Genomic DNA, 72089 nt, shown 5'->3' with positions numbered 1-72089 from the left:
CAATATGAAGAAGAAAAGCAAGATTTATTCTAGAATATGCCACATCTATTGAGTCAGCAAGAGCAAGAGCCTGAATTTACGACTCAAACACCTACCACGTATAGGGTATCAGATTTAATTAATGTTCGTCAAACTTTTTTGAACAAGGCCGAGTTCATAAACACTCTATTTACAAAATGTCTTGAAGAAAACTTCCAAATTAAGCCTGTAAAGACGGACAAATCTTGATACACCGCTAATTGTGTGTTGCCAAATTGTGAATGGAAAATTAGTGCTTACAAAATACGGAACACTGAAAACTTTATGGTAAAAAAATTGCATGACGTACACACATGCTCACGCACACTAATTATGGGAAACAATAAACATGCTACCAAAAAGGTGTTGGGTAGTATGCTTGTGGATTCTTTCAAGTCTGCAAACCGGGAATACAAAGCAAATGATATACGTGCGGATATAGGACACCGGTTCGGTGTCAGCATATCATACAATCAAGCATGGAGGGCAAAATGTCATACATTACAAATGCTTCGTGGCAGTGCTGAAGACTCGTTCCGAATGCTTCCCCTTTACCTATATAACATTAGGATCCACAACCCGGGAAGCGTAAGTAATTTAGTCACCGACAAAGAAGATAGATTTTTGATGTGTTACTATTCCCTTGGCATAGTTGTAAGTATCGATAATCTGTCTCAATTTTTAACTTATAATTGACCTTGTTATAATTGAACACTTTTGACCTGCTAAAATCTATGTAGGTTCGATCATTTGTTCAACATTGTCGACCGGTAATCATCGTCGATGGTGCGCATTTGAAGGCAGGGTATTCGGGGACAAATTTAGTTGTCGTTGCGATGGATGGAAATAATGGAATTCTGCCATTGGCTTATGGAATTAGTGGCGGCGAGACAAACGAGGTTTGGTCATGGTTCTTAGGCAACCTAAGAGATTATTTAATGAGTTGTGGTATGAGTGATCGTATTTCAGAGCTTACTTTTGTTTCTGATCGTGCTGCTTCAATAGCACATGGTGTTTCAACTGTGTTTCCTGAAGCGTTTCACTGTTTTTGCGCACGTCATTTGTTTGGAAGCATCAAAACTAAATCTAACAAATTCAAATATTTTGAATGGCATTATTGGAAAATGGTGAAAGCTTACCGTGCCTCGGATTTTGAGGATCATCTTAGTGTATTTCGAAGAAGATTGAAAGCGTCTTACAATTATTTAGAACAAGTTGGTTTCCACAAATGGTCCAGAAGTAGAGCTGAACATGTTAGGTATTCATACCTTACTAGCAACAGTGTAGAGTCTGTTAACGCACTATCCAAACATGCTCGAAAACTACCTGTTTGCATGTTGTTTGAGTTTTTTCGCGCTTCAGTACAAGATTGGTATTTCAAACATCGCAACCAGTCGGTTAGTCTTACTTCAACGGTTACCCCATATGATGAACGTAAACTAGGCAAGAGGACGAGAAAATCTAGAAGATGATAAGCAATTCCATCGACAAACAATCTAATAGAAGTACGAGATGGCAGAAAAAATGGAATGGTTAATCTCGACGATAAAGTATGTTCATGTGGGCAGTGGCAGTTATCGGGGATACCTTGCGGACATGTTATTGCAGCAGCACGACTTTTCGGAGTGGAGGATGTTACTAAATTTGTATCACACTGGTTCACAACTCAAACTTATATAAATATGTATTTGGAACACATCCTTCCTTTACCCCATCGGTCAGAATGGTCGTATCCGTCGCCCGGCATTTTACAAATTGTAAACCCTCCCATTAAGGAGAAAAGAGCCCCTGGACGCCCTAAAAGTACAAAACGTATTCCGTTAAAGGGTGAAGATACTGAAAAAACCGTAAGAACTTGCACTCGTTGCAAAGAACCAGGTCATGGTAGGGATACGTGCACAGCTTCTTATGACCGAACAGGTGAATCAACTTCTAAAAGGGTAGTAAAAACATCGGCCTCAAAATCGAAGAAGGGTAAGGAGAAGGCCACAAATGCTGAAGCTTTTAAGGCATATCAGTCTCAGTTTTATGCAACGTGCAACTTAGGGAGCGATAATTAGTAACCCACTATCGCAAGTTTATGTCAATTTTATTTTTTTTATGTATTGTTGGATTTCGTTTATTGTAATGTATTACTGTATTCTAGGTACCTACTGTGTTATTTTATGTAATTTGTTTAACAGGACAGGACACGCAAGGACGCAAATCATTATTTGCGTACGCAAGGCTAAGCTTGCGTACGCAAGATGTTTCTTGCGTACGCAAGATGTTGCTTGCGTACGCAAGATAGACAAAAATCTGCACACGCAAGGACGCAAAATTTGCTTGCGTACAAAAGACGGTCAAAAATATACACACGCAAGGACGCAAAGCTATGCTTGCATACGCAAGCATAGCCTTGCGTCCTTGCGTGTAAAGTCAAATAAAACTGTTGCAAATACAATTTGCCTATTTACACAAAATTTACATACAGGCCAGCAACCTACTAGCTACAATGTATCAATCAACCTGAATATCTGATGGTGGAGTTGGTGGCGGCGGTTCTTGTGTATCAAAACGGGCACGGAAGAACGTCCTTGCCATTCTGTTTCTATACTGCTCTGCTGCCTTTTTAGGATCTCCAAGGTTGTCAACCTCCTCCCTTCCATAAATAATCCTCTCCATGTGTATGCACACCCAAACCTCACAATCACCCTGACCACCAGTCTGCATTGGCACAATGGGACCAGGCTCAATCATCAACTCCACACTCTCTTTATTTTCATAGTATCCGACAATTTGGGAGTCTTGCATCTTGTTAAAATAGTCAATCGCCTTCAAGTACACTGGCAAGTTGTCACCCAAAATCTTGAAAACTGCGTCAAGTTTTTGTGAACTGACACATCCGGGTAAACTGTCGTACACAAAAACCTTCATTTCTTCTAACTTCAACTGAAGCAGCAGGAAATGTTCTTCGTCATAAAAATGTACTGGGATCAAGACCTGTAACAGACAGACAGACAGGATAAAACAAAACAACAGACGCAAGGACGCAAGATAATCCTTGCGAAGGTCCAAAAATATATGCAAGGTCGCAAGGTTAACCTTGCGACCGGGAGACGCAAGGACGCAAGGGGAAATATGCGTCCGGTAACAATGACGTAAGGACGCAAGATAAACCTTGCGAAAACCTAAAACAAATGCAAGGTCGCAAGATTATCCTTGCGACTATTAGACGCAAGGACGCAAGGAGAAACTTGCGTCCAGTAACAAAGACACAAGGACGTAAAACTGTCCTTGCGTCTGTTCCAGAAACACAAATGCTGTATATATACTAGTGTTTACCTGATCACAGTCAGCCCAAGATGGATATAGGTCAACACTTCCGTCTCCAAGTCCAATTAAATACATGTAATCTGGAGGATTATGGCCAATAATTCCCTCTCCATCTGTTGTAGATTCTTCCTGTGTGCCCACCTCCTTCTGAATATTGTTAAAATAAGTGTTGAACCTCTCAAACATGTTCAGGAATCCCAGTGGCATAATAGTCCATCGAGAACTTGCTTTAAGCACCTCAGCTGGAAACTGAGGAGTGGCATAAACTTGACTGGCTCGGGGGAGAAATCTCTGACGATATCTCAAAAGAAATGTAGCCCAGCCGTCAATGTGTTATAAATATAACAAGTTAATATACAGTGTGACCTTAGTATAAAATAAATTGTATAAAAATATATAAAATTAACAAAAGAATAACAAACTTACAAACTTACAAACTTACCAAGTTATCCAAATAACCAGAATGTCTTAATCCCAGTAATCGAAGCCAAAAGTCTTGATTTATAAAAATGAATTGTTCATTTTGAAAGATGAACATGCAACGCGTCTCTTGCTTGCTCTCAATCACTGTCTTTGGATCTTTTGCTGGGCCTGCATGCTTTCTACCATCTCTCCAGGCATTAGGTGGCGGTGGTTGGAGAGTTCCTTGATCATTTATAAACCTGTCAATCATCCCCCAAATTTCTTCCTCAGTAGCCCAGTCTTGTTCCTTTCTTTTTCTTTTATTCACTTTAACAGGCTGCTTATCAACACTTACCTACAATAATTCAACAAATAAGGTTAATTTAAATTAATACAAACAGACGCAAGGACGCAAACAATCTCTTGCGTGTGTGGAACCATCGAGACGCAAGGACGCAAGAACAGACTTGCGCCTATAGGAAAGCAGACGCAAGGACACAAATGTTTGCTTGCGATAGAAAAACTCACCTCTGCTGCTGCATCTGTGTCCATGGGTACCACATCCTGATTAATTTGTTGTTGTCCTTGATCTTCTTCAGTCCCTAACCGTACAACATTCATGCTTTCCACTTTGTCAACCAAATCTTTTGACAACTAAGTAAAAAACAAATGATAATTTAGTAAACAGATATCCGCAAGGACGCAAACTCAACCTTGCGACAAGCCGACGCAAGGACGCAAGAATATCCTTGCGTGCCTACTCGCCAGGATGCAAGAACACCCTTGCGACACGCAAGGACGCAAGGTATGTCTTGCGTCTGAAACAGTCACAGAAAAGACCATTATTTAGCCATTGTTTACTGCAATAATTTAACATACAACCTTTTAAATTTGCTGAAATGTACCTTCTCAATGGGTTTTCTGTACCCAGGTGTTGTGAATGGGGACCTTAATATACTAGTTGGCTTTCTTTCTCTGATTCCACGTCGAATGTGCATTGGAGAAGGCCTTTCAATCTCATTATCAGACAAAGATCGATTGAAAGACGTATCATCATCCTAAACACAATAAAGAAGATAGATAGATAATAAATCAATGGGATAAATCAATATCAATATTCAATTAATACCAAAAATAATAAATAAATCAATTCAATTCAATCTACCTGATATTGTTGTTGTTGCGATAAAAGTTTTTCGTGTTGCATAACAAGTTGTTTGCAATCAATTAACTCTTTCTCTTGTTTGTCCATCCGCTTTGTCAACAACTCTAACATACGATGTAAATTGTGTTCATCGTGAGGGGCCCTCTGTATGAACATCTTCTGTTGAATGCACACGGGGTGTCTGTTGGGACCCATCAACAACTGGATCAACTGGATCAACTTCATCTTCCTGCACCTCATCCTCAATCTCATCTTCTGGTACCTTTCCTCCTCAAAAGTACACGTCACTCTGAATCCACCATTGACAACTCTTTTCTGTTTCAGTTGGCTGCAGACCACGTAAAGGTCTCTTTTTCTTGGGACACTCATCCTACAATTAATTATTTAATTATCAAATAAGAATATTAGCAGAAACGAATACGCAAAGACGCAAAGAAAAGCTTGCGTCTCTGTACGCAAGGTCGAGAACAGCTCTTGCGACCACACGCAAGGACGCAAGCTCCACCTCTTGCGTCCACGCGCAATGACGCAAGAATCACCTTACGTCCACTTAAAAAAACACACGCAGGGACGCAAGGCATGCCTTGCGCCCATTCCAGAACCTGTCTGTAACCAGATAACAGATAAACTATGCAACAATTTAGGATAGGCTAACATTTTTAAAATGTAACTAACCTGAATATCTAGGAGTTTAAGGTATTCAGACATTCCAAATGACTCGGCAGATGAACGCTTCCAAAAAAGAGCCCTCGGTACTCCATTCTTGTCAGTCTTTTTTGCAAACGGTTTAATGGTACGACGGTAAGACTCGAGAATCCAAATCTGCAAATAAAAAAACAATTTATGTTACATCTTAAATATTAACATTAAACAATAAATATTCAACCATTTACCTTGAATGCCCACATAAATCCCGCCAAAGTGTACGCCTTTCCACTCTCTAATTGGCTTTCACGAATAACAAACCCTTCACTAACCGCTTCGTAAGTTGGCTCCCAAATACGAGACCCCCAAGGGTACTGATTAACACGCGATAACTCTTCGACTAGCCATAAAAACTTTTTATTCACAACATGGATCCCTTGTATACCCATAAAACCTCTCTCTACAATCAAGATAATTGCTAATCGCACCACATCATCGTCACTAATACGGCTGTGATCAGATTTTAAAAGCATCTTTTCAACATCACTAATCAAAACATTTGAGAATCTTTAAAACCCTTAAATAAACGTCGTCTAATAGGTGCGGTCTGGACGTCATAATTCTTCGGGATGTAATGTGCCATGTCCGTCCGGCTACTAAACAAAAAACCCGTAACAAGACAAAATTCACGGCGACCAAATCTAATCGAAAAATTGTTCTGGAAATGAAACCATATATCCTCATGCTCATCGGGGTACTTAACATTATCTAGTCTATCCGGCCGCACACTCTTCCGTTGGAGCATGCAATGTACAAGCCCGGGATCATTACCAAAGTATTCTAGATCTAACCATGGACCGAAACACGTTTCTTTAAACTTTTTAATTTGATTCTCAGTCATGACCTTCTTCACATCCCCTATAACGCTCAACTTATTCTTCATCGTTAACTTTCCTTCCACAAATCCCTGCATAAGTAACAATAAAATCAGCAGAAAGTAACAGGACGCAAGAACGCAAGATAAAACTTGCGTCCGTTTAATTGACAATCGCAAGGACGCAAAGACAATCTTCCGGGAACACGCAAGGACGCAAAGATAACCTTGCGTCCACTAGCTTTGGGTACGCAAGCACGCAAACTAGGTCTTGCGTCCGGTCAATTTCCATAATTTTACGAGCAGTTAATGTATGTTTCACTCGAACATATAACCCAAAATATAGTTGCATGTCATAAAACAACGGTTGTACTTCGTTAAACACAAATACACCTCGAATAGACATTTCATCGAGCAGTTGGTGTGCACATTTATACAATTCGCATCGAAGCCAAAATAAACAGATAACACACACATAAACAGCAAAGTAATCACTAACCTGGGTGCTCGCCATCGTTGCAAGGTTGATTCCTTGATTATTTGCTTGATTACTTCGTGAAAACCCGATTTCTTTTGCGTGAAAACCCTAATACTTCGTGAAAACCCTTGTAGGCTATATAAGAAGTCACGGTGGTAGCAAGAGGGGTTAGGTGGTGGTGGAGATGATGAAGGAGGAGAATCTGGTAGTAGTAATGGAAAAGGGTTTGCGTTTGTACTTGCGTTGTTGCGAATCGCCTGTGTGACTTTATTTGCGTGTTTGCGAAGTCGGATGAAAGTGTCGAGTGACAGGTTGAAAAGTGTCATTTAACCGTAATTTTTTTAGAAAAGACGCAAATACGCAAGGTCGCAAGGTACCTTGCGCCTTGCGAGGGCATTTTGTCAACTTTTTTTTTTTTTGGACTCTGGTGCAGGGGGACCAAAATATTTGGGCATTTTGGTGATAATCCCCCAAATTAATACATCACGCTTATATCTACTCAATGGTCAATTGTTCATATAACCGAATCTACTATCAACAAGACTAATTCTACTAGGAACACGACAGAAGAAAAGGCGACATATGACAATTGTGGTGATAGAAATATTAAAACTTTTACTCAAGTCTATGCTGAAAAGTATGCATAGGATCCTGGCAACAAGAACATTATTCACACCTTATAAAAGGAAGATATATGCAGTCAGTAAAAACTTTTTTGTTCTTATTATTTTAGCATAAGTTTACGAAAACTTTTACAATGCTTTTTTCTTGTTATTAGCATCTATTCTCTTGACACAAAGGAATTGGTTGGGGACCGATACTATTACAATGTTCTTCCTTTTAGGTCTTATCAAAGCTTCTTTCGGTTTACTTTAATAATGTATTACTATAAGAGTTTTAGAGTCAAAATTATTATTTTAGAGTTTTAGGGAAAAATGATAAAATGTATTGATCATGCATATTTTTACCATAGGGTTAATATGTCTGTTCAATACGCAAAGGGGTTTAAGGATCTTAGAACAAGGCTCTCCGGTTCGGCTATCGTGAATAACTCTGGCCGACATGATGATGTCGGCGGGGTGGCCAAGTGATTAAGTCCACCTTCGATAACGTTCGTTGATCAGAAGGCCCCATATAAAGGCCGTAGGTGCTAGTCGAGAAAGAACTAACCTGTTAACCTTGAGAAGACGAGAGATGATGCCGGTTACGTAAGATGTGTGATTGATGATTGTTACGTAACGCTGTTGTATTGTTAGAATGATAATAAGGGCTTGTATATATAGGCAAACCCTAATTCTAGAACCATCCGAGATAATGGTAATCTCTTCCATAACCAACTTCCCCGAATCACGGATATAATTATGGAAAAGATACTTACTTGGGGACCAAGTAACCGCCGTACCAGGAACATAGGCATTCGATACGAATCCGCATACCGCATACTGCATACAAAGTACACGCATACGCATACCAGCGAGTGCCCGCATACGTATGTATTGCGCATGCGGGTTGCGGTATCATTATGTCCCCCCAGTTTGATGTTATATGGCGCTAGACATATGATATCAAACTATTAAGCGAAAAAGAAAAAACAAGAAAACGGCTAGCATTTAATTTTTCTCGTGCGTTTCGATGTCATTAAATGTCTGTCACTGTCGCAGAAACCCATTCGGCTGACAAGACGTAAAGTGGTAGTTTGGCAGGCGCGTGTGAGCCACACGCTCAACACAGGACACATCGAACTGACGCCCACGCTTGCAAAAAATATCAATCGTTGACTGCGTTACACGTGTACAGCCACGATGAAACCCGTTTCACCCCATGACCCCCAAGTTGCACTATAAATAGACCTGTTTCTCCCACATTTCCATTTTTCTGCATCAAGCTTCCTCAATACGCTGCCTATTTGAATTCCGATCAAATTCCAAACATTCCGGCCAACTTCTAAAGGTTAGTTGCTCTCCGATTACTTATAGAAAATGACTAAGGCTAACGAGACATATGTAGATAGTGTAGTGTCTATTATAGAGCAGAAGCATATCGATTCTTTAGTTAAACAATACCCACCGCTAGCACAGTATAATCCGGTGCCTTCCCAGTCTAATCAACGTGCCCACAAACCGCCGGAGAACAAGGTAGCTATATATGAGCATGCGTTTAAGCATGGTAATTTTAGGGTGCCTCTTTCCGACTTCTTTTTAGGCGTTTTAGATCATTTTGGCGTAGGGTTAGGTCAATTACACCCTTACGCAATAGGGAAGATTGTACTGTTTGAGATGTGGTGCGTTGCACTCAACAAGGTGCCCTTAGTGAAGGTGTTCTGCCACCTATACCGCTTAGCGAATCATCACAAGTCGTTGTTCACTTTCTTCGCTCGTCAGAACTTCACCAAAATCCTCAAATCGAACGCGGGTCACTGGAAAGAAACCTTCTTTTTTATTGACCAATCTGTTGTGGGAGCCACCTTTCCGCAAACACTTGTCTGGTGCGAAAGCATGGCTAAGGACGTGAATAAAACCCCAGTCCTTGATGACAAGGAAACGAAGCTGTTAGCGGAGTGCACTAACGCACAGCTTGTGCACCGGTCATATGGGAATGTTATGCTGCGGTTGGGAAGGATATCGGCGCACTGGCCATGGGAGAACATGCGTCCAACCATAATCGCGCCGAATGGCAAGGGTAGGAATAGCATAAATGCATATGAATATTTAACCACTAGCGTATACATACATGTTTTAATATTTCACATTTTCTTGCAGAGATGAAGATGAAGAAAGTGCTTACCGCAGAGGAGATTGCGGCCATCTCCTTCCGCAAGCAGAATGTTAATGAGCTGCTTGAGCAGGAGAAGACTGGCGAGAACGAGGTGCAAGCACCTGCCACCTCGGGCAACAAGCGCAAGGCTGCCGAAGCCACCCAAACTAAGCAGAAGAAGAAGAAGCTAACTCTTAAACAAAAGGAGGACATGCGGAATGACAACTTTGTCCCAGTCGATCCATCATCCACAGATCTTCCTCCTCCTATCACCGGTAAGCATCTCTTTTCTTTCGTAAACACCGTACGATTAACTTCATGTACTAACAAGTTACTAATATGCAGAGCATATTGAGGAGACGCAGCAGGCACCGCCGCAGGCAAATCCGGAACTGGAGGCTACCGCCACGTCCAGGGATAGGGCGATACACCTTGACTCTGATTCTACGCCAGTCCCACCGCCCGGTAGCTTCCGATTGGCAAACCTGGCGCAGCTCACCCAGTCCTCCGCCGAAAACGCCACAGAGCAGTCTGCGTTTCTGCAACAAATCTTTCCGGCTGAGTTCCGCAATCAGCTATCCGCACTGCCCTTTCACCAAGCGCTCAATGCCTTCGTCCAGAACGGCCTTATGTTCTTTGGTATGTTTGCGGATCAGGCCCGCCGCTCCACCAATTTGTATCAAGTGGCCGTGCGGAAAGAAACAGAGTTGGGACTGCTGCAAGCGGGCGTTGACCAGGTCAAAAAAGACAGGGATGCCGCGGAAGAAGCGCGCAAGGAGGTGGAGGTGACTGCGGCGGAGACAAAAGTTGTGCTGATTGAGGAAAGGAAAAAGAACTGCAAGTTGGTGGGGGCGGTTGACCAGGCTAAGGGGGAGACGGAGCGCCTACGGATGGAACTGGAAAGGGTGCGCAGGGAGATGGACGATGCGGTGACTGGCCGCGAGCTAGCGGAGGTAGACTTGTCAAAGCTTCGCACCTCCCTTCCCGTCATCGCGCAGAAGGTAATGGACTCAGGGCCCGTCACCGAAAAGTTCAACGCCTACGTCGATGCGGTGAAAAAGCATGAAAATAACAAGGTCATGCTTGAGGTGATCAAAGGCTGCGACCTCATGCTACCGTACCCTGAAGTTGTGCGAAAACATTTGAAAGAGGGTACAGCTGAGGCGCTCCTAGAAGCGGAGCAGGCCATCCAGTCCATCCCGATCCCCCTAATAGACGCATTCGCTGCGGATCCTAATATGCCAATTGATAGGTTTCTCAAGGAGAATTTTTAGATTTAGCTTGTAATCGTTCGCGCCGTAAGTCCTATGCTTAGGCAGTCAATTTGTAGAAACAATTTTTAGGCCCTAAGTCCCGTGTCGGGCAGGCGTTTGAAACTATTGTCATATGTAATAACTTAATTTTATATATTATCGTGTTATGCATGCATAGCGTATTAGTTTGTTTATATATCGCGAATCAAAACAAAGGATGAACCGCATGCCCATGCGCATAGTTAACCAAAACTCATGCGTATGCGCAGGTACTGCGTAAAATAAACCAACAATTTAGACTCAAAAGCTACTGCGTTATCGCTTTGTCATGTACTAGAGGTGCACTTTAGCTGTATGGTAAGCAACGCAACTAAAAACAAACCAATGCTTTTATGCTTAAGGGTTCCTCAAGCAAACCAATGCGAGAGTAATTACGCACAAGCAAACTAATGCTTGTATTTTTAAGTCAACTTGGCAGCCATCTAGTCTGCGTGGCGCTTGGCTAGGGGAAAATCAATTCCCTTCGTCTGCCATTGATGTCTAGCCTTGTAACCAAACAGGCTTCTGCCGCACGGGGGCTAGAGGACACCCCTTAAGTAGGCAGGAACCACATACAAAAAAGAAAGTAATAAACAACAAAAGTATGCGCGAGTAAATATTTAATTAGCATTAATCATGATTACAACCGCGACACATCCAAACGGACGGAAAATGCATAGAAAAAATAATGTGCTAAAATAAATAGGAGTGATCAGGTCCATCCAGCTACATATAACATTTTTTCAACAATGTCGCGTGTCAAGTGCGTTTCACAGGTTTTCCATCTAATGTCTCGAGATGGTATGCCCCGGTGTTTCTTACTTTTGCTACCCTGTGAAATGACCCGTTCATATACATTATAAACGATTCATAATAGTTGATTACATCGCGAGGTATTTGACCTCTATATGATACATTTTACAAACATTACATTCGTTTTTAAAAGACAAACTTTCTTTACAACGAAAGTTGACGGCATGCATACCATTTTATAATACATCCAACTATAATTGACTTAAAAATAATCTTGATGAACTCAATGACTCGAATGCAACGTCTTTCAAAATATGCCATGAATGACTCCAAGTAATATCCTTAAAATGAGCTAATGCACAGCGGAAGATTTCTTTAATACCTGAGAATAAACATGCTTTAAAGTGTCAACCAAAAGGTTGGTGAGTTCATAGGTTTATCATAACAATCATTTCAATATATTAATAGACCACAAGATTTCCGTTTATAAATATATGTACACTCGCAAGTGTATAAAACCGTTCTGCTTATGTTGAGGCCTCAGTAACCAACCTTAACAATAATATAATAAGTCATCTTTGCAAAGATGGATACGTACACTCGCAAGTGTATAAATAATCCTCGAAGTACTAAACATCCGCCCACTAGCTCTTATGTCTAGTGCAGCCTACAGGATGGGGGTGTTAAGCCCGATAGATCTATCTTTAGGATTCGTGCTCACATGCTCTTATAACATGTAACTAAATTACCTAGCACATCAATCCGCAGAATTATCATTTTTGATCACTTGTCTCTATTTCGTAAAGCATTTATAAAAGCAGCGCATGTATTCTCAGCCCAAAAATATATATTGCAAAAGCAATTAAAAAGGGAGCAAATGAAACTCACCATACTGTATTTCGTAGTAAAAATACATATAACGTCATTTAACAAGTGCAAGGTTGGCCCCGGATTCACGAACGTATCAATATTGAGATTCAATATTGCAGGAAAGTACGTAGACGCAACGGAGATGATAAACACTAGATTGACCTCACGAGCATACCCATGAACCATACCCATCACCTCTATAGCTATAACCCATAATTTCCTTAGCTTCGACTCATTCAAAAAACTATTTTGAAATCACTCGGACATCACTCCGTCGTAATATTTTATGTATACTAATAATATCTTGAAATAATACAGAGCAAATATATATATATATATATATATATATATATATATATATATATATATATATATATATATATATATATATATATATATTTATTTATATGTAAATCGATTGAGAGAGTTTAGAGAAATATATTTTCAAGTTTCTATGAAATAATGAAACCTATTGAATTCTATTTATAATAGATTTTTGAATTATTAAAGTGAATTATTAAAGTATAAATTATTAAAGTGAATTATTAAAGTATGAATTATTAAAGTATGAATTATTAAAGTGAATTATTAAAGTATGAATTATTAAAGTGAATTATTAAAGTATGAATTATTAAAGTGAATTATTAAAGTTAAAGTAAAGTAAAGGTAAAGTTAAAGTATAGTAAAAGTATAAAAGCTATGTATGTATAATACGCGTATAAATATATATAATATTAATTTAAATCGTTATATATATTTAATGAAATAAAATATAAATATCATTATATTTATTATACTGGTTAAGTAATGAGTTGTCAAAAGTGATTCTAGATATTTATAAAAGTTATATATATTTTAATAATAAAGTTCTTTTTAAACTGAAAACGTTTTTGTACGTTTGAAAATAGATTAATAGAATATTATGGAAACCAATTCTCCACTAACTTTTGTCTAACTTTCGTAAATGACACTTTTTGTTTTTATTTATAAATAGCTTTACAAATTATTCCGAATATCGTTAAAAGGAATAGATTTTCTCAATCATAGTGAACCTCTCAACAGAGACTTGTAATCATAATTCAATGTTTCTGATAATTCAAGCATTTAATCTATTTTTTTTTAATTTCGTCGATAATCATATTGAAACAAATACGTTCATGTAAAGCATTATACGTTTAAATACTTTTTTGACATTTTCAATTTATAATATATACACATATACATACATATTCATATATGTTCATTTAATGGTTCGTGAATCATTGGAATTTGGTCGAGGTTTAAATGAATGTATAAACATAGTTTAAAATCCTTGAGATTTAACTTAACAAATATTGCTTATCGTGTCAGAATAATATAAAGATAAAGTTTAAATTTAGTCGGAAATTTCTGGGTCGTCACACCCTGTATGGACCTTCCCAACGGAGGCCCAATTTCCCAGTATCCTCCGCATGACTTGCGTCGTTCTGACGCCAAACTAAGTCCACGCACTTATAAGAGCGCGAATGCACACGCTGATTGTAGTACTTTGCAATTTTCTGCTTATTATTGGCTTCGTTTATCACCGCAGAGAGTCTGCGTTCTTCCAACAAGTTAAGATTTTCCAGCAAAGCTTCTGAGTTATTTTGCTCGTCAAAATTCTGTATGCGGAACGTTGGTACCCCAATTTCTGTAGGGACAACAACTTCTGACCCGTAGACCAAACTAAACAGAGTCTCACCAGTGCTTGCTTTTGGTGTTGTTCTATGCGCCCATAAAACCTTTGGCAATTCATCTACCCAACCAACTCTACCATGGCCCAATCTAGCTTTGATTCCAGCTACTATGTCCCGGTTGGTGACTTCACACTGGCCATTCGCCTGTGGATGCGCGACGGATGTAAAAGTTTGCTTAATATTAAGCTCCACGCACCAACTACGAAAAGGATTCCCCCGCAAACTGCGTACCGTTATCACTAACGATTTCATTTGGTATGCCGAATCGACAGACAATGTCTTCCCATACAAAATTTCGCACACTTTTTCCTGAAATTGTTGCCAGCGGTCTTGCTTCAACCCACTTCGTGAAATAGTCGATTGCAACAATTAAGAATTTGATATTTCCTCGGCCTTTTGGAAATGGTCTGACTATGTCAATTGCCCATTTGCAGAATGGCCATGGTGAGGAGACTGTTATCATTGGATGCGCAGGTGCCCTGCTGATAGGTGCATGTATTTGGAAAGATTCGCATTGCTTAACTATTCGCGCGGTATCTGCGTACATAGTGGGCCAATAATAACCTAGCCGCATAATTTTTGACACAATAGACTTGTGCCCCGAATGAAGAGTGCATGCACCTTCATGCACCTCGCGTATAACCTCCTCTGCCTCTTTCGGACCAATACACCTTAGGTGCGGCCCTAAATAATTTTTTCGATATAGGACGTCACCCTCAAGGGCGTACAGTGGTGCCTTAGTGCGGACTTTCTTTGCATCAACGGAATCCGCAGGTGAGGTGCCGTCTCGCAGGAAAGCAATAATAGGTGTCATCCATGTTGAGCTGGATTCCTCAACAGGTGCCACTAAAGGCATCATAACAATGGATTTCGCATGCAGTTCTTCTATAAGAATTTTCTTCCCCAGATGATCAAAGGCCAAAGCAGCCAATTTGCTAAGCGCATCCGCCTTCTTATTTTGCCCCCGCATGACGTGGGAGATTTGAAAAGCCTCAAACTGGTCAGCGAGGTTATGAACAAGCAATAAATACTACTGCATGGCTATGTCATGCGCTTCGAAGTCTCCGCTGACTTGACTGCATACCAGCTTTGAATCTACGTAAGCGTGCAGAATTTTAACATTTAATTTATGCACAATACGCATACCTGCTAACAAAGCCTCATATTCTGCTTCGTTGTTCGTAATAGCAAAATTAAACTGCAGTGCATATGTATGCTCTTCGCCATCTGGGCCAGTTAAAATTACACCTGCACCCGCGCCGGCTGCACTGCAGGCACCATCGGTGTATAACTCCCATGGTGACGAAGGTGGCACAGGCGTATCCTGATGTTCTGCAGATGCTTCAACATCTGTAGGTAACTCTGCAAGGTAATCCGCAAGTATTTGACCCTTAACCGCGCTTCGCGAGGAAAAATTTATTTCATGTTCTCCTAACTCAACTGCCCATTTAGCCATTCGGACAGAAATCTCAGGCTTGTATAACACCTGAAAGAAAAATGATTGCGTTAGTCAATGCGGTAACCCCGGACATTGCCGCAAATTAGGCATGTACCAACCTGTTTGATCGGTTGATCAGTTAGAACCACAATTGGATGTGCTTGAAAGTATCGGCGCAAACGTCGCGCCATGTAGACTAGCGCATATACTAGCTTTTCTATTGGTGAATAGTTTACTTTGCTTGATGTCAGCGTCTTGCTTACGAAGTAGACCAGCATTTGCGTCTGAGAAAACCTCAGCGTTAAATTTCTGCGAAATAAATAATGTATGTAAATAAAAGTAGATTACCTTTCCGCGATCTGCGATAAGAACTGAGCTGATAGCCTCTTTCGATGCTGCAAGGTACAGCGTAAGCGTTTCACCTGATACTGGCGCGGTGAGTGTTGGTAATTCAGCGAGCACCTTCTTCATCTCCTGAAAGGCCGATTCTGCTTCCTGAGTCCATACGAAGTCTTTTTTCTTTAAATAATTCTTAAAAGTATTGAAGAATGGCAATTGTCGCTCTGCGGCCTTCGATAAAAATTGCGTGATCGCCGTAAGCTTCCCGGTTAGACTCTGCACGTCTTTCTTTGTCTTCGGAGATGGCAAACTATCAATGGCTTCAATCTTTTTGAGATTTGCCTTGATTCCCCGCGCTATCACCACATGACCTAGAAACTTGCCTTCCTCTTCCCCAAAACTACATTTGAGCGGGTTAAGCTTCATGTTGATCCTGTGTAGAGACGCAAACGTTTCTAGGATGTCTGCGAGCATTTCTTCTTCGGTGTTACTTTTAATCACCAAGTCATCGACATATGCTTCAAGATTTCTGCCAATTTGGTGCTTGAAGGCTGCGTCAATTAAGCGCTGATAGGTTGCGCCTGCGTTCTTTAATTCGAAGGGCATCTTCGTATAACAATAGATACCCTGCGGCGTATGAAAAGCAGTTTTGTCTTCATCTTCCGCAGCCATTAAGATTTGGTGATAACCCTTGTATGCATCTAGAAAACACTTGTACCGAAAATCTGATAATGATTCCACCTTCCAGTCTATCTCCGGGAGAGGGTAGTTGTCCTTAGGACACGCTTTATTAATGTCTTTAAAATCAACGCACATCCGCCAATTACCGTCAGCCTTTTTGACTAACACATGATTAGCAACCCATGTCTGATACCGCACTTCCCGCAGAATGTTTGCTTTGACAAGTTTATCTACTTCTGCGCACAACCAATCACTGCGCTCAAGAGCCATATGCCGCTTCTTTTGCCTAACGGGCGTGAGTGATGGATTAACATTCAATTTATGTTCAGCAATATCTCGCGGAACCCCAGTCATGTCTGATTCACGCCACGCGAAAACATCTGCGTTAGCGGATAATATTCCATGCAATTTGGCCTTTGTTTCGGCTGACAAGCTTGCGCCGATTTTAATTCGCTTATCCGGGTGTAAACGGTTTGCTATGACCGTACTGCTTGTGAGTTGTTCTCCCATGCTGGGAATGTTTACAGGCACAACTGAACCACACAACTCGGTTATTTGATGTGACGCAATTGTGGCAACCCCTCCCTTCGTAGGAAATTTAATCAAACCATGCACCACCGATGGTATAATGTTAAAACGTCGTATGAAATTTCTCCCAAGCAGCGCGTTGTACCGTGAAGTTGAACGAACCACATAAAATTCAACTAACTCATGTCTGACCAACTACGGATTCTTATCATCTGCGAGCTCTATTATTAGCTATATCCGGCCTAGCGGCCATGAACTTTCTCCGGAGAATCCAGATAATGTAATATCAGACTGGCGTAGCTGCGTTTTAACTTCTGCAGGGAGGAAACGATAGCAATGCTCGTACATAATATCGACGCCACTCCCGTTGTCAACATGCATGCGTTTAATTTGTACTCCGCAAGTAGGGATGCGACACTTGATGATAATGGGCTCGTTAACTGTGTCGATTGACATTACAGGAGGAAATGTGATTGGGAGAAGTTCCCAGTCATGGTGATCATTGTACTTTCTCCGCTGACTAACTTTCTCTGTGTCGACCATATTAATGGTTAAGTCGGCATTTTTTGTTTTATCAACTTTTTGCCATGCGATTTAACAACCCGTCCTAATCCTCCTGGACGAAGTCATCAACATTTGGTCCCATCGCGATGATCGACTCTAAGTAATGTCCTTATTATGAGCACATGCACAGCGGAAGACTTAATTCGTACCTGAGAATAACATGCTTTAAAACGTTAACATAAAGTTGGTGAGATATATAGGTTTGATGCTAGCAGCGTAATAACTATGGACCACAAGATTTCATATATTTAAACATAATACACTCGCAAGTGTATGTAAAAGTAGTTGAGCACTTGGTAACCATACTTAACATTTAAATCATCGCAGCATATTCTTAAATAATCGCTACACCGTACCAAGTGTAGTATACAGAAACGAAGTACTGTGCAACCGTTGAAAACTGGTCGTCCAGCCCGGTTGGGGTTGTCAGGTCCGATAGATCTATCAAAAGGATTCGCATTTACATTCCTCATGTAAATATTAGCTACCAAGTATAAAGAAATATGCCATGGTACAACTCAACATAGAATTTATTTTTGATCACTTGTGTCCATAACGTAAATCATAAAATGCATGTATTCTCATCCCAAAATATTTAGAGTTTAAAAGGGACTATATACTCACCTAATGTATTTTGTAGTAAAAATACATATAACATCATTGATCAAGTATAAGGTTGGCCTCGGATTCACGAACCTATATCAATTGTATATCTATTAACACCTATCATCGTGATTAAACAGATATATATATTATGATCTTAAATTATATATCTTATATATATTTAAAATAGTTAATATTTATATAGTTATATATATAAACAGATGTTTAATTTTGTAAATAATTTGTTATATGTAAATATTTATATAAATAATCCTAATATTTATAATTATATGAAATATCATGATAGTTGTAATACATATACTCTTATATAGAAAATATTTATTTGTTATAATAATTTTGTTATTATGAAATTAATAATGATAATAATAATAATAAATAATAGTTGTAATGTCTTTATAATGATAATAACTACAATTATAATAATCAAATTAATAACCATAGTAATACTAATAATAATAATAATAATAATAATAATAATAATAATAATAATAATAATAATAATAATAATAATAATAAGAAGAATAATAATACTTAATGATAATAAGAATGATAATACTTGTAATAATAATGGAGATGAAAATTTTAATGAACATACTTTTATTAAAAAAAATGATAATTTTAATGATAATAAAATAACAATATTAATGATAATAATAATAATAATAATGAAAATAATAATCTTAGTAATAATAGTAATGTTAAGATAATTTTTATAATAATAATAATGATATTACAACTAATACTAATAATAATAATTATAATAATAATGATTTTTGAAATTAGAATCTACCTCAAAAAGAGCTCCTAAAATGAAAAGCCTCAAACCGGGCTCGAACCCGTGACCCCTTGCTTCCCCACACACACTTAAACCAGTTGGGCTGTGCCCTTTTTTCGAAATATTAAAGATCCGAAATATATTTAATATAATTTTGTTTCTGTTTTTCCTTCTTCCTCTTCTTTTTAAACTGAAACCTACTCAGCACCCATTATACCCATCGACTCATACTGAGTTTAAATTTTAAAACTTTTAAACGATTTAGAAACATTTATCAAATATAATTTACTGAATTAAATAAAATAAAATAAAAAAATAAAAGGAAGCTGCTTGTGCAGCCGTCGAAGAACACATGTCCAAGCTCCATATCGATTTCGAATTTTTAGAGGGTTTCAGACCAAACTTATAACACGAAATAGGTCCTAAATGACGTATACAAACTTTCTGAATTGTCAGTTGTTCCAAAGATTCAACAACAAACTCGAATTTTTTATATGAACACTCCAGTTGACTTTTTCAAAAAAAATTTGACTCTCAAATTAAACCCCAATTTGAGGAATTTGAATCTGAAAAATTGCAGAAAGTTCGACACCTAGATTCCTAATACAACTACAATTTTATATTTTGAGAATCAATTTAAAATTTGAGATTTTGATAAAAACAAAAGTGGGCAGAGAAGACGATCGAACTTTCTATCTTTCTGTTATTTTCAACAACAACAAAAAAATACCAGTGGCGTGTATAAGACAATGAAGGTAAAAGAGTCGAATGATTTATTATCAATAAACTAATGAGATTGATTGTCTCATATAAAGAATCGGACAACAGATTATCACGAGTAATACAGGAAATAAAAAAAATTATATGTATCTGATAAAGTAAACACGTGGTGATCTGCTGGTATCTATGTTTATATATATATATATATATATATATATATATTAATAAATAATAAGTATACATAATATAATAATATATTTGATATTAATAATACAATTAATATTATTAGTAATAATAAAAATACTAATAACAATAATACGATAATTTTATTAGTAATAATAATAATATAACAATTTGTATATAACAAGTTTCATATTTATATGTTATTTTGATAATACTACTTTTGATATTAATATTGAAAATAAAATAATAATATTACTAATACAATTAATTTAACTTATATCTATCTTTAGTATATTAATATCACAAATTATTAATTATGTAGTATTTGATAATTATATACATAAATACATATATTGAGTACTTCATATTTATAAACATATTATAATATACATACTATGTACAGTAATCATATATACATTTAATTTACAAACATTTGTTCGTGAATCGACAGGCATGGTCAAAGGGCAAATGTATTTATGTAATTGTTCCAAAGTTTTCGAGACTCAACATTACAGACTTTGCTTATCGTGTCGGAAACATATAAAGATTGAGGTTTAATTTGGTCAAAAATTTCCGGGTCATTACATGCGAAAGTTTTAGCCTTCGACCCTTCCTCTGCGGATTTTCCCTTGTCCTTCTTAGGTGGTTTTAGGTGATCCAATTTACCTGCGCAGGGCTTCAAGTACTCGTTCCATCAAGTTTTTGCATCAATTAGTGTCATGACCGTAATCGTCATGGAATTCGCAATTCTTTGTTTTATCCCGCTTACAAAATTCTGTAAGCGGAGTTGGAACCGCAAAGGTCGCGCATACTGGTTCGGTTGCCAAAATTTCTTTTGGCATTTTGGACAAACTTTTCAGCAGCGCATAGTTCTGATTATTGATGCCGCGCTGGTTACTGTTTCGATAATTGCTACTTGATTTCCCTTTATCATTTCTGATAGGACCACCGCTAGGATACCTTCCGCGAGAGTTGTTACCACGATTTTGATCGTGCGAACGATCATCATCGTCTTTCCTCTCGTTGCGTGAGCTAGCTGTTGGAATATCATTATCTGAAGGGACCCGTCCTAATCCATCAGGACGAATACATTACATTTGGTTACATCGCGAGGTACTTGACCTCTATATGATACATTTTACAAACATTGCATTCGTTTTTAAAAGGCAAACTTTTATTACATCGAAAGTTGACGGCATGCATACCATTTCATAATATACCAAACTATCAATGACTTAATAATAATCTTTGATGAATTCAATGACTCGAATGCAACGTTCTTCGAAATATGCCATGAAAGACTCCAAGTAATATCTTTAAAATGAGCAAATGCACAGCGAAAGATTTCTTTAACACCTGAGAATAAACATGCTTTAAAGTGTCAACCAAAAGGTTGGTGAGTTCATTAGTTTATCATAATCATTCATTTCCATCATTTTAATAGACCACAAGAATTTCATTTCCAGTTCTCATAAATATACGTCCCATGCATAGAGACAAAAATCATTCATATGGATTGAACACCTGGTAACCGACATTAACAAGATGCATATAGAATATCCCCATCATTCCGGGACACCCATCGAACATGATAAAATTGAAGTACTAAAGCATTCCAAATTCCAGAATGGGGCTTGTTGGGCCTGATAGATCTATCTTTAGGATTCGCGTCAATTTGGGGGTCTGTTCCCAAATTCTTAGGCTACCAAGCTAAAAAGGGGCATATTCTGCTTCGATCATTCAACCATATAATGTAGTTTCGATTACTTGTGTCTATTTCGTAAAACATTTATAAAAATTGCGCATGTATTCTCAGCCCAAAAATATAAAGGGTAAAAAGGCAAATGAAACTCACCTATTGTATTTCGTAGTAAAAATACATATGACGTTATTGAACAAGTGCAAGGTTGGCCTCAGATTCACGAACCTAAATTAATTATATATATATTTATGTTGGTCAATATTTGTCTAACAATTAGGTCAGGTCATAGTGTACCACAATCCTAATGCTCGAGACTAATATGCAAAAGTCAACAAAAGTCAATTTGACTCAAAATGATTTCCAAAATTTATATATGATTATAATATATTTTAAATATCGTCGTTTTATATTTTTAAATATTTTTTTAAAAGATTTAATAGAGTAATTAATATAATTCATTTATTAATAATTAAAACTTTATATAAAAATATACTTTTATATATCTTAGGTCATAAATTTATAAAGTTCATTGAATATCATAAAAATATTATGATAGGTTTTATTAAGGTAATTATATTATTTGTATTACATATTTATTTGATAAAATAACATTAATAATAATAATAATAAGTAAAAGTTGTATTATTTTGTAATAATAATAATTATTATTCTATTAATAAAAATATCAATATTTATATTTACTAAAAATGATACTATGATAAAATGATAATTCTAATTATGATAACTCTAATATTTACGATACTTTTTAATATTAATTTTAAAATAATAATTTTATTTAAAATGATAATAATAATGATATTTTATAATAACAATGACATTTCTATTAAAATGATAATGATAGTTTTAGTACTAACAATACTTTTAATAATAATAGTAATGATAAAAATAATAAGAACGATAATTTTATCTAAATCAATATCTTATAATATTTTAATTTCATCATGATATTCATACTCATTATTTCCTAATCGATTCATTTAATAGCTTTTAGTCATCTTTTATATCGCGTTCATAATAATGATAATAATAGTAATCATAATAATTAGGTATTACTAATATTAGCTTTAATTATAATAATACTAATGATAATAAGTATTATGATAAAGTTAATGATAATACTAATAATTATTTTAATGATAATAATAATAATAATAATAATAATAATAATAATAACAATAACTTTAACAATAATAATGATAATAATAAAAATAACAGTTTTTAATGATAATACCTTTTATTGATAATAATAATAATAATAATAATAATAATAATAATAATTAGATAAAAATTATAACGACGATAATAACGATGATAATAATAATCATTTTTAATAATAATACAAAATTTCAATTGACTATAACTTCTAATCCGTTCATCGAAACCATTCGATATCTAAATGAAAAGTTCTTAATTTTTCGCTAGCTTTCCAACGACATGCATATCTTATACTTTATCTCAACCGCATAGGTAACTAATTTAAGATTTAACATAACCTATCTAAGGGCAATATTAAAAGTACAAGCATGCATAATCCTATATACTCGAGCACTAGTCAGGGATACACTATTAATATGTAAAAATTAAATTATGAGTGCTTACTTATCAATATTGAGATTCAATATTGCAGGAAAGGTACGTAGACGCAACGGAGATGATAAACACTAAATTGACCTCACGAGCATACCCATGAACCATACCCATCACCTCCATAGCTATAACCCATAATTTCCTTAGTCCTATCCCGCTCATAAAAATCCATTTTTGAGATAACTCGCGCGTACCCTTGTCGTAGTATTTTATGTATATATATCATTAATATTAATACTATTAATAATACTAATAAGATTAATAATAATCTTAATAATTATAATTATAATTAATATATAATAATACTACGTATAAGAGAAAGAGAAAATTTGATAAGAGTGTGTGCTTCGAGCAGATTTATATATGTGCACTGAACTAACATACCATGCGATTGCATGGTGCATGAGTGTGTTGCTCATGCAATCGCATGAGCCATATTTCACAGCTCATATGCACTAAAACTCTTGCCGACACTTATTTATATTATTATATTTATAATATATTTAATTTATATAATTATATATATATTATATTATATTTACGAGCATGGTAAAAATGTAATTTTTACTCAAATGACACGGACGTTGTCACTCGACTCATGTACCACTTTTGGTTTTTCGAGCGCACTTTCGTATGTTTAGAAAACTAGCCTTTTACGTTACGCGACATGTACCTTTATAAATAATTTGACTTACTCGTCAATAAATTACCTTATAAAAAATGTAACTTATAAAATTAAGCGTTGTGGTCATTTGCTTCTATAAATCAGTGACTCGTTGTTTATCGAAATATATTATTTTAAATCAGGACGTTTTATGACTAAATTAAAATATATATATATTTTTATTTTGAATTGTAAATTTGTAAATAATAAATATATTTGAAATATTTAACTAATGATATAATATTTAGTCTTTCAAAACCAAATACATTTCAAAATTCATTTTATATATTTTAACTCGTCTTAAATAATAGTAGTTATTTTACCAAATAATGTTTTTAATATGAAAACTAAATAGTCGGTTTATCGAGGGACACGAGTTAATCAAAGTAAGTACACTTTTGAAATTTAAACAGAAATGATTACTAACTTTTGACTAACCCTCGTTAATGACACTTTTGTAAATAACTTTTACCAATATTCCGGATGCCGTTAAAAAGGAAAAGTTTTCTAAATCAAAGTGGACCTCTCAATAGAGACGCGCAAATCCCCTATCACAATGAATCTTGATAATTCACCCATTTAATGTTATCTTAATATCTCGTCGATAACTATATTAAACTTATATCGAAACAATACGCTCATGTAAAGTATTATTCATTCACTATTTTATTATTGTTCTCAAGTCGTAAATAGATCTCATAACTTATATTCATATTAACTAAACCGTTAAATGTTTTATTAATATATCTCAATTTAATAATCATACATGTGTGTGTATATATATATATATATATATATATATATATATATATATATACATATATATCCATTTACACATAATTGTTCGTGAATCGTAAAGAGCAGTCGAAGGCTAATTTGATTATATGAACATAGTTCAAAGTTTTTGAGGTTTCAATATTGCAGACTTTGCTTATCGTGTCAGAAACATATAAAGATAAGGTTTAAATTTGATTGGAAATTCCTGGGTCGTCACAGTACCTACCCGTTAAAGAAATTTCGTCCCCGAAATTTGATAGAGGTCGTCATGGCTAACAATGAGAATGTTATTATGACGATTTATAGAGTTTCATTATGTTTAAGAAGTATGGATAAAATAATTCGATTACTCGAATCATATGAAGAAAGTTATTGTAAATGAATGAAATCAGATAATAGTGATTCATCATATCTTTTGACCCAGATAGGATTGATGTGTGCGAGGTGTACTAGGAAATAGTATTATTTTTACAACGAAATACTATTAAATATGATACAATTTTACACAAGATATTTATTTATTTATAGAATGGATATACCTAAACCTTGCTACAACACTTATAGGCAGTGTACCTAATCGTACAGTAGTGTAGTTTTTAGTAAGTCCGGTTCGTTCCACAGGGATACACTTAAACAAGCTTAACGCTATAATTTTTAACTTATAAAAATACAAATATATATATATATATATATATATATATATATATATATATATATATATATAAGTAATATTATTATTATAAAAAGAGGATTTTTACCGTTTAATGACCGGTTTGTCAATTTTTAAAACTTTAGTCGCAGTTAAAACCTAATGTAAAATATTATATAAATAAAAGACTTAATTTAAAGCGTAAAATAAATAACGATAATGAAATTGCGATAAATAAAAGTGCGATAATTAAAAAGTACGATAATTAAAAGTGCAATTAAATACAATTACAATAAATAAAAGTGCGATAATTAGAAGTGCAATTAAATATGAAAATAAAGGAATTATGCTTATTTAAACTTCCGTAATCATGATGTTTGACGTGTTGATTTTTAGTTTATTCCCATGGGTTAATTGTCCTTTGTCCTGGATTATTTAATATGCCCGTCTGGTTTTTGTCCATAACAGTCCATCAGTCATAAATATAAAGTGCGAGTGTCCTCGTCAAATTATCCTTATTTTCGAAGTCAAATATTCCAACTAATTGGGGACTTAAATTGTAACAAGGTCTTAATACTTTGTTTAATAATTACACCAGTATATCGACTGTGTGTAACCCAAGGTTTTAATACTTTGTTAACAATTACGCCAAGTGTCCTTGTACATAATTTCACCCCTGTTTTAATAAATCTATTAACTATTAATCCATTCCCGTATCCGGTTAAATGAACGATTATTCGTACATATAAATATCCCGCCCATCGTGTCCGATCGAGTGTATATAGTTATTTCTAGGTACGTCCAATTGTAAATCTTTATATTAAAATTAACAAACTATCATTTAGTTAAACAAATATAAAGCCCATTAATAGCCCATAGTCTAATTTTCACAAGTGTCGTTCTTTTGTCCAAACCCCAATTATGGTACAAAGCCCAATTACCCAATTTTAAATATTTTAGCCCAACATCATGATTACTTCGGTACTAAATAAGCATAATAATAACTTAGCTACGAGACATTAATTTAAAAATAACATTAACCATAACTTACAGTGATTAAAAATAGCGTAGCGTTACACGGACAGAATTTCGACTTACACCCTTACAATATTCGCTAACATACCCTTATTATTATAATTTAAAATTAAAATTAAAATTATAATATAAATATAAATATATTTACTTATAGATAGAGAGATGGATATATATTTTTTAAACTGAGCCAAACATGCGAATTTATAGGCCTGTGGGCTGAAAAAGGCCTCCATGCGATCGCATGAAGATTACTCTTCAAGGCCATGCGATCGCATGGCCAGCTGGTGAAGTTCACATGCCTTTGTTTTCTTGCTTGCCGACGGTTTTTATTTATAATATATAATATATAAATAATTTATATAATTATTTAAATATTATATTTTATTCTTGTGCATAGTTGACTCATAATTTTTAGTCCGTTGCGTTGAGCGTTGAGAGTTGACTTTGGTCCCAGTTCCGGATTTTCGAACGTCCTTGCGTATAATTTAATATCTTGTACTTTGCGTTTCGCATCTTGTACTCTTGTAATTTTGAGACATTTCTCATCAATAATTGGAACCACTTTGATTGTACTTTGTACTTTTGAGCTTTTTGGTCATTTGTGTCTTCAAATCGTCATTTTTGCCTTTTATCTTCGCACTTATTTAATATAAACGATTACAACTTACAATAGGACAATTACAACTAAATAATTTACATATTGGGAGGATATTGCTACTAAATATATGTTCATTTGGAGCACTATCAAATATCCCCACACTTGAGCGTTGCTTGTCCTCAAGCAATACAGAACTTGAAATTAAATCACACGAATCACTTCTTTATTCTTCACACTTTATACATAAGTGATTTTGATATGGCGGTATAAACAATGATAGTAACGGTGTGGTTTACCGTCTCACATGACTATAAAAATTTAGATCCTTAAGGAAATTGGATCATTATGAAAACATTTAATCTTTTGAAAATTCAATCTAGCTTTTACCCTAGATAAGTTTTCCAGAATAACCCTTCACCGGTGTTTTCAAAATATTTTTGTAGGTTTTGTGGGTTTCAGATTTGAAAATTTTAGCTCAACACTTGCGGTTTTGTGTTACCCACTTGCTAACCTTGTATTTAGGAAAGCAACACGTCCAGTTTACTTGTCCCGTATATTACCTTTCGGCAAACTACCGTCCGGTTGTAAAGGAAAGCGATGAACAAGCAACTGTTAAGGCAATGTCTAATGACATGCATTTGATTATGGTCCAAAAACGTGTCGGATGCTATTACTATCCTTTGTAGGGGCAATAGTAAAGATCATCCTATGATTTTTTCGGTCTGGCACAAGGTCCTGTCTTCGACCATGCTATGCAACCACCATTCTTACGGTTGACACCCGATTTGGTTCAGATGACCTAATGAATTCCAGGTGAATTCCTAGGATTTTACGTTCAATGGTAAGGAACGCATTGAAAATGGGTTTTCAGAAAACAAATCGGTTTGTAATTTGATTAAAATATTTTCTCGTTCAATCTCGAGTTTAGATATCATTGAATTCCATGAGTTTGTAATTCTCAATCTTTAAGGTCAATCTCAAGGATTGAGTAATATCAGTCTTAAAAGCTGATTTTTGATCTTTTAAGGAGATTATCCTTTCTAGGGGTCTGATTCATTAGTCTTATCAAGCTAATTTGCACGGCGCCTTCCCCATTTTACAAGACAGATCCTCTCATGGTTAGGATAAGTCTGACCACATGGCGACCCTGTTTGATGCTGAGGTCCGTGGATTTCCAGTCGATTTTAGAGATGACTTTTCTAGATTTTTCGTCAACCTACAGCTGGTCTGGACGACAACTTCTTGACCTAAATCAAGAAGCGCGTGTCTTTTTCGGAAGACTTTACTTCCTTGTAATGATGGAATTGATTCATCGTGTAGATCCATCTATTCTTTCAAAAGTATTACAATAAATCGGGTAAAACAGTTAATTTAGTCCAAAACAGAAGCATCTGCAATAACTTTAAAGAAACATATGATAGATAGTTTTTAATTGAATAACTTGGTACATTCTCCCCACACTTGGCTTTTATCATGCGTCTTTTTATATTTAATAAATAAATTCAAGCGTTTTAGTTGTTTCTCAATTTATGTCCTTTCCGAGGTAAGAATAATTTCGGCATTAACACCTAGTTTTATCGTTCATAAATATGTATAAACATGATTTTGAATTCATTTATTTGAATATTTTTAAAATTTTCACAAAATTTGGCAAATAAACCAAGTGCAAACCCGAGAAAATTTATAACCCTTCCCCATACTTGAGATCATGCAATGCCCTCATTTGCATGAAATCAGACTATAATTATAAATTTACGAGGGTGATAAGTGTAGAAAAGTGATTAAAAATACCCAGTTTGTAATTTCATAGCTCTTCAAATGATAGATGGCGTGCCTCATCGTTCATTCCTTCTTGTTTTATCACACATGTTTTTCTTCAAAAACGGTTGCTTTTCTGAACTGTTTGCTAATTTTTGAAAATGCGTCTTTTACCCTAATCGTGCATTTTTATTAACGAGTTATGCACTAACCCGAACCCCTAATTTAACGTTAAGTGGGGTTAGACTTCCCCACACTTAGCTGACGACATGTGAAGTCGGTAGAATAAGTTCCACGAATTAAAATAGTGAGCCACTTATTTACATTTCGGGTGGTGTATAATATATCAATGGGTTTAATGTTTAGAACCACCCGATCGTCACTACTTAATTCTTTTTTAAGTGTAGCTTTTAGTAAATGGATATGTCTCTTTTCTGGTTCTTGATCAAATGGATCGTTATACACCGACATACATATTTCTATAGGGTGGACAATTCTTAACATTTCCTTCCGTTTATTTTCTGGATCAAAGTTTTCACCTCTATTACCCAATTGGGTGAAATCCGAGGTGTCATTATCTATTACAGCTCGTAGTTCATCTTCGGTAGATGACTCGTCTATTGAGAATATTGGGTTGGAAGGTTGTGGAATGGTGAATTTCGGGATCGAAGCAAATTCTTCTTCATTAATGGTACTTATCGGTCCCACCATTTTGGTCTCGGGGGTAAAATTTTCAACGTTATCATTTTTCCAAGAGTACCAATTTGTCACCCTTACTTCTTCTTCTTCATCCATTGATGGATCATTGATTTCGTCGGTAGAGGCTAATGTGTCGATATGTTGTGAAATTGGTAAAGCTGAATAAAAAGTATCATCGGGATAATTGGTGATTTCGGAGCTCTCGAATTCATCAAAATTCGATGATATGAGATTTTCTTGCACACGACTCCTCAGATCAACAGGTGTGTAATCTGATAGAGTTTCAGCTTGCCGATTTACAAACTCTCTCATTTGTTCATATAATCTAAAGAATTTTCAGGCACATAATTTTCCTCGTCTTCTGGTTGTTGAGTTTGGATATATTCTTGGGAATAATCCCAATTTGAATTGTATTCCTCATAATCATTCCATTCAGGTTCTATGGGTGCATAATTTTCCATAGGAACGTAATAATAACATTCCCATGTTGAGTGATAATCTCCACAGATTTCACAACCAGTTATTGTTTCGTCATTCGTGATCAAATATTGACCGAACGAATTGTCATCAACACCCGTTTGAGAGTATTGATTAAATTGATTTCGGATGTCATAAAGAGTTTCCAAAATATCCTCGAGATTTTCCATAATGCGCTTATTACCAAATTTTAGCTACAATGTGGTGCATTTACTTAATTATCCTATTAGTTATAAAAATAAAAATTATATAAGTTATCAAATTAATAGACTTTTCTGCTTTTGCCCACGTTTCGAATAGCCAATAGATGCAGCAGGGAGCCAGAACCCTTTAAATCGGAAGCTCACAACTCAGCCACTAACAAATCCAACTATTACTACGAAGCAGAAAATTTGGCTGTCTATCAATTTAACCACTTAAAATAATTTTTCTTTGAAATTTAAAGAAAATTTAGAGAAGAAATAGAAAAATTCTATGTCCTAAAAACTATAGTGTCGAGATATAAGAAAGAAAAAGAGTGCGCGTCGAAAAACGTCGAAAAATAAAAAGGCGAAAAATAATTAGGCGTCGCAAAATAAAAATAAGAAAGTAGCGCGTCGTAACTTAAAAGGCACTAAAATTTAAGAATTAAAAGTTGCGTCTAAAAATATTAAAGCTTAAAAGAAAAACTATATCCCAAATGACAATAACTTAAAAAGGAACTAAAAACTAAAAACGGTGTCGCAAAATTCTAAAGCACCTAAATCTTAGTCTAAAGAAAAAGAACTTAAGGGATTTTACGGCAAAGCCTAAAAATCTAGAAGTAAAAATAACTATGGCAAAAACTATATTTAAAACTAAATATGAACGAAAAATACAAAAATTACGCTAAAACGAATAAAAATATACAAAATATAAAAAATATACTAAAAGTTGTAAAAAGTACAATTTTTATAAAAATATTATTTTTAGATTATTAGTATATAAAAATATTAATATATATAATTTATAATAATAATTAAACTAAATATTAAAAGTTATTATTAAAACTAAATACAAATATATTAATTAATAAGAACCCTAATTAGGTTAAATATTAATAATAATAAATAATAAAACCCTAATCCGTATTAAATGATGCGTACCAGTTTTGCTGTGTAAGACAGCTCCGCGACTGCGGTTTCACATGGCAGAATGGCTCCGCGAGTGCGGATGTTTGCAGACTCAAAATGGTTCCGTTTTTTTTTTAAATTTTATATTGTTTTTCTAAAAATATATTTATACAAATATATATAAAAATAAAAAATATAGCGTTTCGCCGAGTTCCCCGGCAGCGGCGCCAAAAACTTGATGTCGTAGCGTGGGGGTACGAAAATACTATTATTTTTTACTACGAAATACGTTACAAATTACACAAGTTTTAATTATTTATTTACAGATGGGATATACCTAAAGCTTGCTACAACACTATAGGCAGTGTACCTAATCGTAGAGTAGTATAGTTTTTAGTAAGTCCGGTTCGTTCCACAGGGAGATGGCTTATTTCACACTATATTTTAAATAACTATATTTGTACAAAATATATATAATAATATATAATAATATATAAAAAGGGGGTTTACCGTTTAATGACCGGTTTGTCGATTTTAAAACTTTAGTCGCAGTTAAAACCTAATGTAAAATATTAAAAATAAATACAACTTAATTTAAAACGTAAAGTAAATAACGATAATGAAATTGCGATAAATAAAAGTGCGAGAAAATTAAAAAGTACGATAATTAAAAGTGTAATTAAATACAATGACAATAAATAAAAGTGCGATAATTAAAAGTGCAATTAAATATGAAAATAAAAGAATTATGCTTATTTAAACTTCCGTAATCATGATGTTTGACGTGTTGATTTTAGTTTATTCCCATGGGTTAATTGTCCTTTGTCCTGGATTATTTAATATGTCCGTCTGGTTTTTGTCCATAACAGTCCATCAGTCATAAATATAAAATGCGAGTGTCCTCGTCAAATTATCCTTATACCCGAAGTCAAATATTCCAACTAATTAGGGACTTAAACTGTAACAAGGTCTTAATACTTTGTTTAATAATTACACCAGGATATCGACTGCGTGTAACCCAAGGTTTTAATACTTTGTTAACAATTACATCAAGTGTCATTGTATATAATTTCACCCCTGTTTTAATAATTCTAGTGACTATTAATTCATTCCCGTGTCCGGTTAAATGAACGATTATTCGTACATATAAATATCCCGCCCATCGTGTCCGATCGAGTGTATGTGGTTATTTATAGGTAAGTCCAATTGTAAATCTTCATATTAAATTAACAAACTATCATTTAGTTAAACAAATATAAAGCACATTAATAACCCATAGTTTAATTTCCACAAGTGTCGTTCTTTTGTCTAAACCCCAATTATGGTACAAAGCCCAATTACCCAATTTTAGTATTTTAGCCCAACATCATGATTACTTCGTCTTAAATAAGCATAATAATAACTTAAGTACGAAACATTAATTTAAAAAGGAGAACATAGCTTACATTGATTATTTATCGCGTAGTGTTACACGGACAGAGCTTCGACTTTAAAACTCGTAAAATAACCTTTCCATAACCCAAAACTAATCTAATATAAAACTACACTATACTATATATATATATATATATATATATATATATATATATATATATATATATATATATATATGTATATATATATATATATATTATATATATATTATTATTACAGAGGAGTATTATTATTATTATTATATATTTTGAACTCGGCAGAAGCTCGTTGCATTTATAGGACATTTCTGATTTTGGCTGCTCCGCGAGTACGGAGGTTCTATGCTTTAAAGCTCCGCGAGTGCGGAGGTCAGGAATCCAGCTCACATTTTTTTGGCCATTTACTTGTCGACATTATATTTAAATATATATAATATATAAATAATTTATATAATTATTTAAATATTATATTATATTCTTGTGCATAGTTGACTCATAATTTTTAGTCCGTTGCGTCGGGCGTTGATAGTTGGCTCAGGTCCCGGTTCCGGATTTTCGAACGTCCTTTCGTATAATTTAATATCTTGTACTTTCCGTTCTGCAACTTGTACTCTTGTTATTTTTAGACGTTTCTTATCAATAAATTGAACCACTTGGATTGTATCTTGTACATTTGAGTTTTTTGGTCATTTGCGTCTTCAAATCGTCGTTTTCGCCTTTTATCTTCGCACTTATTTAATATAAACGATTACAACTTACAATAGGACAATTACAACTAAATAATTTACATATTGGGAGGATATTGCTATTAAATATATGTTCATTTGGAGCACTATCAATTACCTTTCGGTAAACTACCGCCCGGTTGTAAAGGAAAGCGTTGAACAAGCAACTGTTAAGGCAATGTCCCCTAACATGCTTTTAATTATGGTCAATAACGTGTCCGATGCAATTACTTTCCTTGGTAGGAGCAATAGTAAAGCTCATCCTTATAATTTTTCGGTCTGGCATAGGATCCTGTCTTTGACCATACTATGCAACCACCGTTCTTACGGTTGACACCCGATTTGGTTCAGGTGACCTAATGAACTCCAGGTGAATTCCTAGGATTTTACGTTCAATGGTAATGAACGCATTGAAAATGGGTTTTCAGAAAACAAATCGGTTTGTAATTTTGATCAAAATATTTTCTCGTTCAAGCTCGATTTTAGATATCATCGAATTCCATGAGTTTGTAATTCTCAATCTTTAAGGTCAATCTCAAGGATTGAGTAATATCAGTCTTAAAAGCTGATTTTTGATCTTTAAGGAGATTATCCTTTCTGGGGATCTGATTCATTAGTCTTATCCAACTAATTTGCACGGCATCCTCCCCATTTTACAAGACAAATCCTCTCATGGTTAGGATAATTCTGACCACTTGGTGACCCTGTTTGATGCTAAGGTCCGTGGATTTCCTGCTGATTTTAGAGATGACTTTTCTAGATTTTTCGTCAACCTACAGCTGGTCTGGACGACAACTTCATGACCTAAATCAAGAAGCGCGTGTCTTTTTCGGAAGACTTTACTTCCTTTTAATGATGGAATTGATTCATCATGTAGATCCATCTTTCTTTCAAAAATATTATAGTAAATCGGGTAAAACTGATTAGTTTAGTCTAAAACAAAAGCATCTTCAGTTATTTGTACAAAAATATGTGATATATATTTAAAATAACTTGGTAGATTTTCCCACACTTGGCTTTTATTTTCCTTTTTATTGTCCTCTATTCCATTTTAAATGAATTCTAACATTTTGGTTTGTTTCTCAATTTATGTCCTTTCCGAGGTAACAATAATTTCGGTGTTAACACCTAGTTTTATCGTTCATAAATATGTATAAACATGATTTTGAGTTCATTTAATTGAAAATTTTGAAAAATTTTACTAGAATTGGGTAGTCAGTATATAAGACTAGGGCTGTTCTTTTTTATCAGAGAGCACTAGATTCTAATACAACTACTGCTTTACTAGTATTTTTAATGGTAACCAAGTGTATAAATAAAAAAATTTTAAAAATCTGAAAGAATTTAACCCCTTCCCACACTTAAGATCTTGCAACGCCCTCATTTGCAAGAAATCAGTAACAATTTAAATTATTGAGGGTGATTAGCGTAGAAAAATGATTAAATTTTACCAAAGTTTCCAAACATATTGGCGTTTGTTTGTTGAATGATAAATGGTGCACATCATTTGTTCAATCCGTCTTGTTGTTACATCACATTTGTTTTTCGTTTTGTCGTCAAAAGTACTAGCTTTTGCTGAACTTAATGCCTGTCTTTGAAAATGCGCTGTTTTACCCTGTTTTGTACAATCGACAATATACATACAATACAAATATAAACATGCATGGTAATTTAAAATGGGACTTAAAATCCCACTTTCAAATCAAATATTAAACATTAGTACAACAATTAAAAATATTAAATATTACAATAAAAGTATCACGATATCATAAGTTTAAACATAAATAAACAGAAATAATAAAAAGATAACAATCATAAAAATTACCAACAGGAACTATATCAATCATGGATAGGGGTTCCAGTTCATGTCATCGTTCGGGTTCCATGGTTGGTGATAGGTGTACTGGTAGGCCTGGTTAGGGTCGTAGAGAGTATAAGGCGGTGTCATCTCGGGCTGGTGTGGAGGATAGTAAGCTGGTCGGGTTGGGATGTAGGGCTCCTGAGGTGACAGCCGGCTCATAATCTGACGCTGATGATAGTCCCATCTATCATGCTGTCATTTCCTGGAATGCTCGTAATCATTCCGGGCTTGCCACTGCTCCATCCGATGAAATCTCTCCGCGTTTGTCATATCTACCTCCTCTACACGCTGGTAGACATCAGTCATAGCCTCTCGAATGACATCCCTAATGTCATCCGCTTCCTCCATCTCCTCATCTGAGCCTCTCTCTACCTGATGATGACTACCTACACAGGGTATTGCCTGGTTGCGTCTAATCTTCAATACCTTAGCACCCGCATAAACCCTCAATCCTAAAAGCTCAACCTGTTCCCTACATTCCATAAGTGGACCCCTTGGTTCTTATCTACACCTAAATACTCTCCAATGAGAGTAACAAAAATACCTCCTCCAATTATCCCCCCTTCCTGTATTCCTTCAACCATTTTAGACAAATAAAAACCAACACAGTAAAGGATATTAACAAAGCCTCTTGGGTCTCGAATACACTTTAGGTAAAATAAATCATGTAAGGTCAATTTTTCCTTGTTGTGACCTCTCTGTGTAATCGAGTTAGCCAAAATCTATGAATTATACGAAGCTCGGCTCTGTTAATATGTAAGTAGGTATGTGTTCCTCCCCGCCCAAAAACATTATAGTCTGACATACGCCTCCAGACGGCGTTTGCGTCAAAATTCCTATCTACCCTTTCACCACGATAAATCAAATTCATACAATCGGGTAGTAGTAATTCAGTGGGCGTATATATCTGTAATGTCCTAGCCATGTCCAGCATGGACATCCTGTACATTCTACCGCCAAGTATAAACCTAAGAAAACTTCTATCATCTAATCTATCTACATCTACATTTAATGCTATAGTACTCATCAGCTCAACACACCATTCCTTATATACAGGTCTATGAATGGTGAATAAGCGTTCCCAATCAGTAAAAGAAGAACTCCATACCTTTGGATCAAATGCTCCCTAACACGGTCAGCAAGTTGGACCCTTTCCAAAGGATCCCAATCAATTACCCTAGGCACCTCTACATCTTTCGTTACTAATTTAAATTTATTACTTTGATATGCCGGGTAATCTCTCCATCGTCTATCGAATCTCAGATTAGGATGCAACGTATGTTCAGGAATCGTTGGGCATTCTACAGGCGGATGCATCGGAAATACTATGAATTCATTAGGTAACTGTAGCGGGTCATAATAAGGTACGTGTGATGATCCGAAAATTTTTGACTTATTTAAACCAATTCTCTATACGATTTATTATTTTAACACGCTAAACAAAGTCTGTTAGATTGAGTCTCAAAATTTTAGAACTGTTTCATATATACAATTACCTTTGATTACTCTCGACGATTCATGAACAATTATATGTATGTATATATATATGTACAAGTAAAAACGACTTTCCTACAGTAAAACCCTATTTGCTACAGTAAAACACTATTTGCTACAGTAAACCACTATTTGCTACAGTGAAACACTATTTGCTACAGTGAAACCGTATTTTGCTACAGTGCTACAGTGAAAAACGACTTTGCTACAGTGATTTGCTACAGTAAACACTATTTGCTACAGTAAACACTATTTGCTACAGTAAACACTATTTGTTGCTGTAAAACACTATGAGCCTAGGTCTGCTGGTTCTGAGAGATCACAAGCTGGTACTGATTCTACTGATATTGATCAGCAACCTTCTGTTGCTGCTCACTCATCTGAACCAGCTGATGATCAAGATGCTGTGTGTTCTACAACCAGCTATTTGATGAACCAGCATCCGATTGAGCAGATTATTTGCTACAGTAAAACACTATTTGCTACAGTAACACTATTTGATGTCGACAAACTACCAAACAAAAACAGAAAAGGCGGCCATGCGATCGCATGGCAAAAACACTGAAAACTCATGCGATCGCATGAGCTACAGTAAACGGAAAAGTAATATAAATACGCCTGTTTTGCTCGACGAATTATCACATATTTTTTTCTTCAGTAATAAAAATTTATATTTAAATTATAATTATAATTTTAAATTTAAGTTTAATAATAATAAAGTATATTCGAGGGTGTTTTAATTCGGGTTTTAAACCACTTTAAGCTAAGGAAATATTGGGTATTGTTCGGGGTATTGTTCTTGAATCCAAGGCCAACCATACAGTCGTCTACCATCATTACGTCTACGCAATTTGCCTACAATATTGAGTCTCAATATTGAACTGTGAGTTTATAGTCTCCCTTTTTAAATACTTCAAATATTTTTGGGCTGAGAATATATGCAATTTATTTTAAACGCGATAAGACACAAGTACATACTAAATTCTACACTGAGTTAAACCGAAAATCCCTTAGCTTTGGTAACTAGTAGCTGCCAGTACATAGGATATGGACTGGTGGGCGCGAATAATTGTATATGGATCCATAGGGCTTGACATCCCCGTCCGAGCTAGAGCACTAGCCTTTTAACGGACGTATGTTATTTGAGTTTAAGACACGTTGGTTTGCGTGTATTAAAACGAATGGGGTAATTATCACTATAGCGTTAAGTTTAGTTACCAGGGTGCTCTGTTACGTAGAATCTATTGATAAACTTTTGATGAAATCTTGTGGTCTATCTTTATATATGTTTATGACTCGAGCAATTAAACCTATAACTCACCAACATTCGTGTTGACTTTTTAGCATGTTTTATTCTCAGGTCCTTAGAATGCTTCCGCTGTGATGTGCTTGTTGCCTGCATGGAGTCTCTCATGCTTTGTACAAAGTTTATTGCATTCAAAATAAAACTGCGTTGTGTAATAAATAATTGGACTGTGATGTCAACCTGTAAATTAAAGACTTATGTATTTCGGGGTTTTGCTTATACCTAAGCACTCGCCCACATGTTTATAACTTTCTATGTTTAGAAAGTTACTTATTTTAATGAATGCAATATTTTATCAAAACGTATCATATAGAGGTCAAAACCTCACTGTGGAATCAATGATTAATGTGCCGCGTCAATAGCGATTTTGACGGGTCGTTACAGTTGGTATCAGAGCTTGAGGTCATAGGGAACCAGAAATTACATTATTGTGTTTAACTGGTAATTGTTAGGATGCATTAGTGAGTCTGGACTATGACCATATCTGTTTTTCCTGATTTTTGCTTATTATTTGGTCAAAAACATTATATGTGATATATTTATATGCTAACGTAATTGTTGTTTCAATTATGTGATAGATGACTTCTTCTAATCCTATCATTTTGTACGACTCGGAATCGGACACTGAATCTATTCTATCCACAACTGAAAAGGGCGTTCCAATACCTATTAAAGAAGAAATTGTGTTAGCCGGGGAATCTCAACTCCCGGTAAACCCAGAGGAGGTTCCAGCTCCACCCAGCTTTAGTTTTCCGGAGCCACAATATCGTTGGCATGGACCCATGATCCCTGGAGTAAAAGAGGATCGTCCATTTCTAAACAAATATGGACATTGGTCCAGATATACCGCCGACGGGCGGGTTGTGCCGATTACGCCTGGCAGATTTCGGTTCATGACCACCGGTACATATTCTTGCAGTTCGTCATCATATTCTCCTACACATGACTCAGACAGTTCGTCATCAGACGAGATCAGTAAGGAGGAGGATTTCGCTAATGAAATAAAAGAGATCACTAAGGAGAAATTCCAACTTGCTATAGATAATAAAAACAACCACAATAATAAAATGTCCTTAATTATTAAAAAAGAACAGGACCATTCGATCCGTAACCACCCTTATTGTATTAAACCCACTGAGGCAACGGGTACCTCAAAACCCCAACTAAAAATAAAATACACTGCCAGAATGTCTGTCGGACCATGTGCACACAAACAATTGGCAGAGAGAACCAAATGGGAAGAAGTTTCTGATAGTTCTGAATGAACGACCTCGCAACCATAAATCTTCCATGCGCTATTTTATTGCTTATGTGTGCTACTCTATCTTGTTATATAAAATAAGCATATGTAAAATATCAGTATTGTATGGTATTGTATTATTTTGGTTTATTAATAATAAATGCATGGAATGATTATTTGTATTATTACTACTTCTTATTATTATTATTATTACATAATAATGTAGTAACTCGCTATAATTTTTTATAGTGGAATATTATTAGGATTTTAGTAGTTAATTCCTTGTACTAGCTATTATGTATGAACTTAACGGGTAGGTAATACCCTAGAAATAATTATAAAATGCTAATAAGAAGAAAAGGCTTTTATAATAATTGGTTCATATTATTAATATGCTACGATTAACTATTGACAACTCATTTTACCTATAATATTCTATATGATTAAATTATATCTGTTGTGTTTATTGAAGAAACATGTCTCAAATGTCGGATGCTGAGTTTGAGCAACTAGTCGAGAAACGTGTGAATGAAAGAATTGCTGCAACCGAAGCAGCAAAAGCAACAGCCGAAGCAGCAGCCAAAGCAGCAGCCGTAAACACAAACTCACGAAACGGATGCTCATACAAAACTTTTCAAGGATGCAAACCACAGACGTTTAGTGGAACCGAGGGACCAGTCGGTCTAACCCGATGGTTTGAAAAGATGGAGTCCGTTTTCAAAATCAGTAATTGTGCGAACGGAGACAAGTCAAAGTATGCTTCGTGCACGTTGCAAGATGGTGCACTTACTTGGTGGAACAATTATGCTAAAGCAGAAGGAATAGATACGGCATATGATATCTCTTGGGAAGAACTGAAAAAGATGCTAATCGAGGAGTACTGTCCTCGAAACGAGATCAGAAAAATGGAATCTGAGTTACGTAATCTGAAGGTTATCGGCGCGAATCTCAATAACTATGAAAAGCGTTTCATGGAACTAGCCTTGTTGTGTCCCGAATTGGTGCCAAACGAGAAACGAAAGATAGAAATGTATATTGACGGTTTATCGATCAATATCAAAGGAAATGTTACATCGTCCAAACCAAATACGATGCAGGAAGCCATGACTATGGCACACCAACTCATGGACCAGATCACAGAGAGTTCGATTAAGGCACCAATTACCGAAGTCAAGACAACTGAAGGAAAGAGGAAATGGGAAGACTATAAGGGCAAAAGTACTCACCTGAAGAAACAAGAAACTTTTAAAGGTAAACAAGATGGGGCAACTGCAAGTCCAAACTATAAGGGACCCCATCCGTTCTGCAAAAGATGTTACACACATCATGCAGGTTATTGTCAAGTGGTCTGTGATAAGTGCAACAAGAAAGGACATGTGGCGAAAGATTGTTATGCCACCGTTTCTGAAGTAAAGACAAAACTGACCGATGTCAAGAAATGTTTTGGGTGCGGGAAGTCTGGTCACTTTATAAATCAATGCCCTGATAAGGAGAAGAACAAAGAACCCGCACGTGGGAGGGCATTTAATGTTAGTGCCAGTAAAGCACGTGAGGATCCTAATCTTGTCACGGGTACGTTTACCGTTAATAATCAACTAGCTTCTATTATGTTTGATACGGGTGCTGATAGAAGTTATATGTGTAAAGACTTTAGTTTTAAACTAAAATGTGCATCATTACCTCTAGACGATAAATATACTATTGAATTAGCTAATGGTAAACTGATAAAAGCCGATAAAATTTGCCATGGTTGCGAAATGAATCTCGCTGGTGAAACCTTCAAAATCGATTTGATACCCGTAGAATTAGGAAGTTTTGACGTAATCGTTGGCATGGACTGGATGTCCAAAACAAGAGCGGAAGTTGTTTGCGCTGAGAAAGCAATTCGCATCCCTCGTAAGGATGAAACGTCATTAATGATTTATGGGGAGAAGAGCAACTCAAAGCTGAACTTTATCAGCTGTATGAAGGCCCAGAAACTTATAAGAAAAGGTTGTTATGCTATTTTGGCACATGTAAAGAAGATCGATACTGAAGAAAGAAGCATTAATGACATGCCGGTTGTAAGAGAATATCCCGGAGTATTTCCAGAAGAATTACCGGGGCTACCTCCACACAGATGTGTAGAATTCCAGATTGATCTCATATCAGGAGCTGCACCTGTAGCCCGATCTCCATATAGACTTGCACCTTCAGAAATGCAAGAATTACAAGACCAGTTGCAAGAATTATCGGACCGTGGATTTATTCGTCCTAGTTTTTCACCTTGGGGTGCTCCTATTCTGTTCGTCAAGAAGAAGGATGGATCTATGAGAATGTGCATAGATTACCGAGAATTAAACAAATTAACGATCAAGAATCGGTACCCATTACCGAGGATTGATGATTTGTTTGATCAATTGCAAGGATCAAGTGTTTATTCCAAGATTGATCTACGCTCCGGATATCATCAGCTGAGAGTGAAGGAAGAAGATGTTCCTAAAACCGCGTTCAGAACCCGTTACGGTCACTATGAATTTCTAGTCATGCCTTTTGGATTGACTAATGCTCCAGCAGTATTCATGGATCTAATGAATCGCATCTGTAGACCGTATTTAGACAAATTTGTCATTGTTTTTATCGACGACATATTGATTTACTCGAAGAACAAGGAAGAACATGAGCAACACTTAAGACTGGTACTAGAGATACTCAAGAAAGAAGAATTGTACGCAAAATTTTCGAAGTGTGATTTCTGATTACAAGAAGTACAATTTTTGGGACATGTTGTCAGTAAACATGGAATTAAAGTTGACCCTGCCAAGATCGAAGCCATTAGTAAATGGGAAACACCGAAGACTCCAACACAAATCCGCCAATTCTTAGGTCTTGCTGGTTACTACCGAAGATTCATTCAAGATTTCTCTAGAATCGCCAAACCCTTAACTTCATTGACTCAAAAGGGAAAGAAGTATGATTGGTCCACGGAACAGGAATCCTCATTCCAGTTGTTAAAGAAGAAGTTAACGTCTGCACCCATTTTGTCATTACCAGAAGGAAATGATGATTTCGTGATCTATTGTGACGCTTCGCGCCAAGGTTTAGGATGTGTATTAATGCAACGCACAAAAGTTATCGCATATGCCTCACGACAACTAAAAATTCATGAAAAGAACTATACAACACACGATTTGGAACTTGGAGCTGTAGTTTTTGCACTCAAAATATGGAGACACTATCTATATGGCACCAAGTGTACAGTGTACACTGACCATAAGAGTCTTCAGCATATTTTTGATCAAAAACAACTCAATATGAGACAACGTCGCTGGGTAGAGTTATTAAACGATTACGATTGTGAAATCCGTTACCACCCTGGAAAGGCTAATGTTGTAGCTGATGCCCTAAGTCGAAAAGAAAGAGTAAAACCTCTTAGGGTCCGAGCTTTGAATATTACAATTCGTACCGATCTCACAAAGCAAATTCAAGCAGCACAGTTAGAAGCTTTAAAAGAAGAAAATGAAAAAGGCGAAATGAGCAGAGGGTTAGAAAAACAGCTTGAGGTAAAAGCCGATGGAACCCTGTATTTTGCTGATAGGATATGGGTACCAAAATATGGTAATCTAAGGCAACTAGTACTAGATGAAGCACACAAAACGAGGTACTCAATTCACCCAGGAAACGGGAAAATGTACCACGATCTCAAGAAGTTTTATTGGTGGCCTAATATGAAGACAGAAATTGCTACTTATGTAAGCAAATGTTTGACGTGTGCAAAGGTCAAAGCTGAGCACCAAAAGCCGTCAGGATTACTGCAACAACCAGAAATTCCGCAGTGGAAATGGGAAAGAATAACTATGGATTTCATTACGAAATTGCCAAGGACTGCAAGTAGTCATGATACTATTTGGGTGATAGTTGATCGTCTAACTAAATCAGCTCACTTTCTACCAATAAAGGAGACAGACAGTATGGAGAAATTAGCACGCCTATATTTGAAGGAAGTAGTTTCCAGGCATGGTGTACCCATCTCTATCATATCTGATCGCGACACCCGATTCACATCACGTTTCTGGCAGTCATTACAAAAAGCATTGGGAACTCGATTAGATATGAGCACCGCTTATCACCCACAGACAGATGGTCAAAGTGAAAGAACAATACAAACATTGGAAGACATGTTACGGGCATGCGTGATTGACTTTGGAACCAGTTGGGATCGACACTTACCGTTGGCAGAATTTTCATACAATAACAGCTATCATACGAGCATCAACGCAGCGCCATTTGAAGCACTTTACGGTAGAAAGTGCAGATCTCCTATATGTTGGAGTGAAGTAGGAGAAAGACAACTTACTGGACCAGAAATTATTCACGAAACCACCGAAAAGATCATTCAAATACAACAGCGATTGAAAACGGCCATGAGTCGCCAAAAGAGTTATGCTGATGTAAGAAGAAAACCGCTAGAATTTCAAGTGGGCGACAAAGTCATGTTGAAAGTGTCACCCTGGAAAGGCGTTGTACGATTCGGTAAACGAGGAAAGCTAAGTCCTAGGTACGTAGGACCCTTTGAAATCACTGAAAGAATTGGAACAGTTGCTTATCGATTAAAGCTACCGCAAGAACTTAGTAGTGTTCACAACACATTTCACGTGTCAAATTTGAAGAAATGTTTAGCTGAAGAGGATGTCGTAATTCCTCTTGACGAAATACGAATCAATGATAAACTTCATTTTATCGAAGAACCTGTTGAAATCATGGACCGTGAGCTCAAACAATTAAAACAAAGCAAAATACCGATAGTTAGGGTTCGTTGGAACGCAAGACGAGGACCCGAGTTTACTTGGGAACGTGAAGATCAGATGAAGCAAAAGTATCCACATTTGTTCACTGATATCGCTCATGAAACAGGTACTACTCAAAATTTCGGGACGAAATTTTCTTTAAGGGGGAGGTACTGTGATGATCCGAAAATTTTTGACTTATTTAAACCAATTCTCTATACGATTTATTATTTTAACACGCTAAACAAAGTCTGTTAGATTGAGTCTCAAAATTTTAGAACTGTTTCATATATACAATTACCTTTGATTACTCTCGACGATTCATGAACAATTATATGTATGTATATATATATGTACAAGTAAAAACGACTTTCCTACAGTAAAACCCTATTTGCTACAGTAAAACACTATTTGCTACAGTAAACCACTATTTGCTACAGTGAAACACTATTTGCTACAGTGAAACCGTATTTTGCTACAGTGCTACAGTGAAAAACGACTTTGCTACAGTGATTTGCTACAGTACACACTATTTGCTACAGTAAACACTATTTGCTACAGTAAACACTATTTGTTGCTGTAAAACACTATGAGCCTAGGTCTGCTGGTTCTGAGAGATCACAAGCTGGTACTGATTCTACTGATATTGATCAGCAACCTTCTGTTGCTGCTCACTCATCTGAACCAGCTGATGATCAAGATGCTGTGTGTTCTACAACCAGCTATTTGATGAACCAGCATCCGATTGAGCAGATTATTTGCTACAGTAAAACACTATTTGCTACAGTAACACTATTTGATGTCGACAAACTACCAAACAAAAACAGAAAAGGCGGCCATGCGATCGCATGGCAAAAACACTGAAAACTCATGCGATCGCATGAGCTACAGTAAACGGAAAAGTAATATAAATACGCCTGTTTTGCTCGACGAATTATCACATATTTTTTTCTTCAGTAATAAAAATTTATATTTAAATTATAATTATAATTTTAAATTTAAGTTTAATAATAATAAAGTATATTCGAGGGTGTTTTAATTCGGGTTTTAAACCACTTTAAGCTAAGGAAATATTGGGTATTGTTCGGGGTATTGTTCTTGAATCCAAGGCCAACCATACAGTCGTCTACCATCATTACGTCTACGCAATTTGCCTACAATATTGAGTCTCAATATTGAACTGTGAGTTTATAGTCTCCCTTTTTAAATACTTCAAATATTTTTGGGCTGAGAATATATGCAATTTATTTTAAACGCGATAAGACACAAGTACATACTAAATTCTACACTGAGTTAAACCGAAAATCCCTTAGCTTTGGTAACTAGTAGCTGCCAGTACATAGGATATGGACTGGTGGGCGCGAATAATTGTATATGGATCCATAGGGCTTGACATCCCCGTCCGAGCTAGAGCACTAGCCTTTTAACGGACGTATGTTATTTGAGTTTAAGACACGTTGGTTTGCGTGTATTAAAACGAATGGGGTAATTATCACTATAGCGTTAAGTTTAGTTACCAGGGTGCTCTGTTACGTAGAATCTATTGATAAACTTTTGATGAAATCTTGTGGTCTATCTTTATATATGTTTATGACTCGAGCAATTAAACCTATAACTCACCAACATTCGTGTTGACTTTTTAGCATGTTTTATTCTCAGGTCCTTAGAATGCTTCCGCTGTGATGTGCTTGTTGCCTGCATGGAGTCTCTCATGCTTTGTACAAAGTTTATTGCATTCAAAATAAAACTGCGTTGTGTAATAAATAATTGGACTGTGATGTCAACCTGTAAATTAAAGACTTATGTATTTCGGGGTTTTGCTTATACCTAAGCACTCGCCCACATGTTTATAACTTTCTATGTTTAGAAAGTTACTTATTTTAATGAATGCAATATTTTATCAAAACGTATCATATAGAGGTCAAAACCTCACTGTGGAATCAATGATTAATGTGCCGCGTCAATAGCGATTTTGACGGGTCGTTACAGTACGTGTTGATCAGGCTGATGTTATTGTTCCTGTTGTGGTTCTTGTTCGGGTTCATATTGCATTTCTGGTTCTGGTTCTGGAGCTGGAGCGGGTCGTCTAGATGATGACGATGATGAACCTCCAGTATCGGCTCTCTGCAAAACACATTAAATACAAAATTTGTGCATCCATATATGCATTAGTGTTAGCAAAATAACAACTTAAAACAATCACAATAACATGTTAAATCAAAATTAAACTTATACACATTTTCACAATTTTTTTACAATTCTACACTTTTTAAAATAAGCACATATGAAAATTTATACAAAGTTCATAAGATTTAACTCAAATAACATGTTAAAATAGTCATTACTAACAATTAAACAAGTCTCAAATGGCAATTATATCAAATTAATCAAGTTCATGAATTTTGCACCTAAAAAGTCCACTTTAATCTCCAAAAATCATGTTTAGGATCAATGTTTGGATCATTTAGCTACCTAAACATGTTACACTACTTAATTTAGCAATAATTCATGACAAAAATCGGCCATAACCTGTTTATATCAAAAAGCCCCAAATTGCTCAAGAACACAAACCCTAGATTTCTAAAAATTTTGAAGTTTTTGGCTTCAAATCATGTTAAATAGCATCAATCTAGGTTATACATGCATAAAATACTAACAATTTAACACTAATTACACTAGAAATTAACAAAATCAAATTATAAAAATATAGCTCAAGAACACTAAAAATTAAATTTAAAGAGGTTTAGGGGTGTAATTGTTACCTTTCTTGATAAACTTCTGAACAATTTCATGATTAGAGCGAGAAATTTGACGAATTATGGTGAAAAAATGGTGAAATTTGGTGAAGATTTGAGAGAGTTTCGTGTATATGTATGTGTTTGTGGAGAAGACAGAACTTGCTGAGCTTTTTGTTTGTGGCCTGGAATCCAGCCTCATGCGTTCGCATGAGGTTGGAGTTCACTTCCCATGCGATCGCATGGGGGTCCTGGTACAGTACCATTTGCTTTTTTTTATTTATATAAAAACCTTTACTAATAAAACATATAATTAATAAAATTTTAAAAATTTGTTCCTTTTTAGGACGAGGGCTTTTCGAAACGATGTCCTAGTCCGTCCCTCGACAAAATTTTAAAATTCGTCAATTCAAAGCGCGGTTTTAAAAGTAAAGATTTTTGGGTTTTTAAATGTTTTTGGCATACTTTAGTTCAATAAGATTAAAAATAATGATAATAAAAGTTCTCGTTCCTCCCTCGGGTAAAGCAATTTCGGTTAAATGACCTAGTCTTCAACTCACGTCGAATTTTAAAAATCAAATTTTTAACTTATCGAAATAAAGTAAATTTTTTTGTTTTTAAATTTACACCAAACTTAAATTATATTTTTGTTTTTATACATACAAACTTATATTAAAAATATTAATTTTTCAAATATTTACAATTTTAAATATATTGATTTAAAAAGTTTACAATATTATTTTAATATTAATTTTAAAAACAAAGTAAAAATAAAATTAAAAATCTTTTTGGTCTTTTATCCCACTTTAGTCAATCAAATATTATCAAAAGTATGTGCCCCCCTTTTCGGTAAAGTAATTTCGGTTTCATAACCTAGTTTAACTCATGACGAATTTTTGAAATATTTTGGGTTGATTGATTAAAGATATTTATACCTTAAGAATAAACGGTAAATTTCGCAGTGATGTAATAAATTTTTGTATGATATCAATAATTTCGGTCGCAAGACCTAATTTTATCGAATACCAATTTAATACTTTATAGTGAACGATTTAGCGTTTATTATCAAAAGGTTAAAAATAATAAAAATAAAAACTATACATACTTACCTGTGAAATATAATTCTTAGTGATATGCTCTAGCCCACTCATAAGATAGTCGGACTAATTGATTTTCCATAGCTACATAGGCGTAACCTCGAGCATTCAACGTTTTTTCTTCTAAACATATGAACGGTCCATCTCTGCATAAAGTAACGAATTCGGTATTGGAATATGTCTGATTCATCAAACATTTTCCTTCGTGTGACCATTTTCCGCATTTGTGACATCTTTCAAGGTGTCGTGCTCTTTTTTTCGCTGCGGATTTTGATTTTCCTTTACCAAACTGTAACTTATTATTTTCGTTCCTGGATTCTTTTCTTACTCCGTCCAATTTACCTCTGATTAATGATACTATTTCACTTGGAAGGGTGTCATTATTACATTTAGTGATCAAAGCATGTAGCATTAGACCATGGTTTAGTTCACAGGAAGTCTTCATCTCGTAAAACCTAAAAAAATTAAAAATTCAGAATTGGGGGAGAAGACTAGTTCTTTAGGGTCAGCTAGGGAAAGACCATTCGGATTTCATTCTCGGAAACTACACGAAAACAGAACATCTAACTCTAACAGAAATACATATTACCCTAAAAAGATTTGAACCTCCCCACACTTAGTTAGCTGTGGTGTTGAAATTGTGATTAACTTCGTTGTCAACTTCCATCGGACTATCTATGTAATGTTTAACTCTGTGACCATTAACCTTAAATTCAATTCCATTTGAATTTATTAATTCTACTGTTCGGTACGGGAAAACTCTTTTGACTATAAATGGTCCAGACCATCTTGATTTCAATTTTCCAGAAAATAGCTTGAATCGTGAATTGAAAAGAAGAACTCTATCTCCTTTTTTAAATTCTTTTGAACTTCTGATTCTTTTATCATGCCATTTCTTCGTTCTTTCTTTATAGATTAACGAATTTTCGTATGCTTCATGTCTTAATTCTTCTAATTCGTTTAATTGACTTAACCGTAGACGCCCGACTTCATGTAAATCAAGATTACATGTCTTCAAAGCCCAAAATGCTTTGTGTTCAATTTCTACTGGAAGATGACATGCTTTTCTGTAAACGAGTTTAAAAGGTGTGGTACCAACTGGAGTTTTGTAGGCTGTTCTAAAAGCCCAGAGTGCATCCTCCAATTTAATGGACCATTCCTTCGGATTTGATCCTACGATTTTTTCTAGAATACGTTTTAATGCTCGGTTGGTATTTTCAACTTGTCCACTTGTTTGTGGATGATATGCGGTGGAGATTTTATGAGTTACTCCATATCTTTTAAGAACTTTCTCAAGTTGATTATTACAAAAATGAGTACCCTGATCACTTATTAAAGCTTTCGGTGTTTCAAACCTTGCAAACAGATGTTTTAAAAAGTTGACTACAACTCGTGCATCATTAGTTGGGAGAGCTTGTGCTTCCGCCCATTTAGATACATAATCAATGGCAACGAGAATATAGAGATTATTATGAGATTTTGGAAATGGACCCATAAAGTCAATACCCCAAATGTCAAATACTTCACATACTTGAATGACATTTTGTGGCATTTCATCACGTTGACTTATTTTTCCAGCCCTTTGACAAGCATCACAGGATTTGCAAAGAAGGTGTGCGTCTTTGAAAATTGTAGGCCAATAGAATCCAGCATCGTAAACTTTTCTTGCTGTAAGTTGAGGCCCATAATGCCCTCCTGTTGGTCCTGTGTGACAATGGTTTAAGATTTTACTAGCTTCATCTCCGAATACACATCGGCGTATTATTCCATCGGGACAACTTTTAAATAAATGTGGATCTTCCCAGAAATAGTGTTTTATATCACTAAAGAATTTCTTTCGTTTTTGGTATGATAATCCTTTTTCAAGGAATTCACATACTAAGTAGTTTGCATAGTCTGCAAACCATGGAATTTCATTATAATCTATCTTCAATAGATATTCATCAGGAAAGTTGTCTTGTATGGCCGATTCATTTAGAACTTCTAATTCAGGATTTTCAAGACGAGAAAGATGATCAGCGGCGAGATTTTCTGCTCCCTTTTTATCTCGGATTTTAATATCGAACTCTTGTAAGAGTAAGATCCAACGGATTGATCTTGGTTTAGCATCTTGTTTCGAAAATAGGTATCTAAGAGTAAAATGGTCGGTATAGACCACCGTTTTTGCTAGAACGAGATTTGAACGAAATTTGTTAAAAGCAAAGACAATAGCAAGGAGTTCTTTTTCAGTAGTTGTATAATTTGTTTGTGCTCCTTGTAACGTCTTACTAGCATAATAAATAGGTTGAAATCGTTTTTCAATACTTTGTCCTAAAACGGCTCCCATTGCAAAATCACTTGCATCGCACATGAGTTCAAACGGTAGATTCCAATTTGGAGTTATCATGATCGGCGCATTAGTGAGTTTTTCTTTAAGAATATTAAAAGATTTGATACATTCATCTGAAAAGATGAATGGAGCATCCTTTTCTAGGAGTTTATTCATAGGAGTGGCAATTTTAGAAAAATCTTTTATAAAACATCGGTAAAAACCGGCATGCCCTAGAAAACTCCTAACTCCTCTAACATTGGTGGGATGTGAAAGTTTAGCAATTACATCTACTTTAGCTCTATCCACTTCAATTCCTTCCTTTGAAATTTTATGACCAAGAACGATGCCTTCTTTAACCATGAAATGGCATTTCTCCCAATTAAGTACTAGATTTGATTGTTCGCATCTAATAAGCATTCGTTCAAGATTAACTAGACATGTTTCAAAAGTATCACCGAAGACTGAAAAGTCATCCATGAAAACTTCCATGCATTCTTCTATCATGTCGTGAAAAATCTCCATCATGCACCTTTGAAAGGTTGCAGGGGCGTTGCAAAGTCCAAATGGCATGGGTTTGTAAGCAAAAGAACCATAAGGGCACGTGAATGTGGTTTTCTCTTGATCCTCGGGTGCTATTGGAATTTGAAAATATCCGGAAAAACCATCAAGAAAACAATAGTAACTATTTCCGGCTAATCTTTCCAACATTTAATCAATAAAAGGTAAGGGAAAGTGATCTTTTCTGGTGGCGTCATTTAATTTTCTATAATCAATACAAACACGCCATCTTGTTACAGTCCTAGTAGGAATAAGCTCATTTTTCTCATTTGTGATGACAGTCATGCCACCCTTCTTAGGCACGCATTGAACTGGGCTTACCCATGGACTATTCGAGATTTGATAAATTAAACCTGTATCTAGCAGTTTAATAATTTCTTTCTTAACAACGTCTTGCATATTAGGATTTAGTCTTCGTTGGCGTTGCACATACATTTTATGACCTTCTTCCATAAGGATTTTATGTGTGCAATACGAAGGACTTATTCCTTTAATGTCATGAATCTTCCATGCAATAGCTGGTTTATGAGCTTTTAATAAAGAAATGAGTTGAGATTTTTCATTTTCAGTAAGAGAAGACGATATTATTACAGGTAATTCAGATTCACCATATAAATAAGCGTATTCCAAATGGTTTGGAAGTGGCTTTAACTCTAATGTCGGTAGTTCTTCTATCGATGATTTGTATCGATATCTGTCTTCTTCTTTTAGCATTTGAATTTCTTCCGTTGTTGGTTCATATCCATTAGCCATAAGTGTAGCTAACATTTCAGTTTCATTAATTGGTTCAGTTCCTTCTCCTAAAGAACATTCTCCTGTTCCTTGTAATTCTGGAAATTCTTCTAACAATTCTGCATGTGAATCTATAGTTTGAATATAATAACATGTATCATCTGCAGATTGCGGTTGTTGTATTGCTCTATCCACAGAAAAGGTAACACTCTCGTCCTCTATACTTAGGGTCAGTTTCTTACCAAACATGTCTATTATTGCTTTAGCTGTGTTTAAGAATGGTCTTCCTAATATGAGAGGAACTCGAGAATCTTCTTCCATGTCCAGAATAACAAAATCTACTGGAAATACTAAAGTACCAACTTTAACTAGCATGTTCTCCATTATCCCTCTAGAATATTTTACTGATCTATCGGCTAGTTGTATACTTATTCTTGTTGGTTTCAATTCTCCAAGGTCTAGTTTAACGTATAGTGAATACGGCATTAGATTTATACTAGCACCTAAGTTTGCCAATGCTTCTATTGAACTAAGACTACCCAGAAAACATGGAATTGTGAAACTTCCAGGATCAGAGAGTTTTTCTAGTATCTTATTCAACAGCACTGCTGAACAATTAGCATTCATAGTAACAGCCGAGAGTTCTTCCATTTTCTTTCTATTTGTGATTAGATCTTTCAGAAATTTAGCATATCTAGGTATTCCTGAAATCACATCTATGAAAGGAAGATTTACATTTATCTGTTTAAACATATCCAAGAATTTGGATTGCTCGGCTTCAAGTCTCTCTTTTCTCATTTTACTCGGGTAAGGAAGTGGTGGTTGGTATGGTTTAACATAAGGTTTTGCCTTAACTGTGTTATCTTCATTAACCCTCTCAACTACCGGTTCTTTTTTCTTATCTTGTTCAGATTGTGGTTCTTGTGGAGTAGGAATAGTTTCATCAGAAATTACAGGTATTGCAGGTGGTTTAAGTGTAATACCACTTCTTGTGGTAATGGCTTTAGCTGTTTCATTTCGGGGGTTAGCATTTGTATCACTAAGTAGACTTCCCGGTTTTCTTTCACCTATTAACCTTGCAAGGTTGCTTACTTCTTGTTCCAAATTTTGAATAGAAGCTTGTTGATTTCTAAATGCTTGAGCATTTTGTTCATTCGTTTGTTTCTGAGATGTGAAAAAATGTGTTTGAGATTCAACTAGCTTCGACATCATATCTTCTAAATTTGGCTTTTTATCATCAGTTTGTGGTGATTTGTTTTGAAAATTAGGTCTTTGCTGGTTGTAAGTATTATTAGATACTTGTTGATTACTAGGACCTTGTTGGTTGTTGTATGGAACATTTCGGTTATAATTCTGGTTTTGATTGTAAATTGGTCTTGGCGGTTGATAATTATTCTGATAATTATTTCCAGGCCTTTGGTTTATGTATGAAACATTCTCTCTTTGTTCCATTGTTAGTTCAATACTGAGACAATCTTTTGTCAAATGTGGTCCTCCACACTGCTCACAACTAATTCGTATTGAGTGGATATCTTTAGTCATCTTTTTCATTCGTCTCTCAACAGCATCTATCTTTGCGAAAATGGAATCTAAGTCATGGCTAGAATCGGCTCTAGCTGCTTTAGATAATCTAACAATATCTTTTTCTTGGTGCCACTCATGTGAGTGGGAAGCAGTGTTATCAATAAATTTGTAAGCGTCAGTTGCGGTTTTCTTCATAATGGAACCACCAGCTACTATGTCGATGTCTTTTCGTGTAGTGATGTCGCATCCTTGGTAGAATATTTGTACTATTTGACAAGTGTCTAAACCATGTTGCGGACATCCTCTCAATAATTTTTCAAATCTGGTCCAAGCCTCATATAAAGTTTCATTTGGCTTTTGTGTGAATGTAACAATTTCTTCTTGAAGTCTCACGGCTTTAGATGCCGGAAAGAATTGTTTAAGAAATTTTTCAACTAAAACGTCCCATGTATCAATCGCCCCTTCAGGTAACGATTCCAACCAATCTTTGCCTTCTCCCTTTAAAGTCCAGGGAAATAACATGAGATATATCTGTTCATCCTCAACTTCTCGAATTTTAAATAGAGTGCAGATCCTATTAAATGTACGAAGATGTTCGTTTGGATCTTCCTTCGGTGCACCACTAAATTGGCATTGATTAGTTACCATGTGTAGGATTTGTACTTTGATTTCATAATCTGGCGCATTAATGTCTGGTTGAGTAATTGCGTGACCTTGGCCAGTGCGTTTAGCTCTCATTCGGTCTTCCATACTTAGAGGTTCCAGATTTTCCATGATTGAATTTGTTGAATCTGAATCACTAGAGGATTCTGATTTAATGGTTCATTCCTCAACAATTTCTGTTTGAATGATTGGTGGTTCCGTAGGAAAGATTAATGGTTCAGGATCTATGAATTGTCCCTGAAGATCCTCCGGATTCTCAATTGTGAGGTCGGGTTCAAAAAATGGATTATCAGAAATTTGAATTGGAGTACTTGGTCGACTGGATGACGATTCTAAAGAAAAATCAACGGCGACAATATTTGCTAGATGTCTTGATCGAGTTACAAGTGGTGAACGTACAAAAGGTGGTGAACGTTTTGCTCGGTGCATTCACTGAATATCCTATTAGTTATAAAAATAAGAAAAATTATATAAGTTATCAAATTAATATACTTTTCTGATTTTGCCCACGTTTTGAATAGCCAAAAGATGCAGCAGAGGGGCAGGATTCGTTTGGTCTCAATATAATTGAGTACTGTTTGGCTCCAATAACCCAGTCCACGTACAATTCCAACTATTACTACGAACCAGAAAATTTTGATGTCTATCAATTTAACCACTTAAAATAATTTTTCGTAATTTAAAGAAATTTTAGAGAAGAAATAGAAAAAAATCTAAGTCCTAAAACTAGAATGTCGAGAAATAAGAAAGAAAAAGAGCGCGTCGAAAAAGGTCGAAAAAAAATAATAGTAGGTGTTGCAAAATAAAAATAAGAAAGTAGCGCGTCGAAACTTAAAAAGGAACTAAAAACTAAGAATTAAAAGATGCGTCTAAAAATATTAAAGCTTAAAAGAAAAATATTATATCCCAAATGGAAATAACTTAAAAAGGTACTAAAAACTTAGAACAGCGTCGCAAAATTCTAAAGCACCTAAATCTTTGTCTAAAGAAAAAGCACTTAAGGAATTTTACGGCAAAGCCTAAAAATCTAGAAGTAAAATAACTATGGCAAAAACTATGACTTAAAACTAAATACGAGCGAAAAATACAAATATTACGCTAAAATAAATTAAAAGTTACAAAATATAAAAATAATCTTAAAGTTGTAAAAAGTACAATTTTTATAAAAATATTATTTTTATATTATTTATTTTATAAAAGTATTTATTTTATAATTTAATTATACTAAATAAACTAAATAATACAAATTAAAATACTAAAACTAACTTAATTAATTAAATAACAAAACCCTAATTAGAGTTTTATAATTAATAATAATACTCCGTAATTATTGCAGTTTTAGTCAACTCTGGCGTGTCTGACAGGGCCATGCGATCGCATGGTCCTCAACTTAAAAATCCATGCGATCGCATGGATAAAGATTTCGGGCCAGACTTTGGGCTGCTACAGTACGGGCCTCGAGTGTTTTTATTATATTTTTTTTCAGTTTTCTGTTTTAAATTTCTGTTTTAAATAAATACAAAATATTTAAATAAAATTTATATTTTTACAAACTTAAAAATTAAAAATAAAGAAACTTTATAAAACTTATATATTTAACAAACTCTTAAAAATATTTATATTTTTCTTTTTCTTTTTTATATTTTTGAAAATATTAAAACGTATTTTTACAAAAGTGTATTTTTATAAAAATAAACTTAAAAATTAATAAAAATCTTTTTTTTATAGCGTTGCGCTTCCGACGTTTATACAAATGCTAGTTCTCCGGCAGCGGCGCCAAAAATACTTGATGTGTACGAGGTGTACTAGGAAATAGTATTATTTTTACAACGAAATACTATTAAATATGATACAATTTTACGCAAGATATTTATTTATTTATAGAATGGATATACCTAAACCTTGCTACAACACTTATAGGCAGTGTACCTAATCGTACAGTAGTGTAGTTTTTAGTAAGTCCGGTTCGTTCCACAGGGATACACTTAAACAAGCTTAACGCTATAATTTTTAACTTATAAAAATACAAATATATATATATATAAGTAATATTATTATTATAAAAAGGGGGTTTTTACCGTTTAATGACCGGTTTGTCGATTTTTAAAACTTTAGTCGCAGTTAAAACCTAATGTAAAGTATTAAATAAATAAAAGACTTAATTTAAAGCGTAAAATAAATAACGATAATGAAATTGCGATAAATAAAAGTGCGATAATTAAAAAGTACGATAATTAAAAGTGCAATTAAATACAATGACAATAAATAAAAGTGCGATAATTAGAAGTGCAATTAAATATGAAAATAAAGGAATTATGCTTATTTAAACTTCCGTAATCATGATGTTTGACGTGTTGATTTTTAGTTTATTCCCATGGGTTAATTGTCCTTTGTCCTGGATTATTTAATATACCCGTCTGGTTTTTGTCCATAACAGTCCATCAGTCATAAATATAAAGTGCGAGTGTCCTCGTCAAATTATCCTTATTTCCGAAGTCAAATATTCCAACTAATTGGGGACTTAAACTGTAACAAGGTCTTAATACTTTGTTTAATAATTACACTAGGATGTCGACTGTGTGTAACCCAAGGTTTTATACTTTGTTAACAATTACACCAAGTGTCCTTGTACATAATTTCACCCATGTTTTAATAAATCTATTAACTATTAATCCATTCCCGTGTCCGGTTAAATGAACGATTATTCGTACATATAAATATCCCGCCCATCGTGTCCGATCGAGTGTATATAGTTATTTCTAGGTACGTCCAATTGTAAATCTTTATATTAAAATTAACAAACTATCATTTAGTTAAACAAATATAAAGCCCATTAATAGCCCAAAGTCTAATTTTCACAAGTGTCGTTCTTTTGTCCAAACCCCAATTATGGTACAAAGCCCAATTACCCAATTTTAAATATTTTAGCCCAACATCATGATTACTTCGGTATTAAATAAGCATAATAATAACTTATCTACGAGACATTAATTTAAAAATAACATTAACCATAACTTACAGTGATTAAAAATAGCGTAGCGTTACACGGACAGAATTTCGACTTACACCCTTACAATATTCTCTAACATACCCTTATTATTAGAATTTAAAATTAAAATTAAAATTATAATATAAATATAAATATATTTACGTATAGATAGAGATATGGATATATATTTTTTAAACTGAGCCAAACATGTGAATTTATAGGCCTGTGGGCTGAAAAAGGCCTCCATGCGATCGCATGAAGATTACTCTTCAAGGCCATGCGATCGCATGGCCAGCTGGTGAAGTTCACATGCCTTTGTTTTCTTGCTTGCCGACGGTTTTATTTATAATATATAATATATAAATAATTTATATAATTATTTAAATATTATATTTTATTCTTGTGCATAGTTGACTCATAATTTTTAGTCCGTTGCGTCGAGCGTTGAGAGTTGACTTTGGTCCCTGTTCCGGATTTTCGAACGTCCTTGCGTATAATTTAATATCTTGTACTTTGCGTTTCGCATCTTGTACTCTTGTAATTTTGAGACATTTCTCATCAATAATTGGAACCACTTTGATTGTACTTTGTACTTTTGAGCTTTTTGGTCGTTTGCGTCTTCAATTTGTCGAATCTGTCTTTTGTCTTCACCTTTTATTATTTAAACGAATATCACTTGTAAATAGAACAATTGCAACTAAAAGCTTGTCTTTCTTGAGGGATAATGCTATGAAATATATGTTTGTTTTTAGCATTATCAAGGATTGATTTCCAAGTTCAAGAGATTTGGAGAAAATTTTTATAATAAGATTTGATTCTCCGGTAACCAAGGGAATTAGGATCCGCTTTAAATGCGATCATCCTTTTTAATTGATCTGTCGGAGATTTTCCTATAAATCCACCTCCTTCGTTTCCTTACAACTCACACCTTCTATTCTTTCCCCCTCAACTCATATTTTAAAGTATTCATCAATAGGCTCCATCCAGTTCTGATTCTCGATATACTTCTAACTTTCATATCGGTCATTCTTCTTTTTCATCTACCGCCAGACGAATCTATTTACTTCTACTATACTCTTGGGTTTATAGTGTTTCTAGTTCTCCCGTGTCTTTATATTGCTATCTGTATCGATATCCACGGTTTATAGTTTCTGGGTTGTTGTTGGGTTTTATATCTTCCCTTACATTTCGATGTTCCTGCTTCTGTCTTCTATAATCTTTGTCATCCCCAGTTAATGCTCTCTTTTATTTTCTACGATTTATACCCCAATTTTTATTTTGGAGTTTTGTCCTTTCGTTTCTTCTTCTTGCGATTAAGCACCGCTTGTAATGGTACAGAATTCGCAGATATGAATTTCGGAATGAACTTTGTTAATGTTCTAAGAAGAAAATGGTAATGACACAATATTTATTTGTTAAATTACCAGAATACCCTGGAGAAAATCGAATTATCAAGAAATATTTTTTCTTGATATTTTAGAGATCAAGTAGAATACAAGAGTCGTGTAACATGGCACATGATGACGGTATGGTCTGTGAATCATCATGTTCCATTTAGAAACTCAGCATGACTTACTGTAATATAATCACGTTGATCAAGTGTCATTATATTATACTAACTCATGCTTCAGCTCCCAACACTACTTCAAAAATATTCCTATTTTAAACTCGAATGTTTCAGAATTTATAAACAAAAATAGTTTCTTTTATGATGTAATACAGATAGCGGGAAGAGGTAAATGATTTCAGATAAGAATAATTATGAAAATATCTTCAGAAATATGAAGGATATTTATAATGAAAGAAATGATGATATCTTAGGATTTCTAATATCAGGGGATGATGAAGGATATTGTCCGCAGGAGTTTAGAGTCAGGCGCAAGGTATTTGTTAATGACTTCAGCCGATACTGAATCATTTGGATTCTTTGAAGGCAGGTTCAGTCTTTGTGATTTGTCCACAGCCTCCTTCATACTTTGCTCAATCCGTTTTCCAGTTCCAAAACTTCTCTTTTTCTGCGCTTTGCCAGCACACTATTCATTATCATCAAACTTTTTACTGTTAAGGTCGTTTTATAGTTTTTACTGCTTCATCAACATTTCGAGAACTAGTCCGCAGTTCAGGGTGTTTTTCAGAAAACTTCACATTCAAATTAATTCCAGAAGATAGACGTTATATATACATATATAACTGTTGGCGTAGACATGCTACGAGATTTCAAAATACTGATTGCTTATTCCCGATGATTACTATGGCAATTCTCATTACAAGATGCGAATGAGTAAATGATGAGGTTTCTATAAATATAATGATTCTTCAGAATGCCCAAGATCAGTGAAGTTGTTGGTAAGTTTATTGCTAATGTGGTGGAATATGAAAGGTTCCCCAGTAACAATAAAAGATCACGCATATATATCAGGGTTATAATAAGGTTGCGTTGAATGAAGAGTCGAAGTTGACTTGCTGGAGCTGTGACAAAACTGACTACTTTGGAAAGGAATTGAAAAGTCATTTTTGCTAATAAATGCCAAAGGATTTGACATAGATATGTGTTGAATTATGACTTTGGTTTCGAGAGCTTTTTAAGTACATAACTGTGGGTAATATGTGGTTGGATCATCATCTCGATTGCTCATTATTTGAAGTGTCTTCAGAAATTTTCGAAGGGTTTGAACACATATTGTAATCGTTAATATACATTTGATGTTCTAACACAGTTTTGAAGTCAAAGCATAGCTTTGAAAGATGTAGGAATCTAAAAGTGATGGTACCGGTTATATCTCGAATTGAATTCTGAGGTTTCAAAATCAGAATATGTAATTGAGTTTGAATGAGTATGGTTGTTTTGATTTCTATGAAAGAATGTATATTATTGTGAAAGTAGGGAGTATAGTTGATAATTTGCTTAATCAGATTCGAAGAATGTAACATAGTAATTGTGAATATATATATATATATATATATATATATATATATATATATATATATATATCTCGGGTATTACCTACCCGTTAAATTTTTTTTTTTCACAATTAATATTTTGTACAACAGAATTTTATTACAGTCTTTACGGAAATATATTTGTGTATATTTTCTTTAGATGTAACATAGATTTAATGAGTTAATATTAAATTAAACTCATTGATTCACGGTTGAAACTAGAATTGAGTAATCCCTAAAACTTTAGAGATTACATAAGTATTTCTTCAATATATTAGAAATTATGAATCAATACTTTGCGTGATGTTGGTGTTCGTGGAATTCTTGTGAATCTTTGCAAAGTACGAATGATGTTATCTGAAAAGTTTTGGGTACATCGATGATGAAAGTGTAAAATCAAATATATACTTGATTTGTTATGAACTGGAATTTGTTGAATTGCGACAGAGATTATAGTTAAAGCTGGTTAAGTTGCGGCCGAAGGACGTACATTATTGCATATTTGTAATATGAATTAACTGAGTAGTTAAGATTCACACACAATAGCTTAGCACGGAAAGATTTATTTTTATTTCAAAATATATATATAAAATATACATATAATTTCTTCAGATGGAATGAGTTAATTCTTCATAACTCGTTGATACAATATACGCGTTATTGATTCGTAATGATGTCCACAGTGATTCTTGAACTGACGGAGTTTATGATATTATAGATGTTGTTGATTCTGATACTGACTGCACTGACGATGTTGGTGACGCTGACGGTATTGATGAAGCTGTTGGTAAAAACAAGTTTAGTTGGTTAATCACACACCATTTTTGTCAGGGTTTCTACTCTTCCTTCTATCATTTTGGTTCGCTTAACTGATTTATGGTTAGAGCTAGATTAGATAATCTCTAAGACTTTAGTGATTACATAATCGCCGCGGAATGTTTCTCCAATGAAGTTATGAATTAATACTTCGTCATTTATTGTTGTTGGTACTCCTTGGTATCTATGGTGCGTATGACGTTGATTCTCGTAGGACAGATTGTGAAGTTGAGGTTTACGATGCGGTTGTGGTTGGAGGTGGTAATGGTACTGTTGGCGTTGATGATGGTGGTACTTGTAACGACCCGGCTTTTTCGACTTGCTTTTGTGCTTTGTGCTTTCACGAAACTGCGTATTTGTGCGTACTGAGCTATATTATACTCTGGGATCTTACTACATGTGGATTACTTTCGTTTATATATTAAAACGTGCCTTTAAGTACGTAGGTTACTTAACTTGATCACCGGATGCCTTTATGACCGTTAGTGTTACTTGACGTTTCGAACAAACTGCGTACTGCGTACACGTTTAACTTTTGTCGTAATCAGAATATTATGACTACGAAATATTAATTGTTATTTTATAATAACAATTACTTGGGTTTTTGGATGCTTAATTACGCTTAGTAATTTACTTATGCTTACTAGTTAGTCTTGTTGGACTTTCTACCTTGTTGGACTTTAGCCCATCCTACATTAGTTAGTGGACTATTTAATTAGCCCAATTATAAGTAACTAGTGACCCATTAATAAGTAAGACAAATGCCCATTTATTAGAGGGAACATGCTAGCATTTTTGTCAAGTATTATCCTTAATGTTGCATGGGATCCCAACATAAGCACCAACTTTAGACAACCATTAACCAAAAAGCAAAAGTTTTCTCCCCTTTTATCCCCCCCATGCCCACGGTTTTGGAAGACCACCACCACCATCACCACACTATAAATACAAGCCTTTATTCATCCATTTTACACTTGCTCTCATTTGCATTTCACACACACTTACTCTCTAATTCTTTCTCTAGTCTTTCTCTCTCTAAAAAGTGTAAGTAATTGATTTTTCTTCTTCTTCTTCTTCTTCTTCCCTTCCCTTTCACGTGATCCTTATCATCATCTAAGGATCTAGCTTTTTAGCTTTGATCTTGATTACATCTTGTAGATTCAAACATGGATTTGAATCCTTCAAGAACATGGAAGATTCACGCTTTCTAGCTTTGAATCTTTACCTACTTTGTAGATCTAAATCTTTTAACTTTAATCTTGTTATTTTGTTATAAAGATTCAAACTTGTGTTTGTAATCTTTATGTAACTTAAAGATCCAAGCTTTATGCTTCAAGATCTTCAAGAACAACCAAGATGCAAGCTTTCTAGCTTAAATCTTCATATCTTTTGTTGGATATAAGTTTTCTAACTTATGATCTCATTACTTTGTTATAAAGATCAAAACTTGTGTTTATGGTCTTCATGTAACTTAATGATCTAAGCTTTATGCTTCAAGGTCTTCAAGAACACCAAAGGTTCAAGCTTTCTAGCTTTGTAATCTTATAAATTGTGTGAAATGGATCCAAGCTCTCTAGCTTAGGGTTCCATCACCTTATTTGATTTAGATTATGTTCATACTTGTTTGATTGAAGTAAAGTTTGTAGCTTTAGTTGTAAATGGAACTTGTAATTGTGTTAAGACTAAGGATATGATGTAACCTTGGTTCATCATCCATCTAAGACTCTTAAATGAGTTGTGTTCATACTTGGTCTTAACATATTATGTGTTGATGGTAGAATCTTAGTCAAGGTGATGCTAACCCATCAACGAGTTGTACACTTGAAGCTACAAGCATCAAGGATGAGAACCGTGATGAGCATCAAGCACCAAGAACCCCACCGGAGCACTTGTTACTGTTTTTCGGGATCTGATCAGATTCCTGGACTTCTGGAAAATTGATTTTCAGTTAGGTCGTTTCGAGTATATGACTTTTCTTTTAGGCCTGGACTTAATCCGACATACGGTTTAGGATTTATAGCCCTCCGAAAGTCACTACGCCGTTGTAACGTTGTGCTGAAATTTCTGACCTACTCGCACTTAAACCATCGCCACGGTCAAACAAAGATGAGTTTGGTTCTGGAAATTGATCAGCAACTAGAGGACTCCCATACGGAGCCATAGCCACTGATTTCACGTCTTTTCGATTTACGTAGAGGCCGTAGCAGCTGATCAAAGTCAGCCTATTGTTTCGACCTCTATACTTGTTAAACTTACTTAGCTTTTACGATGATGAATGATGATGATGATGATGACACTTAAACTTATTTTATGCATTATTAGAACTTATGAGGACAACCTACTGACCTAGTAACCTTTGACTTAGGTTGACGACCTTTCGGACCGACTTACTACTTGCACACTTTCGTGACGACTTTTACTGCTTATTCACTATGAGTTATAGCATCTCTTTTTACTTTAATTATTTTGGGACTGAGAATACATGCTATTTTTACGTTTTACTTACTAGGCACGAGTACTTAAACTTTATATATGTGTGGGTTATACAACGGCATAAACTTTCCCCTTAGCTCGGTAACATTTAGTCATTGGTTTTTGAACCGGTGAACGCGAATCTTAGATATGGATCCATAGGGTTTGACATCCCTACTCGGGCTAGTCGCGCTAGCATTTAACGGGTGTTTAATACTTCGTAAACTTACGCACTCACCAAGTGTACTTTTAGGGGGTAATATTACGTTAAGTTAGTTACCGGGTGCCCACGGATAAGCATATACTTTATCATACTGATTTGAAATACTGATTTGAAACGCTGGTTTGAAGTACTGAAATCTCGTGGCCTACATTACATTACTAATTACAAACAAACTATAGCTCACCAACATCCGTGTTGACTTTTTAAGCATGTATTTCTCAGGTGCTTAGACGTTGTTGCTTCCGCTATTAGACTTGCTGCCCTGGTGTTATAAACTTGTTGTTATAGACTTGCTGTTATGGACCTGCTGTGTTAGATTTCTGCTGCATTACTTAGAGATGTCTCAATCATAGAACTTTTCTTTTGCATTCGTAATTTATGTTATTTTCAAACAATGGCTTTGTAACGACCTTTGGGTCACATACTTATGTTTATGCTTCTACTCATAGGAAGCACGTTATCTTTTGTAAAACGTTATCTTTTCATGAATGCAAAACTAGTTTTCAAACAGCATATAGTGTTTGACCTTGTAATGATCCTGTTGTTGATGATCCGTACACGATGGTTTTGTACGGGGCCTCACATTTGGTAACAGAGCATTGGTTGTAGGGAATTAGGTTGCATTAATGAGTCTAGACCAGGCCGAGTAGGATTCACTAATAGGACTAATCTACAACTTGCTTGTTTACTTGTTTCTGCGGAACTTGCCGCATGCTACTGCTTACTTTTACTGTTATACGAACTTGCTGCATGCTACTGCTTACTTTTACTGCTATGTAAAATTACTGTATGCTACTGCTTATCCTCGCTACTGCATGCTACTATCTGCTTCCGCATGTTACTTCGGCTTAATACTGTTATTATTGCCATGCTATGTACTGCTTTAGACGACCTAGGCTGCTGTAGTTATTATGCCTGATTACGCTCTTGCTCCATATCTGCTATTCGCTGTGCCGACTTGGAGAACTTATCCTTCCTATTTCAGATGTTTTTCCAGAGCCCTTTTCCCACTCGTCTAACCCTAAGAAATAGTGTTGTAATCCACCTGTTACTACCGTTCCACCGTTCCAGAGATCGAAACATTACTTCACGCAATCTAGAAGGAGTACCCCTCGGATTACACGCCCACTAGAGTTGATCCACAGAGGAGGAGATATTGGAGGACTTGTCGGAGTAACCATACCCTGAGCTCACTCTAATTAGCCACATAAAACGTATGAACATTAGAAGGTTGTTCAGTTTTTGCAAGTTGACCCGTATCCCGTACGCTTTCATGACCGTCACTTATCTCTTTCATTCTTCCCCACTACTCGACGATCTAACGAGACTTCTGGACTTTGGTCCCCAACACTCTTAGGGATTGGAGAAGTCGGGAGGACATCTCCTTTCACAAGGTCGTAGTGTCTTTCACTGATGCTCAGCCATACCCAAAGACTTAGGAGTCGCCTCAAAACATATCGTATTACTACTTGCTACATGTACAACTCGACGCGAGATCCAAATTGAATTTCTAGAAAGGAACCTAACGACGTTACCTGAACCCGAACATTTTGAAGAAATTTTGAACATTTAGGCATTGGTGCATGACCTACGGAACCTACGCACCCACACCGAGAAACTGTGAGATTAATTATGTAGATTTGGTTTTGAGATAGCATAGATAAAGCACCGTTAGATGAAATTGAGTAGAACATGAAGTGATCACGTTACATTGACCATATGGAGTAATATTGGAATGAACGTACGATTTAGTACAATATAATGACGCCAGGCCAGCGTGATTATATTGAAGTAAATCATGCAGAAGTCCCAATGCTACTATATAAGGAATATGAAGTGATTCAAAGGAAATTTTGGTAGGAATCACTTGAGCATACGCATTCTGGTCTGTTAGAGGTAGGGAAAGAATAACCACGTAGCCCAGATACTGTACAAGGAGGGCCTTGATTGCAGAATTGATAACCCGAAAATTTGTTTTAAATATAGACACCCTGGACACTTAAGAGAAAAGTTCTCGAATAGGGAAAACTTTGGGCTCACTTATGGTAGAGCAATCGTTATCTCACTATGGAGACTCGCATGGATCCTGATTTTAGTTAGGGTACGTTTCTTCACAACGATTTATCGTCTCGGAATTGTTTAATACTAGAGCGATAGAAATCTTGTATCTAAGAACCTTAGTGTGATGACTAATAAGCCATTAACAACCATGAGAGTTAAGTATTCTATAGGACAAGCTAATGGTAAGCTGGCAGAGATAGAGGAGTAATTTAAGGTAGTACCTTAAAATTAACAGGTGGGTCATTGGAAATGACCTCATGTCAACTAAACTTGGAAGTTTTAAAGTAGTAGTTGGAAAGGATTAGTTACCGACGCACAAGCCGATGTTATTTGAGAAGATTGATAGAATTTTTCACGGCAGTGCGATAAGAATTGGTTGGAATAAACCTTAAGATTAACCTAACACCCATCAAGTTAGGAAGCTTGATGTAATGGTTGGAATGGACTTTAGGATTAACCTAATACTCATCAATTTAGGAAGCTTTGATGAAATAGTTGGAACGGACTGACTTTCAAGGATGAAAGCGAAAGTTATTTATAGTAAGAAGATTTTTCGTATACCTCGCAAGAATGGTGAACCAAAAGCCATATGGGTTACTTCAACGACCCGAGATCCCATAATGGAAATGGGAAGGATGACAATGGATTTCATACCGAAGCTACCAAAAACAGTAGGCAGTTATGACACTATCTGGGTTATCGTTGATCGCCTCACCAAATCTGCTCACTTTTTAGCCATGAAAGAAACCGATACAATGGACAAACTTACACAATGCTACATAAAGGAAATTGTTTCCCGTCACTTCGGCAATTCAAATTCTATCTTAAGGACTAGCCAGGAATCTTATTTGATACTCATTCTTACGCAACTCTAAATCCTAACTTATTCCGAGAGAATTCTTAATCGATGATAATCACACCATCACCCTTCTTACATCAATATTAGTCATACCAGTTCGAGATTTTCAAAATCAATGGGTAGTTAATTCCCATCCTCATACTCTCCCTTTCGTAACTCACTTATAAGCAACAACTTTACACCTATGCATTTTTGGTCGAAAGACTTATGCCCTACCAATAGTCATCAACCACTTTTAAACTCAATGGTTTTTATTACCTCAAAGATCACTCGAAATTTTCAAAATCTTTTACTCAATCCTCATCAATCCTTTTCCAACTTGTAACCTCCGAAATATAAAAATTTTGTTTGTCAAAAAATTTTCACACACTATTTTACGGTACGATCCTCTCAAAGTTTTATAAAAGTAAATTTATTTTATTTTCCATTCGTGCAAATTTTTGAAATCGTATATGTTATATAAAATAAAGTAAATGATTACTTACTTTTGACAAATACATATGAAATTTTACTTTCACTTTTACAAACCAAATCTTTTATTTAAAAGATATTTTACTTTGAATGGTACGGGTTGTACATAACCCTAGATTACTAAGAACTTTGTTTCTTTTCTTACATTGTCACCCTAATAATTTCTATATAATTTTCATTGCTTATTATATAAAATTATTCGTTGCTTATTCGTATCCAAGTCATCATGAAGACTTTACAACCGTCGAAATCTAGAGATTCATGTGTGTGTGTGTGTGTGTGTGTGTGTGTGTATGTGATGAAGGCACTTACTACCACGTCATGCAGAGCCTTCGGGCATCCACTAACACTTAAACCATTCAAAACTATTGCGTTACCCCAAAGACCTTATTTGCCACACTTGTTGGAACGATGCTCTTTCTTACATAACTCTAAGTTCTGACTTATTCCAAGGGATTCTCATTTAGTGATATTAACATCATCAGTATTCCGACTTTAATATTAGTCATAACCTGTTTGGCATCTTGCAAAGTCAAGAAGCGATTAACTTCTCATCCTCATACTCTATCCTTCATACCTCACTTTTTAGCAACGGCTTCGCACGTGAACATTTTTGGGCCAAAGACTTAAGTCCCTGATAATCATCAAAACTACATTTAATTCATCAGTTTTCATTACCTAATAACATGACAACCGATGATTCAAAGATTTTTCACTCGACCTTTTTCAACTCGTAACCTCTGAAATACGAAAAACTATGTTTATCAAAATTTTTACACGTTGTTTATTGTAAGGTCCTCACGAGATTTATGGACAAACAAAAGTAATAAAATTTTTCTGTCACTTATGCAATTTATAAAATCATATATGTACACATATAATGAAGTTAATATGTTTACCCTTACCTATTTTGGTTAGTACATACTAAGTTATACCTTCACATTATTTAAAAACCACTCCTTTATTGAGTTGTTTAACTTAAGTCAAATAGTTTTGTGCAAAATGGTACACGTCGTACATACTTCTAAATTTACTAGGAACTTCGTTCCGTTTATGTTGTCACATCAAACGTTTAAAGGTTTTCAAAACTTCCTCGGTTGATTTTATTAAAGGTTTTCGTATTAAACTACACCATGTATGGATCACACTTCTTCTCGCCCTCCGTTAGGGATGAAACTGACCATCAAGATCTTTGTTAAAAACTCTTGAGCCACTTTGGATGGCAGATTTACAAAATTTGTTAGGAAGTCTCTGCGCTCGTAAAATGTTCCTTTTAAGGTTAGACATGGCAAAAACGCGGGTCGATAAATCAGTTTTCTGGGGTATACTTAGTGGTCACCCTATCGTAGGAAAGGCACTAGGCGGGTTTCTACTCTCAATATTTCATGACTAATCACAACACCCTCGTAAACGTCATCTCTAGGATTCATTATTTTGAGGTACAAGAAATCATTTTTGGGGATTCTTTCCACTTGGAGTAAAACATTCTTTATGACCTAGGGTTCACATATCTTCTAATCCGCGCATCCCCTTAAGTATAAGGATAAATTCGGATCAATCCGCTCGAAGAGTTCACTCTCGTTCAAAGATTACACCTTTCGTGTGATTTTCTTTCGGAAATGTAGTATAAAATACTTTAAGAATCTATGAATCTTGTTATCCTCTTGGAAGGGACTGCTTAAAACGTCTGTAACATGGATATGGTTACTCTACACATTTCTTCCTTCGTTGGTTGCAACTATATGTTATTCTAGTCGATGTTAACCCTAACTTCAACATGTAACTGAAAGGATAAAGTTACAATATGGAACTGTGCTTCCATTCCATCTAAGGATAAGTTCACCTAAAGTATGGTAAACTGGGCAATATCCTTCATTGTTCGTTCAGACCGTCCTGAAGACACTATAAATATGGCTTGCATTGCATATAAGTCCGATTAGTCACTTTCAGCTAAAATTTCAGTTCATTTAGTCAAATGAAACGTTCTTAAATATCGGGTTCTTCATACCTATGGTCTCCTTCAAAAATTAAGGGATTAGTACAAAATCCGTGGCTAACACTATCCTGACATCAAATCGCATGGTTATGATCACCATGTTTTCCATTCTACCTATCAGCTTTGTATTGCGACATAAGCGCTCAATGTTTTAGATGAGTTTGGTAACATTCATGATGCATTCCATGCATCCAGCTTACTGAAGATGCCTGTTGTAACGACCAGGATTTTTCCGATCATTTTACACTTATAAGATTAATATTTACATAAATTAAACCTTACCAACATGATAAGCAATCTAAATTGTTGAGACTTATGTTTTTGAAAAGAGTTTTACACAACGTTTAACCGTCCAATTTGACCGATGATATCACGAAATATATAACATACGATAATTATACGTTTGTGTATATATATGTATTTTTATATATTTAACATGATCTAAGAATGTTTTAACATCTCATTGTGTACTAATAACAATGAGTTATAAGTATATTTTGAGACTACTAACTTAAGTTTTCAAAACGATAACTATATGTGACGTTCTTCGACTTAAATACTTAAAACTTATAATGCCTATACATGTATCTTATAGATATGTATTTTATCACTTTTAAAGGATTTATATACATAAAACAATATAAGTATATTTATAAAAGATAGCTATATTTGAATCCTCGTTCCGTTTTCTCAAGATTTTTATACGTATATCTAGGGTATATGTACCCGTATCATACCCAGCTTCTATACGTATTTACTATTGGTATATACACATCACAATCACTTTATTAGCAGCCATGAGTCAGCCAATTTTGGATCTTAGCATGCATGATTAATCAATTTAGCATATTACAAGACTTTTGCACAATATTACAAATTTATACATCTTTTCACCACCATTTATACTCCATTCCATTTTCATTTTTACTACACATTTTCTCTAACCAAAAACACACTCTTAGGAACCTTAAGTGTTCTTCACAATCTCAGCAAATAACCATGAAGATCTAGCTTCAAAAACAACCCTTAATCATCATAAGAAAATCCATTCAAGAACACTTCAAAAATCCTTTCAAGTAAACAAGTTTACTTCCAACCTTTCAATCCAACTCCACCACTCTTTTGGTTCTAGGATTTTACTCATCTTTTATAGCAACTTTGTCCAAGTAACTTGAGGTAGTAACCTTGTTCATAACCTTATTCTATTCATATTTATATAGCTATCTTATTTTGTGTTGTAAAATTTTAACAACAAGAACATAGTTTGAATGATTTCAAACTTGTTTGAAAACTAAATAGATCCTTCTAACTTGACTTTTAAAACACTTCAAGACCTGTAATATATTATAATGATATGCTAACTTAACAAGATACAACTTGATTTTACAAAGAACACCTTAAAACTGAATCTACGTCGTTGGAGTGCAACCGGGGGCTGTTTTGGGTTGGATAATTAAAAACTATCTTGAACTTTGAATTGGAAGTTTATGTTCTGGAAAAATGATATTTCTTATGAATATGTTACCACATAAAAATTTCATAGTTTAACTCAAAGTGTAAGTATTTTTAGAAAAATGATCATTAAATGTTGTTTTTATGATGGAAACCGATCACTTTCATAAGTTTCACCAAAGTTTGACCTATAACCTGTGATTTCGAATATAAACTAAGGTATTATCAGTTCATATTCTTAAAATTTGACTCGATCCAAGGAAGTGGCAAGTTGAACCAACAAAAACGGAGTTGTAATGAAGAAACTACGACTAAAACAAGATCAGGTATCCGAAGCTAGTTTAGCTACGAAAATATTTGGAGAAAAATTAAATTAATCATATATTTTCTAATTAATATGATATTTCATATATATTTACTTATGATTTGATTTTATATATTTCAAGATCACCCGTAAACAACACGAGAAGATTAATCATAAGACCTCATGATTGTACGCAACACGTCATTTGACAACACGGTACTTTATGTACGCAACACGTCACTTGACAACATGGTACCATGGGTCGAGATTAATTCTGATCAATACGAATACGATGGGGTCTTTATTTATTTTATTTAAGCAACTAATTGTGGACCACTAACATCGGACTGCTAACTACGGACTAAGAAAATATTAAAAGTATTAAAAATATATATATATATATATATATATATATATATATATATATATATATATATATATATATATATATATATATATATATATATATATATATATGTAACGATTACTTGAAAAGAAAATATGTTGATATATTATATATATGGTTAGGTTTGTTATATCTATCGGAGACCAAGTCGTGATAAATACCTTCAAGGCAAAAGTGAGTATATAGTCTCACTTTTAAACTCTAAATATTTCGGGATGAGAATACATGCATTTTATGATTTACGTTATGGACACAAGTGATTAAAAATATATATTCTACGTTGAGTTGTACCACTGGCATACTTCCCTGTAACTTGGTAACTACTATTTACATGAGGTATTGTAAACGCGAATCCTGTTGATAGATCTATCGGGCCTGACAACCCCAACCGAACTGGACGACCAGTATTCAACGGTTGCACAGTACTTCGTTTCGATGACTACACTTGGTACGGTGTAGTAAGATTTCATAATAAAGGGAATATACGACGTTGATTGAATGTTAAGTATGGTTATCAAGTGCTCAACAACTTAGAATATTTTTATTAAAACGTTTATATATGAAATCTTGTGGTCTATATTTATAACGCTGCCAGCATTAAACCTATATCTAACCAACTTTATGTTGACGTTTTAAGCATGTTTATTCTCAGGTGATAACTAAAAGCTTCCGCTGCAACATGTTGAATTTAAGCAAGATCTTGAGTATGCATATTTGTGTCAAAAATAAAACTGCATATCGGAGGATTTGTAATGTAAAATATGTTGGAAGTCGTATTGTTATTATCACATGTAAAGTTTGTAAGTCTAAGATTATCGCTAAACGATAATCATTATTAAGTTGTTTAAACCTTGTATTTGTAATAAAAGCTATGGTTTGTATTGTAAAAACGAATGCAGTTTTTGAAAAATGTCGCATACAGAGGTCAATACCTCGCGATGAAATCATATGTTATTGTATTCGTCCTTATGGTTAAGGTCGGATTATGACATGTGGTATCAGAGCGTTGGTCTTAGAGAACCAGAAAATTTGCATTAGTGTGTCTTATCGAGTTTGTTAGGATGCATTAGTGAGTCTGGACTTTGACCGTGTTTGATTTCGAAAAATATTGCTTATCATTATTGGTTAAAAATTAATATGTAAATATTATGTGGTATTAACGTGCTAGTTGTTATGTGATAGATGTCTGGCTTAGAACTTATTATCACATTCAGCGACTCCGAACCAGAATCTTCAGATGGTGTTCCAGTCATTAACCTATCCGATGATGAAAACGACACCTTTGGGGAAGACTCACAAGTTCCGAATGAATCAATTAAAGAGGAACCAGAAGGTGATCCTGAGGAGGAAGAAATACAGGAAATTACGAAAGACAAGTTCGAACGAGGAAAGAAACGAAAGGCTACTGAATTGGAAAATCCAAATCCCGAGTTTAGAGAGGATGTTGTGGCACCAACTCCACCAGATACTTCCACACCTATTCCC

General features: G+C 35.0%; 2 protein-coding genes and 1 non-coding gene across 3 annotated transcripts; 1 reads left to right on the top strand and 2 right to left on the bottom strand.

The window, feature by feature from the left end:
* Nucleotides 1–2517: 2517 nt before the first annotated feature.
* Nucleotides 2518–5152, bottom strand: LOC139849333 (uncharacterized). The gene is made up of 6 exons (XM_071838996.1): nucleotides 4901–5152; nucleotides 4641–4793; nucleotides 4264–4389; nucleotides 3776–4090; nucleotides 3343–3624; nucleotides 2518–3000 (listed from the first exon to the last, which is right to left on the bottom strand). Exons 1-6 carry the CDS (start codon nucleotides 5150–5152, stop codon nucleotides 2518–2520), a joined length of 1611 nt encoding a protein of 536 aa, XP_071695097.1.
* LOC139885703 (uncharacterized) lies at nucleotides 5020–6081 on the bottom strand. Its single transcript, XM_071869458.1, has 3 exons — nucleotides 5794–6081; nucleotides 5576–5722; nucleotides 5020–5270 (listed from the first exon to the last, which is right to left on the bottom strand). Exons 1-3 carry the CDS (start codon nucleotides 6076–6078, stop codon nucleotides 5172–5174), a joined length of 531 nt encoding a protein of 176 aa, XP_071725559.1. The 5' UTR covers nucleotides 6079–6081; the 3' UTR covers nucleotides 5020–5171.
* A 47154-nt stretch (nucleotides 6082–53235) lies between these two features.
* On the top strand, nucleotides 53236–53342 carry LOC139887078 (small nucleolar RNA R71). The gene has a single exon (XR_011772926.1). It is a non-coding gene; the product is annotated as a small nucleolar RNA R71 (small nucleolar RNA).
* Nucleotides 53343–72089: the final 18747 nt, after the last annotated feature.

The sequence above is a fragment of the Rutidosis leptorrhynchoides genome, chromosome 1, assembly GCF_046630445.1.
Source record: "Rutidosis leptorrhynchoides isolate AG116_Rl617_1_P2 chromosome 1, CSIRO_AGI_Rlap_v1, whole genome shotgun sequence".
Classification (NCBI taxonomy): Eukaryota; Viridiplantae; Streptophyta; class Magnoliopsida; order Asterales; family Asteraceae; genus Rutidosis; species Rutidosis leptorrhynchoides.
This window is presented reverse-complemented; position numbering and strand designations above follow the sequence as displayed.

What these genes read in the sequence shown, in the direction of transcription:
- LOC139849333 (XM_071838996.1), bottom strand. Translation starts at nt 5,152, where the DNA reads ATGAGATTGAGGATGAGGTGCAGGAAGATGAAGTTGATCCAGTTGATC. An exon ending in ACAGAAAACCCATTGAGAAG is followed by an intron (nt 4,390 to 4,640) that starts GTACATTTCAGC and finishes TTTTTTACTTAG; the next exon opens with TTGTCAAAAGATTTGGTTGA. An exon ending in CTGGTTATTTGGATAACTTG is followed by an intron (nt 3,625 to 3,775) that starts GTAAGTTTGTAA and finishes AGATATCGTCAG; the next exon opens with AGATTTCTCCCCCGAGCCAG.
- LOC139885703 (XM_071869458.1), bottom strand. Translation starts at nt 6,078, where the DNA reads ATGCTTTTAAAATCTGATCACAGCCGTATTAGTGACGATGATGTGGTG. An exon ending in GATTTATGTGGGCATTCAAG is followed by an intron (nt 5,723 to 5,793) that starts GTAAATGGTTGA and finishes TTTTATTTGCAG; the next exon opens with ATTTGGATTCTCGAGTCTTA. An exon ending in TTAAACTCCTAGATATTCAG is followed by an intron (nt 5,271 to 5,575) that starts GTTAGTTACATT and finishes AATTAATTGTAG; the next exon opens with GATGAGTGTCCCAAGAAAAA.